Consider the following 72,089-nt stretch of genomic DNA (forward strand, 5'->3'; position numbering starts at 1 on the left):
CTCTGATTCTCTCCTTTCCATCTCGCTCACCCCCTCTTCATCTCCTCTCCATCGCTTGAGGGAGGGCGCCGCCTGCGCAGCTCCTGCCCCCGAGATCCGGAGCTCCGCCGCTCCCAGCCGCGGCGACCACCTCCTCCTTGCCTCCCTACGTGGCCGCGGCGCACGCGCCGGCCTCGAGCACGCCGGTAGCCGCCCTCCTCCCCCAAGGCCCCTATGCGGTGGCTGGCCTCAGTGGGCCTCGGGCTGGCACAACCTGTGAAAATGGTCGTGCTTCTCGGGCCAGCTCGGCATGGAAATCAGCCCATAGGGCCATGCCTTGGCCGAAGGCCAGGCCCGTGGCCCTGGGAGGCACGGCCCGGGAGGCACGACGTGCCGTGCCAGCCCGTTGGCTATCAGTCCATGCTGGCATGGGCCCATGCCGTGTCAGGCCGGCCCGACCCGTTGGCCATCTATATTTGATATCTCAACAAACATGGTATGAAGCAAGAAATGAAGTGCTCCGCTAACTCGTTAAGGTTCCCATAAGAGTTTCTGCCTTTACTGGTTAGCTCTAATGGGTGCTTGGTTCGATTAGCTTTAAATACCAATGACATACGCTAATGGGTGTTTGGTTTTGTGAACCATTTCAAAAAGAATGTAGAATAAATCTCATCCTCATGCTTATAATTGTTGGCACAAAAGATTGGTTAAACATAAGAACACTGGGACGTGAAACAGCACTTTAACTGAGGTGTTTATGAAAAATCGAATAAACCAAGATTCCTATATTGTTGTGTGAAACTCATCCCTCTTCTGGTTACAATATTTAGATTTGATCGACTTGTGTTTTGAAGCTAATCTTGGACGTAGATCAAAAATAGGCTTGGACCTTACAACTTTGTCTTAAGACTTACATGGACATTTAGTTTACTACAAAATATGTTCACGCATTGCAACTGAAACGACCTGATTTCCGCGAAGGAAAATCCACAGAGTCGAAATGTAACAAGACCGTTGTAGATCATATTACCCAAATTCCAGTCTATCATCACATCCATACAACGTAATTTCAGAGTACAAATAGTGCGGAATTACATAAATTATTATATCGCCGCATTGGCGGAATCAAAGGTAGCATTCATTCAGAACAGCTTGAAGATAAGATCGCCAAACTCGAGTGTAGGAACAAACCCCTCAACCGTCAAATTCCTCGGAGCTATACTCCTCAGCAGAACCTATGTGCCAAAATTTATCAGTACGATTTGTACTGGCCACTCCCACCCTATGAGCATTGCTTTGTGGAAATTGGATGCAAGTTGGCTATATTCAAAAGGAACCTATAAGGCTGGGGTTTACTATGTTTTAGCATATCAAGTATATAATAATAGTTGGTCAAGTTTTAACACCATTCCCACACACATTCCACCCCATTCCCGTCCAGAGCCAGATTTTGATCCTGGGATCGATATACCACCATCTCCACATCATCACCATACCATCGCTCAGTCGACAGGCCAACTCCCTCTCGGCACTGTCTTAAGGCCCGTAGCCCCTGGCTACGACCAACACTCTCTCACGGGGGAAGAAGAGAAGGACTCATCTCACTATCTAGTTTAAACGAAACACAGGAAAGGTCCATAGTCGATAAGTCGGCTCATGTATCGATCGATCAACCATATACTCTACAGAGGTTTCACATAACCACAAGATCTGCCTTCTTCGCTGACCGTCGTCAACTGGGCTGATTCCGTCCGCTTGCTAGCCTAGGATAATGCCACTCTACCATTCAGCCCTGGTACACCCCAAGTTTAGTCTAGCGTGGCCGAAACTGTGAGTCATGAGCCGGGTCCACAAGGTCTCTATGAAGTCTCGGAAGGGTGTGGGGGAATCCTTCGCGCCCCGTACCTCCTTACACTATCCGCTATCAACCTAGCAGTAGTGGCAATATCCTACCAAGTAGTCTGGCCGTCCCGCACCATATAGGGCGAGTGGTACGTAAGGCTTCTCGGTGAATCTGAGTACTAGTAAGTCCTTAGGGATGACCAAGCCAGAATATCTTCATCAGGGTTTCCATTTACCGTGCCACCACAGCACCTCCACCCCAGGCTCCTCCCATCATAGGTTCACACCCAGGGCCACCTCATATACCATTTACCCACCACAGGTATCCATTCCAGGGGTGCCCAGGTAGCATCCCATGGTAAGACTTGCCCTAGGCTCATCGTATACTCCAACTTGGTCGACACAACCCTCACCCTCCACACACCCAAGTCACACACGCAGCACTCTCCCCTTAGTCCAGATAACACAAGTTTCCACCACGCATTTAAGGTAGTATAAGTGTAGTAGAAGTATAAGCAATGAAATATAGCAGTAAGTGTGTGTCTAGCCTAATAGCAGGGTATGCAGGGGTAAGGTTGCGTCAAGGTAAAGGCCATCAAGTAAGCATACTACCATGCAAGTCATTATCATAGTATGATTATAACAGTAAAGTAAAGCAATAGCAGTTCTATATTAGCCATGCGTAATAGGTGCTACGAGATTGGGTGGGATGTGGCACCTTCAATGTAGTCGTCTCCATACTCCTCAAGGTACTCACGATCCTCGTCCATCTGGTTCTCCTCCGAGTCTGCATACGATCGAATTATAGTCACGTTAGCGACGTCTATAGAATAGCACAAAGAAGCAATGAAAATTTAAAAGAGCCAAATACACTCAAACATGGGTGCATTGCGTAAAGTTTGATTTTTGATGAATTTTGGTCCTGGTTTCGTATTTTTCTGAGGTCGTATGATTTATTTATGAATTTCTAAGGTTTAAATCATCTTCGAAAATGGAAAAGGCTGAATTAATCTAGGGCTGACATGTGTCACGCTGTGACTGGTCCATGTGGCATTCTAACGCCAGCATGACGTCATCATCTCGGCACCAAGCTGACAAGTGGGGTCCTGCTGACGTCATCTTGACATAAGCATGATGTCAGCAACGTCATCAGTTCCGACAGGTGGGGCCAGGGCTCTTGGGTCGCTGACATGTGGGTCCAGTCAAAGTCAACATCAAGTCAACGGGCGAGTCAATGGTCAACGGGTCTTAGTCACTAACATGTGGGGCTAGAGCTGCTGACGTCAGCAGCTGACGTCACCGTGACGTCTCCTCAGCTGTGTTGTTACTGACAGGTGGGACCCGCGTGACGTTGTCATGGCGTCAGCATGACATCACTTACTGACATGTGGGTCCAGAGTCTCTGTGTCACTAACATGTGGGTCCGGTCAATCGGTCAATGTTGACCGGTCAACGGTCAACACGGACCAGGTCCAAACTGGACCGGTTGGGCCTGGATATGGGCTAGGCTTTGGCCCACCATGTGGCATGCTATGGCGCTGCCACGTCATAGCCAAGGGCCTCCACTAGGCTTCGTCCATAGTTCAGCCCACACCGCGTGGCTCACGGTGAACTTGTGTTCACGGTCCATGGACCGTTGGCTGGGTCTTCGGTGGACCGAGTCTACCCTTCTTCCCTCTGGCCTGGTCCATGTGCACCAGGTGCAGGCGTGTGCGGCTAGTGAGGGGAATCCTCTGCTTCCATCCCCAGCGTGCTCCCGCCAGTGGTGAGCTCACCGGCGAGCTCCCACAATGGCGCTGGCATTCAATTGAGGTGGGGAAAAGCTTCGCCAGGCCTCGGCGAGTACGGTGGTTGGGTCAAGGTGGCGGCTAGGGCATCCTAGGGCTTTGGCCATGAGGGTCGGTGGCTCGGCGTGGTGGGGGTCACCGGCGGGGCATCTCGAGGCTGTTCTAGGGGTCCTAGTGCCCCATTTCCTTTCAGACGGCTAGCGGATGATAGGGTATAGCATCGACGACAACCATAGGGCGCGATGGAGTCCACGCGTGGTGGTGGTGCACGGCGGAGCTCCGGCCGAGGTCCGATGCTCGTGGCCAAGGTGCTGCGGTCGGCTATCAGTGTCTTGGTCTACGTGACTATCCTCCGGGCGTCGCGATGGTGCTACGGCTACTTCCTAGTCCAGCGAGGCGGCCCAGGTACGCAAGTGGTGGCCACGCCATGATGGCGGTGTCGTTAGCGTGGCGTGCGCGTGCTTTGCTACGACGTCCAAGGGCTAGGAGGAGGTCTTAGCAAAAGGACTCACCAAGTGGTGCTGGTGGCGTTCGGTGGTGGTGCGGTGGCGAGGCGCGTCGTCGGGGTAGGCGCTTAGGGCAGCGCGAGGGCTCCGGTGATCGTCATCTCCGAGCTCTCTGCTCGCCTCCCCTCTTTCGAATTTCCTTCTCGGCCCTCTTCTCTCGGTGTGATGCGGCAGTTGGGCCACCGAGCGGTGGCGTCGTGGGCTGAGGAATTCGCTAGGGTGCTCTGGCGTCACTTTATAGCCCCGAGGTCCGAGCTCCACCCAAGGCGGGCGGGGCGGACGGCTGACGATGCGCCGGTGGCATCGGACGGTATCGCGGGCGCGGGTGGTTGGCGCAAGGGTTGCGTGGGCACGGCGCCAAGGGGACAGGGCTAGGTGATTTGTGTGACCCCGGGCCCGCGCCTGTCGTTTTGGTCGGGACTCGGTCGGAGGAGGTGCCGGCGTGGGGAGGAAGAAGATACTGTGGCGGGGGGGGGGGGGGTGGCTGGCACGTGGGGTTAGGTTGGCAGCGACAGCAGGCGAAGCAGAAAGGTGTGCGGGCATGAGCAGCGCGCTGGCTAGCTTGCTGGGCCGGTCGCTCGGTCACGCGAGTTGGGCCGGTTGTGGGCCAAGCAGGCCGAGCCGGCTGCAGGCTTTTCTTCTCCCTTTTCTCCTTTTCTGTTTTTCTTTTCCTTTTTCCATTTTTGTTTTATGCTTCACACATGTGTATATAAATCAAAGTAGCATGTGGCACCCATGGTATAATGTTCCATGGTGAAAAGTGTTGGTCATGGTATATGTTTGGGATATTGGTTCCATGTTAATATAATTATTTATTGTAGAATTAAATATTTGGTGGCTTTTATAAATCAATACATAATCCAATAAAATCCAAATCACCATGTTGAATATAATGCAACTTGATGTATGCTATGTGGTAAAATAAATTCAAGCTGATGAGGTGAGATACTTGTGCAAGTCATGTAGGTTTAGTTAGTGCAAGACTAGGGGTTTTCCTACATGCCACATCATCACTCAAGGGTTTTAAAGAAAAAAATTTGTAGTTGGGATTTTTGGTGTGTGGATTTTTGGGTTGTTACAGTCCTACCCCCTTAACAGAATCTCGCCCCCGAGATTAAAGCATAACATACTCTTCAAAGAGGTAAGGGTATCGTAGCCATTGGTCAGACTCTTTCTCCCATGTTGCTTCTCTCTCAGTGTGATTGCTCCATTGGATCTTGCACATAGGAATAGTTTTGCTTCGGGTCTCTTTGGTATCTCTACCCAGAATTCTGATAGGATGCTCTTTATACTCGAGAGTGTTCTGGATGTCAACTGCATCAGTTGGGATCACTTCATCGGGCACTCTCAAACACTTGCGTAGCTGTGAGACATGGAATACGGGATGTACACCCGCCAATTCCTCAGGTAGCTCAAGTTTGTAGGCGAGCTTTCCAATCCTTTTGTGGATCTTGTATGGCCCAGCAAATCTGGGGGCTAGCTTTCCTTTCACATCGAACCTGACAGTTCCACGTAGCAGGGATACCTTGAGATAGACGAAGTCTCCCACATTGAACTCAAGTTCTCTTCTTCTTTTGTCGGCATAGCTCTTGTATCGACTTTGAGCAATCCTCAAATTCTCCTTCACTTGAGCAACTCCTTCTGCATCTTGGATCTTAGCGGAATCAAAGAATGATCTTTCACCCGGTTGAGACCACATCAAAGGTGTCTTACAAGGTCTGCCATATAGAGCTTCAAATGGCGACATCTTGATACTGGCTTGATAGCTTTTGTTGTAAGAGAACTCTGCATAGGGTAGGCATTTCTCTCAATCAGAGCCATAATTCAGTACACTAGCGCGAAGCATGTCTTCTAAGATCTGATTTACTCGTTCTGTCTATCCATCTGTCTGTGGGTGATAAGCGGTACTAAAATCAAGTTTGGTTCTAATGGACTTGTGCAGGGCTTCCTAGAATCGGGACACAAACTAAGGACCACGATCAGATACAATACTAGAGGGAGCTCTATGTAGTCTGAGAATATGCTCAACATATAGATCTGCTAATTTTTCGGCATCGGTCTTGGTCTTAACTGGTACAAAGTGAGCAATCTTGGTCAAACGATCAACAATCACCCAGATGGAATCATTGCCTTTCTGTGAATGGGGCAATCCAAATAAGAAATCCATAGATATGCTCTCCCATTTCCACTTAGGAACATCAAGAGGCTTCAGCAATCCTGTAGGCCTTTGATGTTCAGCTTTGACTCTATTATAGGTGTCACATCGTGCCACATGTCCCGCAATGTCTGTCTTCATGCCTTTCCACCAAAAGTGTTTCTTCAAGTCTTGATACATCTTTGAACCTCCAGGGTGGATACAGTACTTGGAATCATGAGCTTCTGATAGAATTTCCTCTCATAGTACTGGGTCAGATGGAACACAAATTCTGTTCTTGAACTAGATGGCTCCTTATTCATCTTCCTGGTGGTTGGTCTTGTAGCCTAGTTTCATCAGACTATGGAGATATTTGATCTCTTCACAACTTTTCTGAGCTTGACGGATATGATCTATGAGATCATACTATATGTGGAGCTCATTCAACAAGCCATGCGATAGTATCTTAAGTTGGAAATCTTTAATCTCTTCCTTGAGCTCAGGTGGTACGGATTTAGTGATCAAAGTGTGACAGTAACTCTTGCGACTGAGAGCATCTGTGACTACATTAGCTTTTCCCGGATGATAGTGAATTTCTAGGTCATAGTCCTTAATCAACTCTAGCCATCGGCGTTGCCTCATATTTAGATCTTCCTAAGTGAAAAAGTACTTCAAGCTCTTGTGATCCGTATAGATGTCACACTTGTTGCCTATCAAGTAGTGTCTCCAGATCTTCAAGGCATGCACAACTGCTGCTAACTCAAGATCATGGGTTGGGTAACGGTTCTCGTGTTCTTTCAACTATCGAGAAGCATATGCAATCACTCTTCCACCTTGCATCAATATACAACCAAGTCCTTGATGGGATGCATCACAATAGACCACGAAATCCTTGCTGATATCAGGCAATGCTAGCATAGGAGTTGTGGTAAGCTTCTGTTTCAATTTCTGGAAGCTTTGTTCGCACTTGGGTGTCCATTCAAACTCCTTAGTCTTCTTCAAAAGGTTGGTCATTAGACGGGCTATCTTGGAGAAGTTCTCAATGAATCGGCGATAATATCTAGCCAATCTCAAGAGACTTCTGACTTCTGTCACATTACGGGGTTGATCCCACTCTTTCACAGCTTCAATCTTGGCTGGGTCAACTGCGACACCTTCAGCTGATAGTACATGGCCTAAGAAGGCAACTTTCTATAGCCAAAATTTGCATTTACTAAACTTTGCGTAGAGCTGATGTTGGGCTAGTTTCTCAAGCACCGTTCTCAGATGATGTTTGTGTTCTTTAGCAGTGGGTGAATAGACAAGGATGCCATCAATGAATACTACCACGAATTTATCAAGTTCATTCATGAAAACCTTATTCATCATGTTCATGAAGTATGCGGGAGCATTCGTGAGTCCAAAGGACACCACAGTGAACTCAAACTACCCATACCTAGTCACGAAAGCTGTCTTCGGGATGTCACTCTCTCGAATCTTTATCTGATGATAGCTAGATCTGAGATCAATCTTGGAGAAATACTTGGCACCTCAAAGCTGATCAAGTAGATCATCGATTCTTGGCAGAGGGTACTTGTTCTTGATGGTGACTATGTTCAAGTTCTGGTAATCAATGCACATTCTCATTAAGCCATCCTTCTTCTTAACAAACAGAACAGGGGATCCCCAGGGTGAAACATTGGGTCTGATATATCCCTTCAAGATGAGCTCATCAAGCTGTTTCTTGAGCTTGGCTAGTTCATCAACTGACATGCAATAGGGTCTCTTGGCAATAGGTCCTATTCCTGGCAAAAGATCAATGATAAACTCTACATCATGGTCTGGTGGCATATCCGGTAATTCTTCAGGGAATACATCGGGGTAGTCTCTGACCACAGGTACATCATGAACTATCATCTCCTCTTTTTGTGATTCTGAACTCGCTTTAAGGGCACATAGGATAGAAGTGGACTTTCCGGACTGAGGTTCACATCTAATAACTTAGCCCGATGGGTGGGTCACTTGGACATATCTAGGTGAACATGATATGATGCCTCAGTGAATGGTTAGCCAATCCATGCCTAAGATGACATCTAGGTCTGTGGAAGGTAACAGGGTTAGGTCGGCTTTAAAGGTAAGACCCTCAATGGTAAGACTCACTCCCTTATATATAGATGTGGGTGCACTTTAGGTCTCCTAAAGGGGAACTGGTGATGATAGGCTTTCCACATGGGGTTATAGGCAGGTCATGTTCTCGTGCAAACTTGGATGATATGTAAGGACAAGTTGCTCTAGAGTCAAATAAAACTGATGCAATATTGCCGTTAACTAAAAACATACCGTACACAACGTCAGGGGTAGCCTGTGCTTCCTCGATGTCTAGATGGTTGAGATGCCCATGGGTAGTAGATCCCTTGAACTGAGACTTCTAAGCAGCTCAGTTCTGTGGGCACTCAGCGGCTTTGTGACCCGGTTGGCCACAAGCGAAGCAAGTGAAAGGCGTACCGCCTGTAGGGGTTGGCGTGGGTGCCTTCCAGTTTCTAGTGCTTGGTGTAGAGCGGTTCTATGCTGGGCATTCATTCATAGAGCGGGAATGGTTGAAATGGTCCTGAGTGTTGCGGTCTTGAGCATAACGATCCCGGGTGTAACGATCCTGAGCAGGGTGGGAGTATTTGGTGGGGTAGCCTCGACTACCCCTACTCGATCCAGGGTTGTCATCCCTGTTGTGGCGAGAGCATTCTCTGGGTGGTGCATCTCTGTGGAATCTCTTGCGATCACGGCCATGGAAGGACTCCTCAGGCTTACGCTTCCTCTCCCTATACTCCTCTCCAGCTTCAGCACGGTCCTTCTCAATCTAGATGCAGCGATCCACCAGAGCACGCAACGTGTTACTCTCAATACCGCCAAACTTCAGTTTGATGTGCGGGTTAAGTCCCTTGCGGTAATAGTATAGCTTCTCCTTCTTAGAGTTCACAACATAGGAAGGTGCATAGCGTAGAAGGTTGGTGAAACGAGTAGTGTACTCAGTCACCCTGTCCTTTCCCATCTTGATGTTGCGGAACTCCTCAGCTTTGACCTCCATGATACCCTTGGGAATGTGATACTCAGTGAATGCTTCGGCAAACTCATCCCACGAGATGTTGGTAGGGTCCTCATGGGAATCACTGAAACTGTCCCACCAGGCGCGTGCTGCACCTGTGAGCTAGTGTGCGGCAGCTCCAACACACTCATCGTCGATGAAAGTAGTGAGGTCAAGCTTCTTCTCCATCTCCTTGAGCCAATCATCGGCTATAAGTGGGTCAGGGTCGGTGCCATCATAGGTAGGTGGCCTTAGCTTCAGAAATCCTTCTAGCTTCCTTTGGAAGTCATTCTGCTAACCTCCCTGGCGACGGTTTGCTCCATTAACAAGAGCTGCAAGAAGTTGAGTCTATTGTGCCATCACCTCTGCTAGGTTTGGTGGTGGTGGTAGCGGAATGTTCTCCTCAGGCGGTAGGGTATTCTCCAGGTTGAAGGGTATCTCTCCATGTCCACGGCCATGGCCACGGTTGTTGCCACCACGCCCCCCATTTGGTTCGACTGGTTCAGGGGTGATCGCACGTCCACGGTTCATTAGGCGATTAGATCGGCGGTTCGGCATCTGCAACATGAATCATAGGAATTTTAGTGTTTGTGCCATAAGTGCTTATAATTTAGTATGGTTACATGATTTTGACGATTTAAAGAAAAACATTTATTCTATCCAACACTCAATGCAAAGAAGCAATAAGGTCCATAAAATGCAATAAGATCCAAAACATTCATTACATGGGTTTTATTACATAGCATCATCTCCAGTAGCTACACTTGAAGACTTGTGAGAATTGTACTATGCATAGTGTCTCATATTACATCTCATAAGGGGTACATCATGGGGTACAACTTATGGAAGCCACTGACATGACTCATGACCACGTAGGGTCATCTACTCTAACTCGTACACCGCAGCTGAGATACGACTGTTCTCGATCTCGATCTCCTCGTCAGACTTGTGAAGTTGGGACATGTACTTAGGCCTCGGCGAGCTCCTTAGTAGGCCTAGCTCTAGGTAGGGTAGGCAGGCATCTAGGTTGAGGCGAGTCAGGGCTAACTCAAACTCCTCTATCCTAGGCTTCGTCTTGCTGCGAATCTCTTTGGGTAGCTGATCCCTCATACCCTTCATCTCCCTGAGGCGCTTCTTGTCAGACTTCTGCCAAGCCTGCCATGTCCTCTCACACTTGTCTTATAGGTACTCATTCTACCTAAGTGCCTCGATCAGGTGACCCTAGTTGCGAACGGCCTTCTTCCTGAACTCCTCTAGATCCTGAGTCATGGTCTTGTTCCGAGATTGGATTTTCAGCATATCAATCCCCTTGGACCTCTCTCTATCTCCTCTACGGTTGAACTCGGCCTTCTTGTCATCCAATTCTCTCTACAACTCCAAGACCTTGTTGTTGAGGTAGCAGTTCCTGTTGCCTAGGTCGACGGCTTTGTCCTATAAGTCTGTGACCTTGGTTCTGTGGACTTCTTCACAACGGTTGAGCTCGTCCTGTAGCTTGGCAACTGTCTCAAGTAGACCAGCTCGCTCCTATGCTCCCTGCGAGTCTTGCTCCTAGTACTCCCATAGAAGGGCCTGGTCCTAACATCTCCTTTGCTCAAGCTGGGTCATGTACCTGTCCTACTCTAGTAGGTGGACAGCCAAGACGCGAAGGCATTTGTCCACCTCAGCAAAGATAATTCTGCCAGCTACGAAACTCTGCTCACTAGGGGTAAGGCTGAGGTTGAGGGCCTAGGGAAGTAGACGGAACTCTATCTTCTTTAGGTGCTCGTAGTGGTCCCTCATCACTCTATGAAGTGCCTTGTGTGAGATAGCTTGTAGTCCCTCCTCGACTGTGTCCTCTATAGTCAACTCGGTGAAAGCTGGGATAGAAGGTAAGGTAGTGCTAGCTGGGAACTCGACTGAGGTGACAATCGGTCCTTCGATTCCTCCTTCCTGAGCTGGCTTCCCGGTGCAGGTGACCTTGACAAGCTCATCAGGGACTCCTAACATGATGAGAACTCAGCAGAGGGTCTGTGTAAAATCCCTGAGCTCACGTAGGTCAAAGGTAAGCTTGGCGTGGTCCAGAGGTAGCGGTCCTAGAGGCGGCCATTCGACGTTCATTGCCATTTGCATGTTTTAAGGAATAGGTGTTAGCAGGTCAGTAATAGATAAGTCTTGCATAAAAGTAAATGCAGGGTCGGTATATAACCAAAAGAAGGGTAGTTCACGTCCTATTCTATCGTCCATTTCGAAGGGTTTCATCCTATGGTCAAGTATGGCTCTGATACCAACTAAAATGACCTGATTTTCGTCAAGGAAAATCCATAGAGTCGAAATGTAATAAGACTGTTGTAGATCATATTACCCAAATTCTAGTCGATCATCACATCCATACAACGTAATTTCAAAGTACAAATAGTGCGGAATTACATAAATTATTACATCGCCGCATTGGCGGAATCAAAGGTAGCATTCATTCAGAACAGCTTGAAGATAAGATCGCCAAACTTAAGCGTAGGAACGAACCCCTCAACCGTCAAACTCATCGGAGCTATACTCCTCAGCAAAACCTGTGTGCCAAAATTTATCAGTATGATTTGTATTGGCCACTCCCACCCTATGAGCATTGCAGTATGGAAATTGGATGCAAGTTGGATATATTCAAAAGGAACCTATAAGGCTAGGGTTTCCTATGTTTTAGCATATCAAGTATATAATAATAGTTGGTCAAGTTTTAACACCATTCCCACACACATTCCACCCCATTCCCGTCTAGAGCTAGATTTCGATCCTGGGATCGATATACCACCATCTCCACACCATCACCATACCATCGCTCAGTCGATAGGCCAACTCCCTCTCGGCACTATCTTAAGGCCCGTAGCCCCTAGCTACGACCGACACTCTCTCATGGGGGAAGAAGCAAAGGACTCATCTCACTATCTAGTTTAAGCGAAACCCAGGAAAGGTCCATAGCCGACAAGTCGGCTCATATATCGATCGATCAACCATACACTCTATAGAGGTTTCACATAACTACAAGATCTACCTTCTTCGCTGACCATCATCAACTGGGCTGATTCCGGCCGCTTACTAGCCTAGGATAATGCCACTCTACCATTCAGCCTTGGTACACCCCAAGTTTAGTCTAGCGTGGCTGAAAATGTGAGTCATGAGCCGGGTCCACAAGGTCTCTATGAAGTCTCGGAAGGGTATGGGGGAATCCTCTGCGCCCCATACCTCCTTACACTGTCCGCTATCAACCTAGCAGTAGTGGCAATATCCTACCAAGTAGTCCGGCCGTCCCACACCATATAGGGTGAGTGGTACGTAAGGCTTCCCGGTGAATCTGAGTACTAGTAAGTCCTTAGGGATGACCAAGCCAGAATGTCTTTATCAGGGTTTCCATTTATCGTGCCACCATAGCACCTCCACCCCGGGCTCCTCCCATCACAGGTTCACACCCAGGGCCACCTCATATACCATTTACCCACCATAGGTATCCATTCCAGGGGTGCCCAGGTAGCATCCCGCGGCAAGACTTGCCCCAGGCTCGTCGTATACTCCAACTTGGTCGACACAACCCTCACCCTCCACACACCCAAGTCACACACGCAGCACTCTCCCCTTAGTCCAGATAACACCAGTTTCCACCACGCATTTAAGGTAGTATAAGCATAGTAGAAGTATAATCAATGAAATATAGCAGTAAGCGTGTGTCTACCCTAATAGCAGGGTATGCAGGGGTAAGGTTGCGTCAAGGTAAAGGCCATCAAGTAAGCATATTACCATGTAAGTCCTTATCATAGTATGATTATAACAGTAAAGTAAAGCAATAGCAGTTCTATATTAGCCATGCGTAATAGGTGCTACGAGATTGGGTGGGATGTGGCACCTTCAGTGTAGTCGTCTCCATACTCCTCACAGTACTCACGATCCTCGTCCGTCTGGTTCTCCTCCGAGTCTGCATACGATCGAATTATAGTCACGTTAGCAACGTCTATAGAATAGCACAAAAAAGCAATGAAAATTCAAAAGAGCCAAATGCACTCAAACATGGGTTCATTGCGTAAAGTTCGATTTTCGATGAATTTTAGTCCTGGTTTCGTATTTTTCTGAGGTCGTATGATTTAGTTATGAATTTCTGAGGTTTAAATCATCTCCGAAAATAGAAAAAGGCTGAATTAATCCAGGGCTGACACGTGTCACGCTGTGACTGGTCCACGTGGCATGCTGACGCCAGCATGATGTTAGCATGACGTCATCATCTCGGCTCTGAGCTGCCAAGTGGGGTCCTGCTGACGTCAACATGACGTCAGCAACGTCATCAGTTCCAACAGGTGGGGCTAGGGCTCTTGGGTCGCTGACATGTAGGTCCGATCAAAGTCAACGTCAAGTCAACGGGCGAGTCAACGGTCAACGGGTCTTAGTCACTGACATGTGGGGCTAGAGCTGCTGATGTCAGCAGCTGACGTCACCGTGACATCTCCTCGGCTGTATGGTGGTTCGGTCAAGGTGGCGGCCAGGGCATCCTAGGGCTTTGGCCATGGTGGTCGATGGCTCGGCGTGGCGGGGGTCACCGGCGGGGCATCTTGGGGCTGTTCCAGGGGTCCTGGTGCCCCATTTCCTTTTAGACGGCTAGCGGATGACAGGGTATAGCATCAACGACGACCATAGGGTGTGGTGGAGTCCGCGCGCGGTGGTGGTGCACGGCGAAGCTCCGGCCGAGGTCCGGTGCTCGTGGCCAAGGTGCTACGGCTGGCTATCAGTGTCTGGGTCTTCGCGACTATCCTCTAGGCATCACGGTGGTGCTACGGCTACTTCCTAGTCCACGCGAGGCAGCTGGGTGCGCAAGTGGTGGCCACGCCATGACGGCAGCGTCGTGAGCACGGCGTGCGCGTGCTTTGCTACGGCGTCCAAGGGCTAGGAGGAGGTCTCAGCAAAAGGACTCACCGAGTGGTGCTGGCGGCGTTCGGTGGTGGTGCGGTGGCAAGGCGTGTCGTCGGGGTAGGCGCTCAGGGCGGCGCCAGGGCTCCGGTGATCATCGTCTTCGAGCTCTCTGCTCGCCTCCCCTCTTCCGAATTTCCTTCTCGACCCTCTTCTCTCGGTGCGATGCGGGCAGTTGGGCCACCGAGCGGCGGCGTCGTGGGCTGAGGAATTCGCTAGGGCGCTCTAGCGTCGCTTTATAGCCCCGAGGTCCGAGCTCCACCCATGGCGGGTGGGGCGGACGGCTGACGATGCGCCGGTGGCATCGGACAGTATTGCGGGCGCAGGTGGTTGGCGCAAGGGTTGCGTGGGCGCGGCGCCAAGGGGACAGGGCCAGGTGATTCACGTGACCCCGGGCTCGTGCCTGTCGTTTTGGTCAGGACTCGGTCGGTGGAGGTGCCGGCGTGGGGAGGAAGAAGATACTGTGGCGGGGGTGGCTGACACGTGGGGTTAGGTTGGCAGCGACAACAGGCGAAGCATAAAAGCCCCCCGGGCGTGAGCAGCGCGCTGGCTGGCTTGCTGCGCCGGTCGCTCGGTCGCGCGAGTTGGGCCGATTGCGGGCCGAGCAGGCCGAGCCGGCTGCAGGCTTTTCTTCTCCCTTTTCTCCTTTTCTGTTTTTCTTTTCCTTTTTTCATTTTTGTTTTATGCTTCACACATGTGTATATAAATCAAATCAAAGTAGCATGTGGCACCCATGGTATAATGTTCCATGGTGAAAAGTGTTGGTCATGGTATATGTTTGGGATATTGGTTCCATGTTAATATAATTATTTATTGTAGAATTAAATATTTGGTGGCTTTTATAAATCAATACATAATCCAATAAAATCCAAATCACCATGTTGAATATAATGCAACTTGATGCATGCTATGTGGTAAAATAAATTCAAGGTGATGAGGTGAGATACTTGTGCAAGTCATGTAGGTTTAGTTAGTGCAAGGCTAGGGGTTTTCCTACATGCCACATCATCACTCAAGGGTTTTAAAGAAAAAATTTTGTAGTTGGGATTTTTAGTGTGTGGATTTTTGGGTTGTTACAGCAATATAACGTACAACTTATTGCATGATCACCTAAATGGCATGTAACTAGCTTGAAGACTTGTTCAATAATGAGCGAATGGATGGCTCAGTGAGGAAGGAGGTAGAAGGGATGGATCTGTGATCGAGGAACATGTGGTGTGAGCTGCTATGCTATCACTCTATCAGCTATGTTGGTTGCTCAATGTGTGGGCGATTTGGGTTGCATGGTTGCTGACTACTATTGCTTGGTGCGTTGGCTGGCTGCACTCGTGCTACAACTCGACTATGAGTATGGCAGTGGTATATGGAGGATAATTCTGTTGGACACTTCTCACATGTACTTATAGAAAAGAGAAAGTTCCATTGAGAAGTGAAAATGATAACCAATTTGAAGCAAGTATAGAAGACTAGAAGGTCAAGTATTATGGGTCGAAATTGGGGAGCTGAACACTGCGTTTAATCACTTTTTTCATTCCCTAAGAAATTGAGTTATTGCTTGATTTGCTTGTTTGATTGAGTGGATTTCGGTATCAATTCCAAAGGGAATCCCGAAACTAATTCAGTCAAGAAAAGTTCCTGCTTTTGGGCTGCTTTGTGAGTTGGTTCCACTGGCGTAACTACCCCCTCTAGGTGATGCGGGGCAAGGCTAGGGGCAGCCGACTCAATCCTTCCAAATCACTAGAAGGCAAAGCCGTTCATTCCTCTTGTGTGCGCATGCATTATCTAATGCTAAGGACTCTACAAGAATCGGTTAAGCTTTTCGTTCTTCGACCCATAATACTTGACCTTCTAGTCTTCTATACTTGCTTCAAATTGGTTATCATTTTCACTTCTCAATGGAACTTTTTATTTTCTAGCATCTCTATTTCTATCTCTACTCTCTCCATTTTTACATGCCGTATTAGGTTTATCCTAAGTGAAACATTCTTAACTTTGACTACCAATTTCAAAAAATGTATATATTTACAACATCAAGTTTATGTTCTTAGATTCACTACGAGAAATACTTTCATAATATATAGTTCACATATTGTGAAATCACATGGATTTTTTTTAAAACTTGACAAAGTTAGGAATGTTTGACTTAGTACAAACCTAATACGACATGAAAAAACAGAGGATGTATTTATATCTTTATCTCTCTGCTTGTTTCTTGTGCACTATATCTTTTTCATTTCTCTTTGATTCTCATGCCCAAATCTAAAAACTCCTGTATTATGGGACAGAGGAGTAGGGTTTAAGTGAATAAATCCTTCCAAAGTTCCAAGGTTGGATACTAGTACAATGTTGTACACAATGTGCTCAGTTCGAGGGCGTAAAAGAGAGGAACGAACTAAATTTGTGTTCAACTGAGACAAAGGGCAAATTGGTTCTTTTGATGCCCATTAGCATAGACTATCGAAATATGATCAATAATAGCATGAAAAAATTAAAATTCAGGATTTGAGTTTTTTTTTTAATTGGCAGATCGGGGATACAAGTTTTAGCCATTTACGTCTGTACTTGTGTAATTCGTAAAAAAAAAAATCCCTTCATTCAAACCAATCATTCTTGACCTATAGCCCATTCGTAAAGAATGGTTCCAACGTCATTTCAAAATGACCGCTGGCGCCCGTGTGCATGGAACTTTAGACGGGACAGTCATGGATTTAGGACGAGTCAGCTAAACCCCGAGACGTGAGTTAACAAGTAGCCCAAAAACATCCAGATACATATTTATCTTCCAACAAGAGACTGTGACTGGCCGGGGACATAATTGGGGAATAATGACAGTCGTTTTGTCGGAGTAACTTCGATTATTTTGCTTCAAGGTTTTCTTGGGATAACTTAGCTTTATTCGTTGGCAACGAAGTTGTTGACCGGCAACTGTCCTTGAAACTCATTTCCGAACCATTGTTGGCTTGTTGCGTTTACGTTGCTTGAAACGTTCGTTTACTTTACTTTGCCGCCGGAAATTGTTAACGCGATCGTCGACACTCCATTTCGACCTAGAATACTTGATTAAGACCAGCCGAGTACGCCCTCTTCTCCGTCTAAATGGTGGATCACTTGTTTAAGATCAAGTACGACATTTCATTTGTTTAGTCGTACGCCTTCCTGTCATTTCCTTGTGGGTTGTGGCAAGCACAAGCACAGGGTGGTGCGATGGCGACGCGCTGAGATGTGCTAGATGCAGTTTAACAAGCAAGCGCCAAGTTGGAGTTGTTGGTGGCTACAGGGTAACTTTCGACGTCAAACTGAGGATAATACCATTCGGATTTCGGAACGAATTCATGCCGCCAGCCAGCTGAACGTACGGCCAGCATATGTTGACTGCAAACATAGCGTGCACAAAGAGAGCTGAGAACGACCACAACGCTAGCTGTGTTGCCGGCCATCTCAGCAAATAGAGGTCATGGAAAGAGAAGAGATCGAGAAGATGTGTGTCTGCGTTGACTTGGATCTCACAACATGGACACATGGTCTTCATATGTTTCAGACTAATAAGCAGTGTCTTCCACATGGCGCACGACACATACTTTCCGAGGTCGATCTGTTTTCTACTTTTCTTTATCCGAGGAGTCTTGCTTCCGAGATTTATAGTAGTGTGTGTATGTGTGTGTGTGTGTGTGTGTATATATATATATATATATAAGTATATTAAGTAACCATCTATAAAATAAGTTATTCTATAACCACCTCCATTTACGATAATTTTATATACTAATTTACGATAATGTCAATACACATTTACGACAGTTGGGTTACTATTACACATGGCCATATTTACCGTAACATTATAGTAAACCACTTAGTAAGGAGTTACTATAATCTCGTAAATTAACATAGTAATTATCGTAACTCAAAGTGGCTACAGAATAAGTTATTCTATAGCTAGCTGCAGAGTAGTAGTTCTCTCTCTCTCTCTCTCTCTCTCTCTCTCTATATATATATATATATATATATATATATATATATATATATATATATATATATAAAAGCAACGAGCTTAACTTCTTAATTGGTTAATTGGAAGGATTCCCCGATCTAATTAGACGTTAAAAATAGATTAGTGCCTAATGCAGGGAAAGGTTAGGTTTTCCTATGAGTGGACCCTTTACTTTTTTTTTAGAAATCCTAATTATTCTTGATTATGGATTGAAAAGGGATGTTATGACTTGAATGTGTAAAAGAAACAGTATATTGATAAAGAGACTGTATTCCAAAGTCAAAAGAGCGATTGGCCTGCAAAAATAAAAGATTTGTTCTTGTTTGTTTTGTAATTAGAACAAACATAAACTAATTAGATAGAAAAGGAGCGGAAAAAGTTCTATGGATTAGACTCCCTTTCTTTCCTGGGTTTGTATTATGCAACACCTTGTTCTGACCATATATATATATATATATAAATAAGGCAGACGGCAATTCAAGTCAACTCGTTTCCCGTTTGGCGCAGCAACCGGGTGTAATTCTACCCGCGTCGCGCGGCGGGTCCAGTAACGGCGCCGACGGCAACGGAGAAGGCACCCCGCGGCGTGCGCGCCAGCCCACCTCACGAGCGCGACTAGAGAGAGCCGTGTGGTCTGGCGGGGCCCGGAGGCCGGGGGTGGGTCCGTGGACAGCAACCAGACAAGCCGGGCAGGAGCCAGAGCCAGGGAGCACAGCGTGGATGTCGCTGAGACGCTGGCGTGCGCGGGGAACGGGGTCGGGGGCCGGGTCAAGCCAAGGCAGGCGTGCGCCCGCGCGGCCTCGTCACGTGCGCGGACGGGTGCTCCTTGCGTTGTTTTGTCGCCGGCGATGCGTGCCGCGGCCAGTCGGCGTCGCCTTCTGCTGCCGCCTGGGCATGCCTCCCTGGCCGTGGGCCGTGGCCGGCCCGAGCTGGCGAGCTCCTCGCCATCATCGCCACCTACCACTACGGCACTACTACCAGGGTGGTTTCTGGCTTGTGACGAGTCGAGAAAACGAATGTGCACGTACGCCGCCCGGTGACCTTTGTGGGCTGCCGAAAGCGCCGCTACCTCGCCAGCAATCAGCTACCAAATCCCAATTAGCGTTCGTTCGTTTAGGATCATTCCTGCCGGGAACAATTCCTGGTGAAGGCTGTCCTATACAAATTATATTCCTGAGAACCAACCAGAGAGGTTCGCGTATATATTGTTTAATTGTCATACTGCTATACGAGTACTACACAAGATGCTACGCATCTGCATATATATCTCCTGTAGTCCTGCTGAAGCAGCTCAACTGCAGGTGTAGCTAGCAAAGGGGAACGCCACGACCGGTGCGGAAGGTATACACTTCCTCTTCTGCCTCGTGTGAACGTGACGTAAGTTGAGCACCGCATGACCCACATCGCAGCCGGCGGACACGCCAGTCGCTGCCTCGTGCAGTCGTGCCTCAATCGATCCCGGCCCGGGGGCCTAAAATACTCGTAATCCAACTGCCTCATGTGACGTGTGAGCGAAAAATGAAAAGAACTGGAAAAGGAAAACGAGAAAAGAATTCATTCGTCGCCCTCGACATATGTAGCCCTGTTGGTTTCGTTAGTTGGCACCTCGCTCTCCAGATCCGTCGTCCTGACTTTCTTTCAAGCCTTTTCATCACAATACCCTGAGGCCTGACGAGAGGATGGCGCAACAGACACCGGAAAAAAAGGCGTCTTTTTTCCCAGACACGGAGCATCTGCCAGATTGATCCTGTAGATTCGGACAGGCGGATTTGCTCGCGCTTGTAGTTTTGCGCGTACACGCAGCGTGCGCTGGATCAGTGCCGCAGTGCGTCGGCACTCGATCGGCCCAGCCACCGTCCGTCCTTCGCCTTCCTCCTCCTGCCCCACCCGGCGCGCGGATGATGCGAATCCTTGTAGCTGCATCCTTGTACTACTGCTGTACTTTAGTGCGCTCCTGATGGGGAAGCTAGGCCAGAAAGGGGATAAAATGAAGTGGATGTGTGTCTATACACACACACACACACACACACACACACACACACACACACACACACACACACACACACACCACTAGTCAACGAAGAGCCTCCCACCAAACGAGTAAGCCCTATCATCGAAAGAGCACACTGTTGTGAGGCTGAGCACCAGTACAAGCAAGAAATGTCTACCTCATTTTTCTACTCCAAGTTACTACGCTGCAAGTTAATTACCCTGAAGTGAACCTAGTAGTAGGAGTAAACGGGAGGACCGCCGGAGGGGGCGGTCTTCGTCGCATGAACCGCGGAGCGCAAAGACCGCCGCATCGGGATCATCAGCGGCGCGCGCCTCAGGAGCAGCGCAAACAAATGCCAGCCAGAAAGAACCCGCTACGCTGCGCCCCCGGCGAGTTCCCAAGTCCAACGACACCTGGTTTGACTTGCAGGCACCAAGAAGCTGCATGCAGCGCAGCTGGGTGTGACCGTGTGAGGGGAGAAGGAGGGGCGGCCATGAGACCATGCATGAGTGATGACCCAGCTACTACTAAACATGAACATGGATGACGAAACCAAGCCCGGTTTCCGCGAGAGCGGAGGAAGCATATGCGTGCGTGGACGACGCGCGCCGCGTTAAACAACTCCTCCCTGTGGGAGTACGATCGCCGGAGCGGGTTGCGGTGGATCATGTCGGCCTCGGAACAAAGATTCCGGGGGCCAGAGCATGGAAACGTGTATTCCGCCTGTCCCACGTGACCCGGCACGAGGAGCTCCCCGCGCCGGCTCGCCGGCTGCGCCCACATGCCCGTGCCACTGCCAGCCAGCCGCGGGATCCGAGCACGCACCCGGACACACGGACCCGGCCCGGCCGGCGGCGATCCATATGGGAAGGGAACCATGCGTGCGATCGGCGCGGCGCCGGTGGCTGACCTTGCGGTTTTGTTAATGCAACCATGGCAGCATAGCATGCATGCATGGGCCAGGGAGCGAGGTCGTCAAGATGCGAGCTTGCTTTGTGGGGGGTGCTACTGCTAATGCACGCGGTGCAGGGATTGATGCACATGTCGATGCTGGGGTCCGACTGGTTCGGTGGGCATAAGTCAAACCTGCAAGTTAAGCAAAAACGAATACTAGGCCATGAGCCCATGCATGATGGCCATGACATCAAACGCCATGCACATGTGCTCTTTCATTGGGATCTTGAGCGCGTAGCTGTGTCGTCTGTGCTAAGCTGTCCCTGTGCGTGCGTGTGCGAGGCGTGCAACTAGCTGTCTATTATGTTATGTATGTATAGGCCTGTCTCTGCACGTACTCCATCCATCTAGTGACAGAGCCAGGATTTAAAACTTGAATATTCCCACTTTCACATAATTTTTTTTCCAATCCATAGGTTTAAAATACAATTCAGAGGAGTACGATTACCGATAATTGAAGTCACAAAAATAATCAAATAACAAATTGTTCAGTTAATCAGCTCTAAGATATGCATGAAACAAACTAAAAGTAATAAAGAGAACTTACAAAATACTATAATGTTACTTTAATCTTGCGGTTCTTCATGGTTTGGAGGCGATTGATGATGCCTTTGGCCTGAACTTGTAGAAAGAAGTCCCGCTCAATGAATGTAACTAAGCAATCATTCAAGTATTGATCCCCAATCTTATTTCTCAATTTGTTCTTGACATAATTCATGACAGAAAAGACTCTTTCAACACTTGCAGTTGCTACCAGAAGCACTAGAACTATTAAGTTTATGCTTGAACAAATAGCAAACAAAATAGAATGCTGCATCTTTTTCCACACTATATTCAAGCCATCTAAATTCATCAAACCAATCAGGCAAGAAGCGTCGAGGCTTACCTCCAATGTTCGTTATAGGAAAATCATGATTTCATAGTTGACAAGGCCCTAATGCAATGTACGCCCTGACCACAGAATTCTGTTCATTGACACTATATCTCTTGATGGGAATCCTCTTTCCAGGATCATAAGAAAGAAGGTCAATGTCATAAACTGCTTCATTGCTTTGATACTCTGAGTCATCACCATGTCTGATAGGGGACCAAGTAGAAGGATTTGTGCTTGGTATGTTGGGCTCATTGTTGGCTATCTTAGGTTCTGTGGCAGAACCGCCTAATCTAATGTCTCCCAGGAGTACTTGTCTTCCATTAGACACTAAGTACCCAAGAGAGGACACTAAATTACGCAATTCCGTCGAGCACACCCTAAGGGAGAACTCGAAAATCCACATTTTTCTATCAGGATCATAAATGAGAGAATAAAGCTTACAACATTCTTAAGTCATTTCTTACATCACTTTATTACAGTACCAGAATATTACCTCAATTTATTATAACAACGGAATATAACAATGTTATCAGAGTTATAGAGAAAAGCAGGATTAATTTAATGACATGGTGAATCATTAACATAGTGGACATTTTTATACAAGATATGCTAGCAGATTTTACATCTTTTCTTGTAAAAACCTTTCATGAGGGTTATAAATAAACACTACGGTCATAGCGTGAAAAGAATCCTCTCTGAGCCCACCAGGAGGTTTCCACACACAAAAGCCGTCTACCATTCCTTGATCACCTGCAACAGGAGGAATAAAACCCTGAGTACTCGATTGTACTCTGAAAGACTTACCCTACAGGAGAAAAATAAAGGACTCCAAGGATATGCAAAGCTATCTGGCTTGTGGGTTATTGCATCTACGGAAGCATTACTAACGTGCGTCCTTATATTCAATTTTATTAGCAGTCATCATTAGTTCATTAACTAACCATTCTATGTAAGCACATATGCTACTTTCAAGCATGTGGTAAGTAAACAGAACCATTTTATCACCTTTCATAGTTCTAGTTCTTACTACAGTGCTAGACCGTAGCCAAGTCATACCGTCTCACAGAAATGACGATTCGTGAATCAATGTATCCCAGCTGGGTACCCCGAAACACATAACCCGCTTGCGCCCGAGGCACAAGCAAGACTAACCCATTCTACTCCTATCACGGGGTCCAGGTCCCCGTCCAAACTTGGACTTCAAGCCCCCACACTTAAGACCCGGTATCAGTATGGTGCTTAGACCTTCACCTTTCCTCACCTCCAATCAGTCGGTCCAAAAAAGAGTCGGAACCCACGACAAGAGCGTAATGAGCCTTCCCGCTCCTATAAGCAAGTATGTGCTCAGGATAATAAGTTTGTACTTGACTACCATCCACAGCAACGGACGGTCCTCAATCGACACAGGCGGAACAAGTGCAATTCGAGCACCGCTCGAATGCCTAACCAAGCCCATATCCAAAGTACCATTCTACTCGGTCTCCAATTATCATTCATATATATTCCATGTGATAGTAATATAATAACAACAATAATATATTTCCTATCTCTCGCGAGTGACAGATAATCACTTGACTTCTACCAGATCCTATAGCATAGCAATCTACACGATCCTAACATACTAGTAGGACTCATAGGATAATGATATATATATATATATATATATATATATATATATATATATATATATATATATATATATATATATATGCAAGTGGTTTTCATTCAACTCCTTAAAACTTAATGCACAAACATAAGATAAAGTACAGAATAATAGGGGTTATACACCGGGGCTTGTCTGGGCCAGATATAACCAAATATTAGCATTCCACGGGTGACACGACCATCAAGGCACCATTTTTTCCGCTACCTCGGTCGACTCCATGATCTATCGTTGTTTCTATTATGGTATACGTGGATGCAACGCAGAGGCGTAAATAATCAACGGCAACTGCAACTCTTAAAATACGATTACGCTCCACAAGCTAACAAGCTAGTTTTGACTAACGTACTAGTCTACGTATCCACATCGTCAAGTAAGGCTTTGCCTCTGAAAAAATATTCTAGTTTTAAAATCCCAAGGTGCTTCAGCATTTTATTGATTAAGTATATATTTTTGAACTAGGACTCATTTAGCGACCTTAGCAAACTAATTATTATGGAGCTACAAAAATTACAGTGAGCACCTAATAATGTTAGAAATTTACCGTGAAAGTTTTAGAGCCAACACTATCACCAATTTATCATAAAAATTCATACAAGTTTATATCTTACAATATTATCTAAAATTAATTAGATCATTTCTAAAAATATTATAAAACTATATGAACAAAATATACTAGCAGATAGACCATGATTTTAGGAACCTAACAAAATTGGTTTCATAATTTTGACCAACTATACAAATTTATATTGAATTTACAAGTTTACCTTATAAACTAAATTAGAAAATACTTCGAAAAGTAAAAGGGCCGGCAGCCATCCCATCTGGCACGACAACCTAGCGTGGCGTGGCCGCGCGCATGGCGCGGTGGCCCGGTACAGCCCAAGGATGGAGGCGCCCGATGGGCGTGCTCATTTTGCAAAATAGGACTCGTATTTTTGGACAATTAAGCAGCGCAGCGCAACACTATTACAACAGATTCAAGTTTTGCACTTAGAACCCTAGAATGTGTTGCCTTCGCAACGGGGCGGTCCCTGGCATCCCCTCGCGTGACGACGCGGCTCTGGCCGGCATAGCACGGCCACGTCAGCCTACCGAGGGCCAAATCGACGCGTCCATCGGACCTACTAGGACCCACTGGCCAACGCGCAATGGTGAGAGGCAGCGGAAAGTTCAACGGTGTGCTACTCAACCCTAGCCTCGACGATGGTGGGTCCGTACGGCGGCGCGAGCGTTTCGGCGAGCCTACGCCCTCACAGAAAGATAGAGATGGTGGAGAAGCATCAATAGCTCACCGTGATGCATGCTATAGTGATGGTTTAAGCAAGGAAAAGCTGAGGTGGTATAGCCACGTGCGCCCGGACACGGTGGCGACACCCCGAGCCAAACACCGACGCGTCACCACGTTGCCGACGAGTTCCCAGGCCAAAACAGTGTGAGCACCGGATAGAGAGAGTCAAGGCGAGTGCAGGGTTACGAGCAATCGAACTGCTACCACTCCTACATGCCTTACCTCCCAACCTATCGATTCGGCGACGCCCACGGCTAGCGGCGAGCAAAACACTAAATTGCCGGTCGGTAGTGATCGGCCGAGCTTGAGGAGAACAGGGCTCGTGGCTGACTACCTATGCCACCCGCTGATGCCGGGAATTGTGCTGTGAAGCCCGAGCTGGTGATTTTGAAAGGAAGGAACGGTGTGTTGCCGCTGCTACGTTGTGGACAGCGGCCTCGACTTAACATGGACCGGCCAAGACACAATGAGGGCACAACCGCGTGGGAACATGACCGTGGTGGCGATAACAGAGGCGCATCGGTGAGTGAGGGGATAACGACGGAAACGGAACAAGCAAGAGCGCCAGGCGTAGCATAGTGAGGCGACAATAACACGTGAGCGGTAGGGCAGTGGAGGCAAGATCTTAGCGCTATAAGACAGCCGAGGTAGACAGTGACTCGGCGGGTAGATGAATTGAACGGCGAGACGAGCGCCATGACAGCTAGACGGCGACTGCCGTGGCGTCGGCTTGGCCCCACGCATGACTAGGCCGGCATCGTGCATGCGGCAGAGGCGGTGCCATTGGACAGGGCCAAGCAGCGGTGCAGGTTTGTAGAGGGCGCGGACGCGATGACGACACAACAGCGTCGGCAGCAGGGACACGCCCACGCGCCTGATAGCGAGAAGGACAGGAGCACCACAGCACGAGGGGGGAAAGGCGGCAGCGGGGCAGTAGCGCGGCGAGCAGCCGGTGCAGGGCAATGACAGCGGCCCTCTAGGGCCAGTCACGGCCACCCACGGCCAGATAGGCCGACTGGGCTTGGCATCGCGACGCGCGGAATGCGGCCAGCCGCACGACGCTGAGCGGCTGCGCGAGGTGACCACGCACACGGGCCAGGCATATGATGTGGATGAATTTTAAAGCGAAGCAAAGGATGCCGATCATCTCAATTGAAGTTCAGCCAATCCTACTAACCTAAAGTCGACACTACCAGCTAGCTAGCGGAGCAATCGCCATGACCCAAGAACAACCAGAGAGGGAGATAAAAGGATGCCAACTTGGGTTCGTCGCTGGAGTGCCGGTTCACGAACAGAGCACCAACAACATAGTTAACAACGCGTTCCAATGAAGTTTGGGCAATTTTTACGAGAGCAATGTGACACCCAACACAACAACCATCTATGCCATGCTCAAGTACTCACTTTGATGCAATCAACAACACCAAAACATGCCGCTAATGTTTAAATATTTTTGTTAGAAATTAAATGTCAAAATAGCATTGTCTTACTACTTTTCCATACTTAGAAAAGTTAAGGATTCAATTCAAACTAACAGTCATTAACACTTTTGTTATAATTTTTAAAAGGCCTAAACCCTATTAACCGCTACCAACAAGTATTTCATGCAATAGTCCATACCTTATACTAATCCATAGGAGCAAAATTTTTAAGCACCATTTAACTATTTTGCTCAATATAATTCGTCAAAAATGGTATTTTACACAATAGTTAAAGTGTTTGCCGACTTAATGAAAAGAGCTTATATTAACGTTAAATTTGATTTTTGAGCTCCCAAAACACTAGTTAACAACATCTATTTTTCAAAAGTTAAAGTTGCATTTCCATCTACTAAACTTGTACTTCAACTTTTATTTAAGTACTAAATACAAGTTATGTTTGAGCCTTGTTCATAGAAATTGTTTTTCGCCTCACGTGCGTTATAAATTTTTAAAACCCAAAAACTTGTTAGGCTAATCCTTCTCGGACCTAAATTTCGGTGCTAAGCAAGTTCGTAACACCAGGGGTATTACAGGTTCTGTGCTTGTGCTTGGTATGTTTGGATTACGTACAGTCTCAGGTTCTGTTGACTCATTATGAACTTGACTCTCATTAGTTATAGGCACATCAGTTTGAACAACTGTATTTTGAGGCTAGGCATCACTCTCTACAGTAACTTGTTGCGGCACTAATGAAGAACCTAACTCCACCTTCCTTATGTTTGCTGCTCTATCCCACAAAGTCCTCAAATCAACTAATTTGTTTTTGTTATTTGTTTTGCAAACCAATACCAATAGCACTGTAATTCAGTAATTGTGTGTACAAATCAGTAAATTATCAACCGGCACCAATTCTGAGTACAACAAATCTGTGCAGATAGTAGACAGCTTACCTCAGCTGCTCAATTGGGAGTAGAGCAGCCCGCCGGCCGCCGGCCCGCTGGTCGCCTGGCCCCCCGAGGCCTTGCACCCCGTTGCCCGCCGCCTCCCCCACGCCCGCGGTCCCGCCTGGCACCCGTCCAGCCGCTGCCGTGTGGCCGTGCGTGCGCGTTGCCCCGCGGTGCGCCGGTGCCGCGCCTATTTGCCACTGCCCGCCACCGATTCGCCGCCGCCCGCTCGATTCGCCTCTGCCGGCAGGGTCTAGGGTTGCTGGATTGGGGATTCAATGTTAGTAGATATGTATGTATATTCCTATATATATATATATATATATATATATAGGAATATACATACATATCTACTAAAACTTGTACAAAAAAAAGTTGGGTATTCCCGGAAATACCTAGGAATACCATTAAATCTGCCCATGCATCCATCGTGCTACGTGTAGCGTCATGGGCTCAATTTTTCTCTCCCTTTTCAACTTTCTTATATTACAGAAGATGAAATAGTATTTGGATTGTTTTTTATTTTGATAACCATACGTTCCAAGTATGTGGCTTGGTACCATTTCTATACTAGCATTACTATGTCTGTGGGATGTGTGAATAAAGAAAGCGTAGGAGAAACCCACATTTTCTTTGGAGACGGATGGAGACAGGTACACTACCCTCGCTAGTTAGAGTAGTTTTCCTCTTCAGACATGTTAGGGCTGGCTCACAACAGGGAAAGGCCCTTGTGACTCGGCCCAAGTAATTCTATGCCGTGTGCTGCAGCCCTGTCTGGCAGGGAAGGCACTTTGAACCACGCGGGCTGGGCCTGGACTTCCCAAAGCTAAAACTAGCACAATCTGCCTCTACTCGGTCGGCCTGCTCGCGATCCGCCTCGGCGCGCCCTCGCGCTGTACATTCTGCTTGGCCCAACCACGACGCCCCGTGTCAGCTGTCCGGTACTGTACTCAGACTGACAGATTAGTAATTGTTTTTTTCTTAAATATACAAAAGGCTTACGTATCATTATATTAAGATCGAGCAGTAAAGTTTTTACATCGACGCGCCACTAGTCAGGCGCACCGAGCAGGGCTTAGGTTTTACAATGAGCTCATCCCCACCTAGCGAACTAAGTACATTGCGAATACTCACGCAATAGATGACCTAACTTAGCTGTGCCAGCGTCGATCCATTGGTCTGCGACGTGTTTGATGTGTGCGAGGAGTTGCGGTACAGTCGCAAAAAAGAGGTGTTGTGGAAGCATCTTCATCCGTTCCTCTCTTTCCATAACTCCTGCGCTACAAGTGCGATTAATTTTATTGGTTTAAAATTATAGTCGCCTCTCGCTTGTCTTCCTTTTTCCATTCTGCAATTTCTACCGAAACCAAATCAAGGTACTCTTTTTTATTTTTTACAAGAGTCATGTAGGAATTTCATAGAAATCAATTTAATTTTACATGAAGAACATAGGATTCAGAAATTTTCCTTGCATTTCAAAGGAGGCCCGAGACTGTAAGGTGTAGAGCATGGCGGGAAAAGGACTAAAGGAGTCACATTAGCACCGAAGTATTTTGAAGATTTTGTTATGGACATGTAGAAACATTGGTGTCCGGTTTGGCTAACTCCTGTATATGCGTCATGTGTGTAATCCTTTCGTAGATGTTCTCGATGGTTTCCTTATTTCTTATTACCGTATACAAGTCACTTTGTAACAACAATTGAATTCTGTATTATTATTGAGTAATACACTAAAATTTTATTCAGGTTCTTTTTCCCAACATATGGAGATCAAATACTTGTTTTTTATTTAAAATTTCAGTTTAGACATTTACTAATTATGATTATATAGACCATTTATTTTGGTTTTTTTCCTTCCTAATTTGTTTCAAGATCAAACTATTGTTTTTATAGTTTTATTCAAATTGCCATTACTAATTGTATTTTATATGGACCCTTTATTTAGGCGTTTTTCCTTGTATATATGGAAATCAAATTGCTACTTTTTCTTAATTTATTATTGCTGATTTTCTATCTATTTGTTGCATTAGGTATGTACTCTATGGTTTATCCTAAACCATTAGATCATCGTAATAAAATCTAATGGTATAGATTATTTTTTGATTAATGTGAAAAACTATAAACCGGCTGATGTCTTATTTTTAACATTATTGTAATAAGATATAGATAGATACCCTAGGATAGATAGATAGATAGATAGGATAGATAGATAGGATAGATAGGATGGATGGATGGATGCACAGAAGATATATACTTTGCTGTTGCTAGTACCGTAAACGTTTATCAAAATTCCTCGCAGAAGAGGAAGAAGCTAGTTTAGCTTGTTTGGTACAATCCCAATCCGCTGAGTCGTGCGGAGTAAACAGAGTAACATTTTAAGAAGCTGCTGCATCGAATTGTACACCGTGCTAAACACCCCCACTGCTATTAAAAAAAAGGTGCTCTACGTACAATATTTTTATATATTATAAGAAACAAAAGGAATGGCCTCTTCCCTGACCTTTTCTGAGATTCAGAATAGTGCGCGTAGTAACACTAGAGCTGGGCTAATTAAGCTATATAAGCAACGGGAACATCTTAGCAGTCGTGAGCTACCCCGTTGGCCTTTTTGGTGTCGCTGTTGTCCTTGGTCGCCACCAGCGGCTCCGTCTCCTTGTCAGGCATCTGCAGTAACCACGAACATGATCAGACCGGCCCATGAATGGCTCAACTCAGCTCTACCAAACCTGACCAGTCCACCTCCAGCGGTGCGTACCTGTGACACCGGGAGGGCGTCGCCTGCGGTCTTCTTCTTGCCCTCGCGCACCGAGAAGACGGAGTAGAGCGCCATCCCGAAGATGGCAACCAGGATGCCCAGGATGTTGCGCGCGGTGAAGGGGTCGTGCAGCAGCGTGTAGCCGAACGACAGGACCAGGCACGTCTTGAGGTGGCCCAGCACCTGGTACGTTACCGGCGACGTCGTCCCGATCACCAGGAACGTGCTGAAGTTCACCGACACCGCGATCAGGCATGACAGGATGATGAAGCCCTGCAACACAGCTCATGCAATGCACCCTTGTGACGATTCGGCATGTTGTCACTTGTCACCCACCCAAAGCTGAGCTATACTTGGTATGGTAGTGATCTTTCTTCTGAAACTGGCAAAAATGTGTCTGTACTGCAGCCGTTGCACAGAATGTGTGACGGAGCTTACCACAACTAGGAAAGTGTATTTGTGGGCGAAGACGCTGCGGCCGGTGAGGAGGTGATCCACGAAGGGGCCAGTGGCGAACAGAATGGCTGCCTGGTAAGGCGCCGATTGGTACAGAAGCTGCGTTGATGAGACTTTCAGCTTCCTCTGTATCGTATTTGTGAGCTTCACTCAACAGGTTAAGGATACACCATAACAAGCAGTCATAGGTTATGTTGAGAATTAGTGCACATGGCGATGACAGACATGCAGAATGTAATGATGAACAGATTTTTTTTTTTTTGAAACTATGAACAGAAAATTTTCAAATGTAGGATACAATTTGGCCAACACAAGTCGTGGCGATGGCGAGGCCAGAAAGAACAGATCCGAGGGAATTTAACTTGAGGTCTGTAACTGAAGCGATGCCGACTCCAAGTAGCAAGACTAGCAGAGAAAACTTGATTGTCTCACTGCATATTGCAAGTCATATTTATTATCATAACGATAAATGGAAGGAAGGCCTAGTTTCCTGAAACAAAATGATATTGTCTGGGACCAGTAAAAAATAAACGAAGTTAAGCATTCTTTTAGTTTATCCACTATTCTAGCTTGGCTAGACATTTCTATCTCATTTGATCTGTGGGTTTTTATTTTGGTAGAATAGTTTTAGAAAAAAAATTCTAATCACCGTGATGCAAAAAAAAGGTGGCATGAAACCTTTGCTGTACAGTGTAGAATGTTTTATTGCCCAGTGCCAAATTTTATCATTGTTTTCGTCTGAACAGAGTACAATCAGAACATCTAGTAGATAGGCAGCAGAACTTATGATTTTTCTAACTAACCTGAATCTTTTCTTGAGGAATATAGTCTCCAATAGCACTGTGAAGGGTATTATGGCCAACTTTGTCATCTGCAGAACATACTGAATTTGAGCATGTGCTGCCTTCATTTTTAATCAAGAAAAAAAACCGAATGAGAAGAGGACTGACCTGGTAGAATCCAATGGAATTGAATCCTAAGCTAAGGTTCAGAAGGCCAATCGAGGTTCCATTCAGCAACCCAAACAAAACTACCGTCTGTCCATCAATCGCCTTGGGCTCGAAAAAGCGCAAACGCTGCGCGACGTGAAGGGTGCAGAAGGTCACCATCAGGTGCCAGCTTGTCAAAGTTGTAGCTGCATTGATCATAAACACATATGATTTTCCGGCAAGTACTCAACTGAACGAATGTAACTCTGCAGTGTGCGCTGTGGTTCACTGAATAGGCTGAAAGCCCTTGATTTGTTCACTTACCAAATGGAAAGCCTAGAGTGCTGATGAGGGCTTTGTTGCAGATGACAATGGCAACCGATGAAGCGACGGAGAGCGTAAGAGACCCAATCACACCGAGCTGGAAACCGGCAGTCATCTTGGCCAGCTGCTGTGTACGCTGCCCTTCGGCTACGCACTTCTGAATCTGCTACCTGATATACGCACCGAAATGTATCAGTATTCAGTATTCAGTGCAAGGAACCGACTAATAAAGAATATAAATTATGCGGAACGTGTACTATGGTCAACTTGTAAATGCTACGCACAGTCGTAACTTGTGGATTCAATCTAGGTGATTTCCGGTGCACGGCGGAGTACACTGAAAACCTGAAACTGGGGCAGAGGACAAAAACGAGCTCCTACTCCCACTGGGATGCTTGAATCAGCCGGCCTTATCCTTATGGATCAGGTCAATAACAGTGTTCCAGTTCCAGGGCCAGGGATTCCAGGAATAAAAAAGGGTGGCGTTGAACAGGTAAGACAAAGATGTCGTCGGCCGTGACATCCCAAACAAGCTACTGCCAAATGGCTAGGCCAGCCGCTAGCGCGCGTGATGAGACCATGGCCCAATGTCCGAATGATTCCACTCCAACGCTGCCGTGGGATGCTTCCACGACTCGACTCCCCCAGATGGCCAGATCGTCCTGTCCTCCAATCACGCTGACGAAGCTCATGAGTGAGCAGATAATATGCCTGCAGCTGCAGGCAAGTTCATGAGTCATGACAGCAACTCACTCCCCGGATCGGTTTTGTCGTGCAACCGATCTCCTGATACTTCCTGACCTGAGTTTCACTACACGCTTGCAGAGCTGCAGCCGACGAGACCGTGCTCGCATGGAGTTGGAGACGAAGCAGCGCAGAGACATGGCGTGCGACGAGCGTGCCGAGTCCAACTCCAAATGGACATCCGGGGGTGCCTGCTGTTCCGCGTCCGGCACGGCCGGCGCGCGCGATCGATAACGCGTATGCAACGAAGGCCCTGCGTGCGATAAATGGTGGTGTCCATCTAAAAGTACAGCAGGACAAGGGCCTCCTAAATGACTCCGACGTTTTGACAGATCGACTTGGTCCAGCGAGCTTTGTACGAGCGTGGGCAAGTGTTTCTACGAGAATACGACTTGGAAACCATGGCATTGGCATCCAAGCGCACAAACTGCACATCTCTACTTTGAATAAGTATCATCGTACGGCGCTGTTACACGATGGATGGATATGAGCAGCATGAAACAAAGTAGCACGCGAGGGCCGAGGACGTACAGATGGGTGGTTCGCTCTGCTGGCCCGAGGTGGTACAATGATCGAATGGGATCCTAGTTGTTACGAAATGATTGATCACGTTTGCACGGATATATACTAGTATTTAAATAAAATAATGGCTGAATACTGAATGGAGTTTTTGGTTTAAATTCACATAGCGTAAACAGATTGTTTGAGCATGATAGCGTAAACAGATGAACAGAGAGAGGGGAGGAAAAAAAGTTAGAGCAGCGTTCCTCCGGAATTCATCAAACAAGTTGTTAGAGCAGTGTAGAGGAATCCAATCTCTGGCGCCCCCCTTAAGTTTAGTATCTAACTAGTAGGGAGTACTCTATTCAATCGATTGGCCTACTTATCTCGCTCGGAGATTGTTGTAGTAAGCACAGGAAACCATGAGATGAGAATGTTCAGAACTCAAGAACAAGCTGATCGAGACACAGGAATTCTTAAAGGAAACAAGTAAGAGTAGTGCTCACTTCAAATTGAGATCTTTTAAATCAACGAGTCCCGGCCTCTCCTTTGCAGCGGTCCTCCTGCTAGCAGCTCCTCATACACGCGTATGTGGTGCGCGCGAGAAGGGAGGGGCGTTGGTGTGGTGTGGCCTCTAATGGCTCTGGTTCGGTGCCGCAGCGCCTCGGGGGAGAGGAAGAAGAGACGCAGAGGCATTTTTATGTCCGGCACCTGTGGGCAGGGGCCCGGGCGGGGGGTGTGGGGGGGGGGGGGGGGGGGGGGGTGGGGGGTGGGGGTGTTAGGGGAGGGGATGTGTTGGTGGGCAGTCTGCTCCGTGCTTTGACGCCGGTGCCTGACCCTGACGCTCGCTCGCTTCCTGCTGTTGCTGGGCTGCTACTAGCTAGACAGAAATCAGCGAGCGTTAGAGGAAGGCAACAGCTCCCTCCCGGTCCCGGCGCCGGCCCCGGACATGGTCGCCTGATCGCGAGTCCACATCACCGACATGGAAAGAGATGGTAACCGAACCAGGTATAAGTAAAAATTCTCAAGACTGGTGTTGCCGGTGTATGCTATTGCTGCCTGAGTCAACATCACCGATCGATCGAGGCTTGTTCCTGACCTGTAGCATGTAATTTATTAATTTCAATGCTTATAAACGCATCTAATCTAAAAACTAATAACGATGCTTCGATGCCGAACTCTGTGGATCTGTAGTCTACACTGAAGATCTAGTTGCACATAGTTTACAGCACACATACCGATAGTGCCAAAACATGGATACCGGCCCAATGCTCGGCTGGAGCATGCATTTTGCCAACGTCCAAAGGGATCTTTCACGCAATCCCCTCGCAATTCCCGAGCCAGAGAAAGATCTTCGCTGAGGTCCATTATTGTCCAGTGTAGCACTTTGCAACTAATTTGTGTACTACTAGTAGTACTTAATCAATTGCCTTGCTATTACGACTAAGTAAGCGTTCGGTGTCGCCACCAGTCACCCTACAATATTCCAGCTTTAATAAAAGTCCATGTGAAGAAGACGTTTGATCTTCATTGACGCGGCAACAGAACTTTGTAGTACACACACTAATCAATGTCTTTCAAGTGTTTAATCATATTTCATATAGCGTGAACAATGAATGGATAAAAAACTTGTCCTTAAAAAGATGACCAATTAACTCTATGATGATGATGATGATTAATTGACTATATATAGATAGTAACAAAAAAACCTGAGTTTTGTTTTCTCAATTCGGATATTCTCTTAGGCTACCTTCCGGCAGTAGGTAAGATGAAAAATACAGGCCATTTGTCTTCTTCTTTTTTTTTCCTTTGAAAACAGGTGAAATGCAGCAAGCTGTTGCAGTGTACGTATCAGAAGAGAATCGCCTACAGATGCACCTCTGTATTTGTTAAGAACATACATTATGTTTGCTACCTCAGATATCTTGGACTGACAAAACTGATGACCAATGCAAATTCGGCTGTAGTGGATTCAGGCACTGCTGAAAGCATGAAACCATGCATAGACTCCCTGCTAGCATTCACCAATCCAATAATCGGAAGGAAGCAGAAAAACAACAGACCTTCCTCTTGTCACTTGGGGCGCAAGGTTGGATGGAGTCAGGTGGTTGCAGCAGTAAAGCAAGCGTCGGCCGGCCTTCCCGTGAATGCAAGCAAAGGCAACAACCCATGCGCAGCCGTGGAGCGGAGCGGAGCAGCTCCATTATTCTGGTGGCCGTTGGGTGAGACCTCACACCAGTCAGTTCGGTTCAGACAGTCGTGCCTCTGAATCTCTGGCCTGGCCCCGGATGGCCGGATGGAGGGGAAAAGAGGGCCGCTTTATCATAGCCGGCCGGCCGGGTGCTGAATCAAATCAGGACTTCAAATCACGAGTTCAGTATGGCGAATTATCGCTCCCATGATATTCTATTTGACGAAACATGCGTGGAATAATTGCATCCCAAATCTCAGTGAGGAAAAGATGCAAATGCTACTAGTGGTGAGTAGTTAGGATGATGGTGTTTGTTAATACTGTCTTCCAGGGTTAGGTGAAGAATGGCAAGGATTGGTAGATTAGTGTTCCAACCTGCACCACCACCTTGTCGGTGGCACACATGTTGTGTACAAACTGTTTCACAGAAAACTTGTGCAGATGCAAATATTTCGCAGCCAAACACTCGATGTGGACTCCTTGGTTTCAGAAAGAAAGAGTTTCGGACCTTCAGGCTTCAGCTCGGCGCCGGAGGTGTCCGGAATCCGGATCGAAGCGGAAGCGGTAGTGGGCTAGTGGCCGCGGCCTTTTTAGATTGGGCCCACGAAGTAGACAAGGATCAAGTTTTCCACGACCTTGGTCAACTGAGCCTGCTGGGAAGCCCACACTCCCCGGTGGGGATCCAGGCCCATGGGTCCTAGGGCTTTACAGATTCTTGAAGGCTTTGGATTCCATCGCTTCCCAGCGGCAAACGGGCAAGCGGTGTCGTTACGGGCGACGGCCGGGGGACGGCGGCGTCGTGAGGTCTTTCGACTTCGAAGGTGAGGACGAAAGCGACTTGGTGCTTTGGATGGCGAGGCCCAAACTGGCATCCTATCTGAAAGCGCAATTCTTCAGAGAAGTGGGCAGCCAAGCCAATTCAGTTGTTTTAGACTCTTAACCGTAGAAAGCGAGCAATCTCCGGCATCAAATCGAGCTCTTTCACCTCAGCATTCCAGTGGTAAGTGTATTCATGTACTACCAATTTAGCTCCATTCATTTTGCAGTACAGGTAAACATAGCTAATCTTACACGAATGAGCAACCAGTAGGTTTCAGGAGGGTACATGCACCAGCACAGTGAGGTGAGTAACTAAATGTTCTGGAGTTCTAGTATTGCCAAATATGCGAGCCTATTTTACATGAATAGGGCTAGTGGCTTGGTCCTACATCCACAGCCTGCTTCCCAGTTCTGCTTCCATGACCATCTTCCCCTCCTCTGGCCTGGGGATCTTGTAGTTCTGAGTGTAGCTCACCTGTTCCACCTCCCATTTCATCTTCGCCACGATTTCCTGGTGCTGTGGTGAGTACTCCTAAAAACAAGGAAAAAAATTTGTCCCAAGTTTTACGTCCTGTTCGCTTAGCTTATAAGCCGTACTTTTTTCGGTCAACGAACAGTATTTTTCTCTCACGACAAATCAGCCAACAATACTTTCAGTCATAACTTATCAGTCAAACGAATAAGGCATTAGTCCCTCCTGACATTGTAGTTTACGACTGTTTCACCTACTAGGCCTCCAAGTCATTAGCATTGTACCAAGTGCATTGCTTCAACGCAGCAATGCTTTAGCACTGCAACTACACCTCAATTTGTACGACCAGTTCTTGCAGTATCGATGAAGACATTGACACTCGACCAAGAGCATAAATGGGATCACGATATGATACTGATTGTTGGTTTCATTAAAGATGCATTCTGCATCAGCCTGTTCGTTTCGTCGTAAATGATCGTAGATTATTTACTGCTGACTAATTTAGCTGGTTTAGTGTGAGAGAAAAAATACTATTTCAGCTTATAATCCACGATTATATACAATCGTATAAGCCCAGCCGAACAGGCTCATGATTGCTAAGTTTTATGCTGTTAGTACAGTGCTTCATGCTTTAAGGCTAAACTGGACACTGGTTGATGGAGAAGGCAAAGCAGACAACTTAAGCTTCGCTTAGAAGCAAAGATTATGCGTAGTACATAACGTATCGTGTTTGGATGTATGCTCCTGAATGTTGTGACCACATTTTATGTTTTGCGGGACACGGATCTTGCCATCGTACTACCTGTGTCCTAAATTAAATCAACTTTTAGAATTGTTCTATGTCAAACTATTTTAGCTTTAACCAAATTTATAGAAGAGGGTACTATTATTTATGACACCAAATTAGTATCCCTAGATCCATTATAAAATATATTTTCATATAATGTACTTATTTGGTGTCTAGATGTTATTACTCTTTCCTCTAAAGTTAATCAAATTTAAGATAGTTTAAGAGGTTGTTTGATAGAGTTTCTTGAAGCGCATTCTCCCTAAGAATCACTCTTCCTCAGCCAAACAACAAAACTGTTAGAATAATCTACCGCTTCCTTGTGTAAACACACAGTAAGGAGAAGACGGCGCTGAAAAGGCTCACTGTTGTGATACTGTAGCCGCTGCAGGTGCAGGCGTCGAACGGTTCAACTGCAGCACTATAGCCACATGCAGAGGCCGGCGCAGAGTCAGCCCTGCTGTGTTATCTAGTTACTGTTGCAGTATTTGTGCTGTACTAGAACTAGATAGATAGAGTTGTATAAATAGACTACCACGACAACTCAGTAAAGAGAGTTCAGATTTGTCATCTTCCTATACAAGGCTTCGGTCAACACTGGTGTCTTGTACTATATGTATGCTCTGTTCTCCCTCTTCTTCAACCTCTGGCCATAGTGTGTGGGGACGAACAAGGCTTGTTCGTGGTCGGCTTAGCTAGTGGGTACTCGGCAACACTAGCGGGTGAGTGGTTCACTCACCTGAGCCGGTGATCCTGTGGGCTAACAAGTGGTATCAGAGCCGTACAAACGTCGTCGCCAGACTAAACGCTGACGATGAAGGGCGATTCGGAGATGGACAACAGCATGCGGCTGCCCAGCCACGACCGGAGGTCGTTGTTCGCATGGTACGGGAGGTTAGCGGCACCAGTTGGCCGACGTTGACTCGCACCAACTATAGAGAGTGGTCGGTGACCATGAAGGTCAAGCTCAGAACCCGATGGCTCTGGAATGCTGTTGACAAGGGCACCGACAATGAGGAAGATGACATATCAGCGTTGGAGGCTATCCTCGCTGCTGTACCGACGGAATATAGGGAGCCGTTAGGGATGAAGAGCTTAGCTAAGGAGGCGTGGGAGGCTATTGCGGCGATGCGCGTCGGTTTCCGATCCGCGCAAAGAAGGTGACAACCCAGCTGCTGAAGCAGGAGTACGTCCAATCCTCAAGTTCAAGGATGGTGAAACAGTGGAGGACTTCTTCCTCCGCCTGCAGACGCTCATCAGCAAGCTAAACAGCCATGGCGTCACCATCGACGAAGAGGAGGCGATCTCCAAGTACCTCCACTCTGTGCCAGCAAAGTACATCCAGATCGTTCTCTCCATAGAGACGATGCTGGACTTGTCCACCCTCACCTATTGAGGATATGACAGGTCCGACTGTGGGCAGTGGACGAGCGCCTAGAGCAGGCGACAACAACGAAGGACAGTGGCAAACTGCTGCTGATAGAGGAGTGTGCTGCTCGGAGGAACTTCGGGAAGGCTAGCCTCCTCCTAGGCGCGGTGGACGATGGCAAGCGCCGCGGCGAGGCTTCTTCGAAGAAGAAGAAGCAGGTCGACCCCAATGCCTGTCGGCGCTGTGGGAAGATGGGCCATTGGGCATGGGAGTACCCAAATCGCAAGCAGGAGAAGAAGGCTGAGTCTCATCTGGCGCAAGCTGATGATGAGGATGAGGACACTATCCTAATGGCGATGTTTTGTGCACTGCACGACATCGAGGTCGAGGAGATGGAAGAGGTGACGACGGTAGAAGGACCTGGGAAGGCCCTGAAGACTGTCAACCTCGACGAACCACGTGTCGAAGTCCACCTTGGACGTGTGGGCGCCGACCAAGAGCAGCGGTGGTATCTGGACTCTGGTGCCAGCAACTACATGACGGGCTCCAAGGCATCCTTCTTCGAGCTCAACGACAATGTTACCGGTACGGTGAAGTGTGGTGACGGCTCACAGGTGGCAATCCAAGGGCGCGGCACCATCATCTTTAGGTGCGAGAATAGGGAGCACCGCGCGCTAACGGATGTATATTACATCCCACAGCTGTGTTCCAGCATCATTAGCATTGGTCAGCTGGAAGAGCGCGGTAGCGAGGTACTAATCAAGGACAAAGTCCTTAGGATCAGGGACCGGGAGCAGCGACTTCTTGCCAAGGTGAAAAGGTCCCTGAACCGGTTGTACCTACTCGATCTGAAGGTAGAGCAGCCGGTGTGACTGACGGCAAGACACATCGAGGAACCGTGGATGTGGCATGCTCGGTTCAAACATCTCAGCATCGACGCGCTTGGTCGGCTGGAGAAGATGGTCCGAGGGCTACCCCACATCAAGCACGGAGGCGAGCTGTGTGATAGCTGCCTGGCCGAGAAGCAGAGGAGGCTACTATTTCCAAAGGCGGCCAAGTATCGCACGAAGGACGCTCTCGAGCTCATCCACGGCGACCTCTGCGGGCCGATCACGCCAGCTACAAATGGTGGTCGACAGTACTTCCTCCTGCTTGTGCATGATTGCAGTCGCTACATGTGGCTGAAACTCCTAACAACCAAGGACGAAGCGGCAGTAGTGATCAAGAAGTTCAAGATGCGCGCGGAGGCCGAGAGCGGCAAGAAGCTCCACGTGCTAAGGACTGATCGCGGCAGCGAATTGACTTCGGTGGAGTTCGTTGCGTCCTGTGCGGATCAGGGTGTGGTACGACATCACACCGCGCCGTACTTGCCACAACAGAATGGCGTGGTGGAGAGGCAGAACCAGACGATGGTCAGCATGACACGTTCCATGAAGAAGGCCAAAGGCATGCCAGCAAGGTTCTGGGGTAAGGCGGTAACCACGGCGGTGTTCATCCTCAACCGCGCTCCGACCAAGGCCCTGACGGGCAAGACGCCGTTCGAAGCTTGGTATGGGCGCAAGCCGAGCGTGTCCTTCCTCTAGACATTCGGCTGCATCAGCCATGTCAGGAAGACAAAGCCGAACCTCACCAAGCTGGTCACCCTAGGCGCTTTTTCACCGAAAACCGAACACCGAACACCGAACCGAAACCGAACCAAATAGTCGGTAGTTCGGTTTTTTGGTTCGGTTTTGGTTTCCAGTTCCGTGAAGTTCGGTGTTTGCCTTCGGCTTCGGTTTCTATGCCATACCGAACCGAAGTACCGAGAAACCGAGAAAAACGAACCAAACAGTCTTGAGTCTTTAAATAATATACTGTGCTGTGCAAGTTTGTACTATGCTGTGCTGTCAGTTCTAAATCCTGTCTGATGTTTTCTTGCATCAGGTTTATTCGGTTTTAACCTGAAAAACTGAACTAAAAAACCAATCCGAAATTGGTCGGTTTTTAGAATTTTAGCAAACCGATCGGGGGTCATTTTCTGGAAACCTGAAATTTTGGAAAACAGAAGAAACCGAACCGAACCATCGGTTAAAACCGAACTGCCCAGGCTGACAAGCTGGAGGACAAGAGCACACCGATGGTGTTCCTAGGCTACGAGGAGGGTACCAAGGCGTACCGGCTCTACGACCCATGCGGAGACAAGGTGCTTGTCTCGCGCGACGTTGTGTTCGACGAGAAGGCAGCTTGGGACTAGAGCAGTCCGAGCACGGGGGAAGCTGGCGGCTTCACGAGCACCTTCATTGTCGAGCACTTGGTCATCCACGGTGGTGGAGATGTTGGGGAAGAGGTGCCGAGCACTCCAGGAGGGGTGCCGAGCGCTCTAGCGGTAGAGCCAAGCACTCCTAGGGGCAAGTACCGAGCACTCCTGGAGGGATGCTGAGCACGTCAAGAGTGGCACCGGAAGTTCTGCAGTGGTGGCGACCACTCCAGGACGAGTGCCGAGCACTCCCGTGGCGGAGCCAAGACGTCTTGTAGTGGTGCTGACCACTCCAAGACTGAGGTTGAGCACTCTTACAGTGGGGCCGAGCACTGCAGAAGTAATGACAAGCTATCCAGAAGTAGTGCCGAGCACTGCAACTAGGGTGTCGAGCACTCAAGGTGCTGTGTCGAGTACTCCGGCGAAACAGGGAACTTTATCGACGCCGATCGAGTTCGCCTCATCTCCCGGTGACATCACTGAGTTCGTGGATGCCTTCCACGAAGGTGAGGAAGGTGTGGTTCCACAGGCTGGACGATATCGTCGGCGGCACAGGACCCTCAGGACCGGCTGGTCGGCTGCTCAATGACGCAGAGCTGCTGCTCGTCAGTGCAGAGGAACCACCTATGTTTGCGCTGGCCGAGCGGGACGGAAACTAGCGACGGGCGATGCTGGAGGAGATAAAGGCGATCGAGGAAAACGAGACATGGCAGCTCATCGATTCACCTCCAGGATCCCGTCCGATCAGCCTGAAGTGGGTGTACAAGGTCAAGCGGGACGAGCTCGGCGCCATTGTCAAGCACAAGGCGCGCCTCGTCGTCCGAGGCTTTGTTCAGCGTGAGGGCATAGACTTCGAGGAGGTTTTTACGCCAGTAGCGCGTATGGAGTCGGTCTGTTTGCTACTAGCTTTGGCAGCAGCAAAGGACTTGCGCGTAAATCACTTGGACGTTAAATCGGCCTTCCTCAACGGTGAGCTGGCGGAGACGGTCTTCGTCAGACAACCTCCAGGTTTCACCATCAAGGGAGAGGAGCACAGAGTGCTCCAACTGCGTAAGACGCTCTACGGGCTGCGGCAGGCCCCACGAGCATGGAACGCCAAGCTTGACGCCACGTTGGGCGAGCTTGGGTTTCAACGGTGCGCAACCGAGCACGCGCTCTACACGCGGTGACGGGGGAAGGAGGAGCTCGTCGGCGGCGTGTATGTGGATGATTTGATCGTCACTGGCGCGCGCACGGAGGACATCAACAGCTTCAAGCACGAGATGACGGCTCATTTTCGAATGAGCGATCTCGACGCACTCTCCTACTACCTCGGCATCGAGGTGACACAGGGGAAGGAGGAACTCATGCTCGGTAATGCTCGGTCAGAGCGCGTATGTCTCTAAGCTATTGGAGCGGAGCGGCATGGCTGAGTGCAAGTCATGCGTGACTCCAATGGAGGAGCGGCTGAAGCTGACGAAGGCCAGCACTGCGGCGAAGGTGGATGCAACACTCTACCGGAGCATCGTCGACGGTCTGCGCTACCTAGTCCACATGAGGCCAGACATTGCGTTCGTTGTGGGCTACGTCAGTCGCTTTATGGAGGATCCTAGAGAGGATCATTGGGCTGCAGTGAAGCGGCTACTGCACTACATCAAGGGGACGGTAGATCAGGGGATCATTTTTTCCAAGACCGGCGGGAGTAGGCTGCAACTCATTGTGTTCAGCGATGCAGGCATGGCGGGGGACCCCGACGGATGACAGAGCACCTCTGGCATGCTCGTCTTCCTCGGGTCAGCTCTAATTTCATCGCTGTCGCTGAAACAGAAGGTGGTGACGTTATCTACGTGCGAGGCAGAGTACGTAGCGGCGGCCACAGCGGCGTGCCAAGTTGTGTGGCTGCGCTGGCTACTGGGCGAGCTGACCGGTACGGAAGCTCACCCACCAGCACTGATGGTGGACAACCAGCCCGCCATCGCCCTCGCAAAGAATTCGGTTCTACACGACCGGAGCAAACACATCGACGTGAAGTTCCACTTCCTTAGGGACTGTGTCGATGGAGGGCAGATCGTCATCAAGGTTCATCGAAACTGGTCGGCAACTCACGGACGTCCTCACCAAGCCGCTCGGACGTCTTCGACTCACGGAGCTGAAGGAGATGATCGGCATGGAGGGGGTACAAGAGATAGCAGTAGGATTAAGGAAAGAATTGTTAGAATAATCTACTGCTTCCTTGTGTGAACACACAACAAGGGGAATGCGGGGCCAAAAAGGCTTCCTGCTGTGATACTGTAGCCGCTGCAGGTGCAGGCGCCGAACGACTCACCTGCAGCACTGTAGCTACATGCAGAGGCCGGCACAGAGGCCCTGCTGTGTTATCTAGTTACTGTTGCAGCATGTGCGCTTGTATTAGGACTAGATGGATAGAGTTGTATAAATAGACTAGCACAGCAACTCAGTAAAGAGAGTTCAGATTTGCCATCTCCCATGGTGTCTTGTACTGTGTGTATGCTCTGTTCTCCCTCTTCAATCTCTGGCCATAGTGTGTGGGGACGGACAAGGTTTGTTCGTGGTCGGCTTAGCTAGTGGGTACTCGGCAAGACTAGTGAGTGATTCACTCACCTGAGCCAGTGATCCTGTGGACTAACAAAAGCTGTGCACAGATTTGGTGGGGAGTAGACAAGAATCACTTCTCCATTTACACTGTGATATACAGTGAGCTGGGTCTCACTGCTCCCTATTCAATCTCCACCAAAATCACTCTAGAATCAATTCTCACTGTCTCCCCACCCTGCCCCCCACCAGAATCAAATAGAATCACTCCACCAAAGAATTAAAGAGCTAGAGATAAGAATTATGGAGTGGAGCTCTACCAAATAAGCCCTAACTTAGGGTGATTCTAGGAATTAATTTATTTGGAAAAGAGGGAGTAAGTCTGCTGAAGGAAAAAAAAAGGCAGGGGACTCACCTCTAACTTCTGGATCAGTTCCTTGGGAGTTGGAGCCAAGACGATGATATTGCGAGCAGTTGGTTTGATAAACCCTTCTTCCACTGCTTTGTCAATGAAAGACAGCAGTGGGTCGTAGTAGCCATCCACATTAAGCAGTCCAACCTGCAGAATAGCAGATACGTTGTAGGTCGTCCCAGCAAAGAGTTTATAAATTGCTGCAAAAAGGATGAACAGTGTGGCACCGGTTTGTCATGAATGCCAAGTTGAGCCCATGCAATCGCTTCCAGCAGCTCTTCAAGTGTCCCATACCCCCCTACAAGGCAAAGCTCAGCAATCGAAGACCTCCTTCAGTACAGTGGTAAATACTAAAACAAGTAGGACGAGAGCAAATTTTGTATAGTTAACTTGATTCTAAATGTTGGATTTACTTTATGTTTTCAATATCACAGATTCCTAATTCTGAATCGCATGGCTTGGTCTTGGAACTATCATGGTCTAATTTCGATTCTCACTTAGTCATTGTGCTTGTGCAGGGAAACAAAGTCCCAACTTTTGGAGCAGATAGCCTCGTCAGAGACAAAGCATGCATTCTGAACATTCACTCACTTCCACTACCAGTCGATCATTGCAAAAGCTGAAGAAAGTGACAACCAAATTTACCAGTCACAACTACCGATTCATTAATTTCCTTTTCTCAGGTGACACGCACACTCACCAGGTAATGCTATAAAAGCATCGGACTGCCTGGCCATCTCAGCCTTCCTCTGGTGCATATCAGCCACTGCTTTCACCTCCCCCACCGTCTCACCTGATATCTGCAACCATCGCACGCGCAAGAACAAGCATCATATTTTACTAGCTGGCACAGGCTTTTTTGCTTGACCTAAAGGGGACCAACTTTCTGGAGATGGAGAAAGAAATGGAGGATGACTTGACTGTTTTACATTACCAGTTTTTTATCAGAGGACACATGTTCAGGGGAGGCAATTATGGTGCTGGTGTTGGGGATAGGAGGAAACGTGATGGGCTTTTTCATTGTTTAACTGAGCCAGCATTTGTTGGAGAGATTGCAGTCAAGATCAGCAAGATTTGATCGATCATGTGGGGAACACAATTTCAGTGAGCATTTCTCCTGATCTTTCATCATATGCCTGCCTTTTTCCTTTCCCACCATCAAGAAAGACAGGCGAGAAGGATCTAAAGGCAGTATCATGTATTTTTCCTTCTTTACTCTTCTTAAATGCACACCCTAATAGGATATTTCTGAAGATAAACATGAACCCATTGTGATTGACTTATGTGCTTAAAGATGAGCGTCAGGTTTGATAGTCGTATTTATATCTTTTTTTTGAACAGATAGTCGTATTTATATCAAGTAAATAGCAATAAGGAATTGCATCTTCATCCTCCTTTATGAAAAACTCCATGTGCGTACATACCATGACAATTTGAAACTTTGATTGCTAAATTTTGAAGCAATATTGCTGTGTTCGAGGTAATCATGGCATGCGACTTTGTTCAAAAAAAAAAATCATGGCACGCGACAAGAAACAATTAGAGACTAATGCTAAGTAGGAAGATTATGGGTACCTCTCTAGGCATCAGAGTCTTGGGAATCACCCTGCATTAGAGGGACAAGAAGATGACAAAATGTAAATTTTATGATCTGAGGCAGACATGATCAATCCAACACTTTCCGACACGAGCCTGTTTCATCAATTTCTAAGCCATTCTTCTTTTCACGCACTATCAATTTGATAGTGCAAATGTGCTAAAGAACTATTGTTATGTTACATACCCAATGACATGTCTTCCTCCATTGTACACTGCTTGAGAGACCGAACCCATCAATCCTACACTCCCTCCTCCATACACTAGATCAATGTTTCTTGCCACCTAAATAGACCAGGAAAAAAAATATCAAATACACAAACTTATGGTTGCTAGAAAACCTTTAAGGTCTGGAGGTTGTTGCCATGTTATACATCTTAAGAGATGGGAAGCCAAAAGTGATGACACATATAGGCCACAATTTGTCAAATGTATGCAGTGTTTCGTTGTTTCACTATGGAACAGAGGAAGTTGAATATTTTGTAGGTACAGTAACATGCATCCATGCAAAGATATACTACTGTGAAGCCTCTTTAACTCCTTCACTGAAAAGAATTCTCATGGAAAAGCATCACTGCATCACCATGGCGTAGTTGATGTTGGTGGTCAAAACAACAGGGTAAACTTCAAGTAAGATTAAAGGCATGTCATCATCAAAATGACACTAATGTATAGCTATCTAGTTGACCAAACAAATAAAAGGTAAAAGCACAAAAAAATCAAGGAATTAAAGAAAGAAGCAGCAGCACAGAATTTACCAGCTCCTTGCCAAGCTCAATGGCAGCATCCTGGTAGCTCCTCTTCTTACCATGGCTGCTCCCACAGAAGACACATATCCTCCTGAACCGTGATGGCGCCGGTGCCACTGCCTCTGCCGTCTCTTCGTCGACCTTGATCTCCATTGCTCCCCTCTTCACCTCCCTAGTTTGCTGTGAATGTCTGCAGGCGTTTAAGGGTGGTGACACAGCATGGAGATGGGATATCCCACTACAGCAAGCCTTGGCTGGCTGCACTTGAGTGCACACCACTACCTGTGGAGTCGCTATATAGCCCTTGTTTAGTTGGACCCCAAAATCCAAAAAGTTGCTACAGTACCTGTCACTAGTAACTGTTTGATTTGGTTTTCTCAACTCTGTCTAGTCATGGATTATTTTAAGGATCATCTGTCATGCTTGAACTAATTAAACTATGAGATCCATTTGAACAGTTAATAATGTCCTGATTGGGTGATTCCTGAATGTAATTCCGAAAGTTACACCTTTATATTATGGCTAAATTCATGTGGATGTCCCATTTCATATTCACATTTATTTTCACTAGGTTTATGTGTTTGCTCTTTGCAGCAAATAATGAAAATGCATCACAACTCACAAGGAGACCGAATTCAGAAGGGCATTGGCTGCACGACAGCAGTAAATTGCAGTGGCCTACCCACAGTCACAGGTCACAGCTGATCTCACGCGAAAGAAACTTGTCGAGCCTCTCTGCACTCAGCCGACAACACAGGACATGTGAACGTCATGTCAGTGCTCAACATCTATGAATTACTGGCTCCCCTTCTAACAAAGAACTGTTGACCCAATGGATCACCGGCTCAGGTGAGTAAACCACTCACCAGTCTTGTCGAGCACCCGCTAGTGTTGTCGAGTACCCACTAGTCGTGCCGACCATGCACAAGCGTTGTCCGTCCCCACTGCACTATGGCTAAAGCTTGAAGAAGAAGGGAGAACAGAGCATGCACACACATTACGAGACACCAGCGTTGACCGAAGCCCTGTCTGAGAGATGGCAAATCTAAACTCTCTTTACAGAGTTGCCGTGATAGTTTATTTATACAACTCTATCCATCTAGTCATAGCACAGCGCATATGCTGTAACAGAAACTAGATAACATATAGGGCTGACTCTGCGCCAGCCTCTGCATGTGCCTACAGTGCTGCAGGTGAGTCATGCGGCGCCTGCACCTGCAGCGGCTACAGTATCACAGCAGGGGGCCTTTCGGCGCCACCTTCCCTTACTGTGTTCACACAAGGTAGCAGTAGATTATCTAACAATCTTCCCATAATCCTACTGTTAACCCTTCTACCCTCTCCATGCCGATCATCTCCTTCAGCTCCGTGAGTCGAAGACGTCCGAGCGGCTTAGTGAGGACATCCGCAAGTTGCCGACCAGTTTTGACGAACTCGATAACGGTCTGCCCTCCATCGATACAGTCCCTGAGGAAGTGAAACTTCACGTCGATGTGTTTACTCCGGTCGTGCAGAACTGGATTCTTCGCGAGGGCGATGGCGGGCTGGTTGTCCACCATCAGTGCTGGTGGGTGAGCTTCCACGCCGGTCAGTTCGCCCAGCAGCCGGCGCAGCCACACAACTTGGCACAGCGCTGTGGCCGCCGCTACGTACTCTGCCTCGCATATAGATAGCGCCACCACATTCTATTTCAGCGACAACCATGAAATTGGGGCCGACCCGAGGAAGACGAGCACACCAGAGGTGCTCCATCGTCCGTCGATGTCCCCCGCCATGTCTGCATCGCTGAACACAGTGAGCTGCAGCCTACTCCTACCGGTCTTTGGGAAGATGATCCCATGATCTACCATCCCTTTGACGTAGCGCAGTAGCCACTTCACCGTAGCCCAGTGATCCTCTCTGGGATCCTTCATAAGCGACTGACGTAGCCCACGGCGAACGCAATGTCCAGTCTCGTGTGGACTAGGTAGCGAAAACCGACGATGATGCTCCGGTAGAGTGTTGCATCCACCTTCGCTGCGGTGCTGGCCTTTGTCAGCTTCAGCCGCTCGTCCATCGAAGTCACGCATGGCTTGCACTCAGCCATGCCGCTCCTCTCCAATAACTTAGAGGCATACGCACTGTGACCGAGCGTGAGTTCCTCCTTCTCCTATCTCACCTCGATGCCAAGGTAGTAGGAGAGTGCGCTGAGATCGCTCATTCGAAAAATGAGCCGCCATCTCGCGCTTGAAGCTGTTGATGTCCTCCGTGCGCACGCCTGGTGACAATAAAGTCATCCACATACATGCCGACGACGAGCTCCTCCTTCTCCCATCGCCGCGTGTAGAGCGCGTGCTCGGTTGCGCACCGCTAAAACCCAAGCTCGCCCAGCGTGGCATCAAGCTTGGCGTTCCATGCTTGTGGGGCCTGCCGCAGCCCATAGAGCACCTTGCGTAGTCAGAGCACCCTGTGCTCCTCTCCCTTGACGGCGAAACCTGGAGGTTGCCTGACGAAGACCGTCTCCGCCAGCTCGTCATTGAGGAAGGCTAATTTAACGTCTAAGTGATGGACGCGCCAGTCCTTTATTGCTGCTAAAGCAAGTAGCAAACAGACCTACTCCGTGCGCGCTACTGGCACAAAGATCTCCTCGAAGTCTATGCCCTCGCGCTGAACAAAGCCTCGGGTGACGAGGCATGTCTTGTGCTTGACAATGGCGCCGAGCTCGTCCCGCTTGACCTTGTACACCCACTTTAGGCTGATCGAACAACATCCTAGAGGTGGATCGATGAGCTGCCAAGTCTCGTTTTCCTCGGTCGCCTTCATCTCCTCCAGCATCGTCCGTTGCCAGTTTCTGTCCTGCTCAGCCAGCGCGAACGTGGGTGGTTCCTCTGCACTGACAAGCAGCAGCTCTACGTCATTGAGCAGCCGACCAGCCAGTCCTAAGGGTTCTGTGCCGCTGATGATGTCGTACAGCCTATGGAACCACACCTCCTCACCTTCGTGGAAAGCATCCATGAACTCAGTGATATCACTTGGAGGTAAGGCGAACTCGATCAGTGTTGATGGAGTTCCCTGTTTTGTCGAAGTGCTCGGCATAGCACCTTGAGTGCTCGGCACCCTAGTTACAGTGCTCAGCACTACTTCTGGACAGCTCGTCATAACTCCTACAGTGTTTGGTCACACTATAGGAGTGCCCAGACTCAGTCTTGGAGTGGTCGGCACCACTGCAAGACGTCTTGGCTCCACCACGAGAGTGCTTGGCACCCGTCCTGTAGTGGTCACCACCACTGCAGAACCTCTCGGCACCACTCCTGGCGTGCTCGGCATCTCTCCAAGAGTGCTCGGCACTCCTCCCTGAGTGCTCGGTATCCCTTCCGAAGTGCTCGGCACTGCCCCAGGAGTGCTTGGCTCTGCCGCTGGAGTGCTCGGCGCTCCTCTTGGAGTGATCGGCACCTCTTCCCCAGCGTCTCCATCACTGTGGATGACCAGGTGTTTGACAACGAAGGTGCTGGTGAAGTCGCCAGCTTCCCCCATGCTCGGACTACTCCAGTCCCAAGCCGCCTCCTCGTCGAACACGACGTCGCGTGAGACAAGCACCTTGTCTCTGCGTGGGTCGTAGAGCTGGTATGCCTTGGTACCCTCCGCATAGCCTAGGAACACCATGGGTGTGCTCCTATCCTCCAGCTTGGTGAGGTTCAGCTTTGTCTTCCTGACATGGCCGATGAAGCCTACTCTATGTGACTGCATCAAGGTCGGATATCATGTTTAGTGTATGCATGTGTGCAAGATTTCAAGCCTCACCAAGAGAAAGTCATTTGAAGGCTACAAAGAGAATATTGAGGTACTTGAAGCATACACAAAATGTTGGTTTGTGGTATCCCAAAGGAGCAAAGTTTGAGCTAGTTGGTTACTCTAACTCGGATTATGCGGGATGCAAGGTTGAAAGGAAGAGCACCTCGGGCACATGTCAATTGTTGGGAAGATCACTTGTTTCATGGTCATCAAAGAAGCAAAATAGTGTTGCATTATCAATCGCAGAAGCCGAATACATATCCACCGGTAGTTGTTATGCACAAATACTTTGGATGAAGGCCACTTTGAGTGACTTTGGAATTAAGTTCAAGAAAGTGCCATTACTATGTGACAATGAGAGTGCAATCAAGTTGACCAACAATCCGGTTCAACATGCAAGAACAAAGCACATTGATGTCTGCCACCATTTCATAAGAGATCACCAACAAAAAGGGGACATTTGCATTGAGAGTGTGGGCACCGAAGATCAACTTGCCGATATATTCACCAAGCCATTGGATGAGAAAAGGTTTTGTAAGCTAAGGAATCAGTTGAACATATTGGATTTCTCAAATATGTGTTGATGCACCCTCTCACTTATATGATATGCCTCTCCTTCGAGCAATCCAAGGTAAAAGTTGATTGGCATGGCATACATCCTTGCTAAGGATATGTTTAGTGCATCTAGACATCCCTCACATTAAATAGGGTCATTCATAAAAATTAAATGATTTTGATGATTGTATGGTACCACTATTGCTTCTATGCTTATTTTGATCTAGTGGAAGCATATGACATGTTTGTGGGCTTATAAATCTAGTGTTTGATCTAGAAAATAAGCTCTAAGTGTTTAACTCAACATGGTACAAGATAACCCTTATTTGGAGGTGTGAAGAAGCTTGTCCTTGGATCAAACTGAGTTAAATATCTTTGGCAAATATTCTAGTTTGAACCAAATTTAGGAAAATGATCTTCACCCCATTGATTGACATTGATAATCACAACCTATCTAGTTTTTGAACCTTTGTGGTCATTGATGACAAAGGGAAAGAAAAACAAAGATATTAGTGATATTAGTACATGGGGAGAAAAACAAAGAATATATTAAGTGTACTAAGATGGTGAAAAGACAACAAAGGAGGGAGAACTTGACTATAGGGGAGAGAGATATGACAAAGGAAATTGATTAATTAAAATTTTGAGCACACAAGTAGGGGGAGCAAGCTCATGAACTTGTATGGTGCATTTGAATGTGCATTTCATATGTTTGCTTGCATGGCACAAGTTTTAAATTTTAATATTCATGCTTGTGTGGTGTATGCTAGTTATATGTTTGAATAATGAAATGAAAATCTAGCATGCATATGTTATCTAGTGATTTTATTTTCAAGTGTTTCCAAGTGGTATCAAGCTAACCATGGTGCTAAGAATGGTATAATGGTGCACTCCGATTGATATCACGCTTCAAAGGTCCATCTTATATACCTTAGCATCATTTGGTAGACATTGTCTCCTATATTTCCTATCTAAACATATGCGCAAGCTTCAATCCAAACTCTTAGCACATATGTAGGGGGAGCAATTGCTACCATTTGGGGTTCATAAAACTTGTCCATATCCTTTTACACATGGTAAATATGCTTGGACAAGCAACATGGATTCAATTGAATTTCAATTCATATCTTTGTGAAAGGGTTATCATCAATTACCAAAAAGGGAGAGATTGAAAGCTCTAGTTTGGTTTTGATGAATTGATGAAGCCCTAAGTGCTAACCTAGTTTATCAAAGTAATTATGAGATAGGTGGCACTACTCTAAGTGATGAAGAAATTGTGAAGATCATGATGATGGTGATGCCATGGTGATGATCAAGCGCTTGGACTTGAAAAAAAGAAAGAAAAACAAAAGGCTCAAGGCAATAGTATAAATAGTAGGAGCCATTTTGTTTTGGTGATCGGGACACTTAGTGAGTGTGATCACATTTAGGAATCGATAGCCGTACTATTAAGAGGGGTAAACTCGTATCAAAATGTGGTTATTAAAGTGCCACTAGATGCTCTAACTCATTGCATATGCATTTAGGATCTGGTGGAGTGCTAACACCCTTGAAAATATTTGTGAAAATATGCTAACACACATGTGCACAAGGTGATACACCTGGTGGTCAGGCACATTTGAGCAAGGGTTAGAAACTTCACTAGTGGAGTGTCCACCCGTAGAGTGTGGACAGTCCGACGGTGCCACCGGCGCCCTATACAGAAAAGACTGGAGGTCAATGAAAGTGATCAGACATTGACCTCGGTTGGACCGGCGCGTCAGTCAGTAGAAGCATGAAGACGCTGGTGTCGGTCTCTGATCGGATGCTGGGTCACTTAGTGACCTGGACGCTGGAAGGTTGCAGTCCGGTCCTGCTGACGTGGCAGCACACAGGGAAGTCACCATGTGACCGGATGCTAGGGTGTGTCCGATCGTGCATGACCAGACTGCGTCTGGTCGTGAAAAGTCATCTCTGGATGATTACTGGAAACGACCGGACACTGGGGTTCAGCGTCCGATCACATTGCAACAAGCGCTGTTCGGTCATCACTTGACCGTTGAGATCGGGCGATCAACATTTAAAGAGAGGAGACATGTGGCACACATCACGTGATCGGACTACTGAGGTCCAGCAGTCCGGTCAATATGACCGAGCGTTCCGATCACCCCGTGTTGTGCCTAGTGAAGGGGTACAATGGCTCTATTTCGTGGAGGCTTCTATTTAAGCCCCATGGCTAGCTTCAAGCTCACCCTCTTGGCCATTTGCATTGACATAAGCAACCTTGTGAGATTAGCCAAAGCCCTCCCACTCATCTCCATCTTTGATTCATCATCTTTAGTGAGATTGGGAGAGAATCCAAGTGCATTGCTTGAGTGTTTGCATCTAGAGGTACTTAGGTGTTCATGTTTCGCTACGAGATTCGCTTGTTACTCTTGGTGGTTGCCGCCACCTAGATGGCTTGGAGCGGCAAGGATCGTCGAGCGGAGGTTGGTGATTGTCTTCGGCTCCGATCATGGTGATTGTGAGGGGTTCTTGACCTTTCTCCAACGGAGAGCCAAAAGGTACTCTAGTGGATTGCTCGTGGCTTATGTGATCCTCATCTTGTGTTGGTTGTGCAGCACCCTATTAAGGGTTTGGCGTGTGATGCCAATTAGCACATGAACCTCCAACTGAGTGAATTGCCACAATGAGAACTAGCTTGCCGGCAAGCAAGTGAACCTCGGTAAAAAATCATTGTGTTATCATTTGATTCCGAGGTGATTGGCCTTCATTGTTATTCATTCTTGTGATTGATTGGCTCCTTCCTCGACTCGGCGGTATAACCTTCTTGCTCACTCTCATTACATTACCGCAAACTAGTTGTCAAGCTCTTTAGTGTAGCTAGTTGTGAGAGCTTGTTAGTTTGGTTAGTGTGGCTCTTTAGTTAGCTTTTGAGAGCACACTAACTTTGTGTAGTGTCATAGCTATTGTGTAGATAGAAACTATATAAACTAGAATTGTGGTAGATGGCTTGCTATTTTAGTAGGCTAGCATAACACTTGCTTTGCCTCATAATTAGTCTAACCGGTTTATTAAGTGTTGTTGTAGAAATTTTTATTAGGCCTATTCATCCCCCTTCTAGCCATTAGGACCTTTCAGTAGCGAACTCCAACCTGAAGTGAATTCGCCGGCACGATCAGTCCTTAGCACGCAGAGCTTCTTGCCGCTCTTGGTCTCCGCGTGTATCTTGAACTTTTTGATCGCCGTGGTCACTTCGTCCTTGCTCGTTAGGAGTTGCAGCCACATGTAGCGACTGTAATCATCCACGAGCAGGAGGAAGTACCGTCGACCACCATTTGTAGCTGGCGTGATTGGCCCATAGAGGTCGCCGTGGATGAGCTCGAAGAGCGTCCTTCATGCGATACTTGGTCGTCTTTGGGAAAGGTAGCCTCCTCTGCTTCCCGGCCTGGTAGCTGTCACACAGCTCGCCTCCATGCTTGATGTGGGGTAGGCCTGGGACCATCTTCTCCAGCCGACCAAGCGCGTCAATGCTGAGATGTCCAAACCGTGCATGCCACATCCACGGTTCCTCGAAGTGCCTTGCCGCCAGGCACACCGGCTGCTCTACCTTCAGGTCGAGCAGGTACAACCAGTTTAGGGATCTCTTCACCTTGGCGAGAAGTCGCTGCTCCTGGTCCCTAATCCTAAGGACTCCGTCCTTGATCAGTACCTCGCTACCGTGCTCATCCAGCTAACCAATGTTGATGATGATGCAACGTAGCTACGGGATGTAATATACATCCGTTAGTGCGCGGTGCTCCTCGTTCTGGCATTTAAAGATAATGGTGTCGCGCCCTTGGATAGCCACCCTTGAGTCATTACCAAACTTCACTGTACCGGTAACATCGTTATCAAGCTCGGAGAAGGATGACTTGGAGCCCATTATGTGGTTGCTGGCACCAGAGTCCAGATACCACCGCTGCTCCTGATCGGCGCCCACACGTCCGAGGTGAACTTGGACACGTGGTTCGTCGAGGTTGACAATCTTTAGGGCTTTTCTAGGTCCTTCCACCGTCGTCGCCTCTTCCATCTCCTCAGCCTCGACGTCATGCAGTGCATAGAATGTCGCCATAAGGATAGTGGCCTCATCCTCATCATCGGCTTACGCTAGGTGAGCCTGAGCCTTCTTTTGCTGCTTGCGGTTTGGGCACTCCTGTGCCCAATGGCTCATCTTTCCGCAACGCCGGCAGGCGTTGGGGTCGACCTACTTCTTCTTCTCTGAAGAAGCCCTGTCGGGGCGCTTGCCATCGCCACCGTAGCTGGAGAAGGCTGCCTTCCCGGAGTTCCTCCGAGCAGCCCACTCCTCTTCCATCAGTAGGAGTTTCCCACTGTCCTTCGTTGCTGTCGCCTGCTCCAGGCGCTCGTCCACCGCCCACAAACGGCTTGTCACATCCTCAATGGTGAGGGTGGACAAGTCCAGCATCGTCTCTATGGAGAGAGCGATCTGGATGTACTTTGCCGGAATGGAGTGAAGGTACTTCGAGACCGCCTTCTCTTCATCGATGGTGACGCCGTGGCTCTTCAGCTTGCTGATGAGTGTCTGTAGGTGGAGAGAGAAGTCCTCCACTATTTCACCATTCTTGAACTTGAGGTTGGCGTACTTCTGCTTCAGAAGCTAGGTCGTTGCCTTCTTTGCGCGGTCGGAATCGACGCACATCGCCGCAATAGCCTCCCACGCCTCCTTAGCCGAGCTCTTCGCCCCCAACGTCTCCCTGTACTCCGCTGGTACAGCAGCGAGGATAGCATCCAACGCTGACATGTCATCTTCCTCATTGTCGGTGCCCTTGTCAACATCATTCCAGAGCCGTCGGGCTCTGAGCTTGACCTTCATGGTCACCGACCACTCTCCATAGTTGGTGCGAGTCAGCGTCGGCTAGCTGGTGGGCAGCCACAACGATCTCCGGTCGTGGCTGGGCAGCCACAGCAGTGCCGCTGCTGTCGCCCTTCTCCGAACCGCCCGTCATCGCTAGCGGTTAGTCTGACGACGACGCTTGTATGGCTCCGATACCACTTATTGGTCCATAGGATCACCAGCTCAGGTGAGTGAACCACTCACCAGTCTTGCCGAGCACCCGCTAGTGTTGCCGAGCACCCATTAGCCGTGCCGACCACGAACAAGCATTGTCCGTCTCCACGCACTATGGCTAGAGCTTGAAGAAGAAGGGAGAACAGAGCATGCACACAGTATAAGACACCAGCGTTGGTCGAAGCCCTGTCTGAGAGATGGCAAATCTGAACTCTCTTTACTAAGTTGCCGTGGTAGTCTATTTATACAACTCTATCCATCTAGTACTAGTACAGCGCACATGCTGTAACAGTAACCAGATAACATATAGGGCTGACTCTGTGTCGGTCTCTGTATGTGCCTACAGTGTTGCAGGTGAGCCATGCGGCACCTACACCTGCAGCGACTATAGTGTCACAGCAGGGGGCCTTTCGATGCCGTCTTCCCTTACTGTGTTCACACAAGGTAGCAGTAGACTATCTAACCAGAACTAGTACTAGGCATTTTTTTTGAACTACTCCTTACTTGAGTGCTAGACAATTTAAGAGATAACTTGAGTGCTTGATTGAGTGTGTGCTGCAAAACTATTTGTTACATAGAGACATAGAGTAGTTAGCTCATTCGTACATTCATTTGGGAATGCAACTATTTTCCTGTCCATAGAGAGTTACAGGCCCACCTTTGAGACACAAAAAAAAAACATCAACGCCATGTTGGCTTAGATTATAAACTATACTTTTTTCAGTCAATGAACAATATTTTTCTCTCACAATAAATCAGTCAACGGTACTTTCAGCTCTGGCTTATCAGCCAAGCGAACGGGGCAACTCTCCCCTGTCCAGTACATCACCAAATATGTAGTCACAGGAAGGATGCAATAAGTCTGTTCACTTGCCCGTATACGATCGTGAATTATAAGCTAAAATAATATTTTTCTCTCATACCAAACCAGCCAGCAGTAAATAATCCACGATCGTTTACGATGAAACGAACAGGCCGATGCCATGCCAGGTTTACTTGTGCAGGGACGTAGCGTTAGTCATGGTGCAGCTGCTTATTCTGCTTCTGCGTATGCATCGATCCGTTTCCACAGGCTGACAGGCATATGCTTGGTTGGAAATACTGTTCCCTCAAGGAATGGGATCATCAGCACAAACATCCTGTCGCAATCCGGTCCGGGTCAGCAGTCATGGCTCCGAGCAAGAACACAGCACACGCGCGCGATTGAACACGAATATACACGATGGAGTACAAAGGAGACGGAGTCCTCGTTCCCGGGATCCCGCTCACCCCTGCCCTGATTCTACCACCCCACCCACCCCACCATGGCCACGAGATGTGAGCGTCGATGAGGCTGATACACACGAGACGCATTCCAAACGACGCCAACCGTGCTTAACTCCAACAGAAGAAAAAAAAATGACTCAACTAAGTGCAACTCCAGCAGGTCCTCTAGGCAAAAAAAAAGTGCACCAGCATAGCCTCTATTAAGGCTATCTTCAACAACAACACCTAAAATACAAGACCCATTCGTCCTTTGGGTAGCGCTACAGGCAAAAGGTTTAATACCTATTCAGCATCTTCTCCAACAATAAGACCCAAAAAAGAATCATTTCTGCAAATAGGTTTTCAGAAAGGATATTCATATTTGGGTTGTGCCTCTCAGGCAACCCAAATTAGGTCTCCCGTATAGGTACTATGTCAGAGGCTGATTTTGGGTCTCTTACTACCTATTTTGGGTCTAGGTCTCCTTATTGGAGATAGTCTAAGGGGCCGAATTTTGGCTGGGCACCCAAATCTTCCCCATTCCTGTGGGGTCACCCCCAGCCCCCATCCGATTCCTTCCCGCACCGTACTAAACCGTGAGCGCGGTCGTCTGTCGGCGAGCGCGGCCGCCCACCAGCCTCCCCTTCGGCGAGCACACACCGCCCGCCGGCTGGCACCACGAGCGCATCTGCACGAGAGCGGCCCCGGCTACGCGAGCGCACGGGAGGCGGCCCCTCCGATTGTCGAGATTTGGCTCCCTTCGGCGGACCGGCGACACAGGACGGCCATGGTGTACTGCTCGCGGAGGTGGAGATAGAGGCGGCTATGGCGTAGACCTCCCGACGCGATTCCCTCACGGCTATGGCCACGCTTCCCTCCGTCGCGCCGGAGTGGCCTAGCTGCGCCTCTTTTCGTCCCGCTCGCAGTGTTCGTCCTGCTCGCCGCCGCCTTGCTCGCAACGTCCATCCGCTCGCCCCCCCTGCCTTGTCTGTGTGTGGAGAGAGCAAAGAAGCCTGCCTGCGAGGAGGACGCAGCAGTGCAGCAGGCCAACGGGGAGGAGCAAGGAGACCGCCGGCGAGGAGGACGTGGCGGTGCAGCAGGCCCACACGTCCACCAGCTCCTTCCCCTCCCCCGCCCCACCGCCGGCTCCTTCTCTCTCACCCGCCGCACCGCCGGCTTCTCTCCCCTCGTCTGTACACGTTCCGATAGATCAGATGGTGAAAGATCGGAGATGACAAGTGGGTCCCAATGGCTAGTGTCTATTAAGAGGATTTGTGGGCTTTGGTTCGGGCTTTTATCGGAGGAAATATAAAATAGAGAGCCAACAAAAATGGGGGAAAGCACCCAAATCGGAAACGGGGACTCGAATTTGGGTGCTTCCTGCTGGAGTTGCTCTAAAATACCTAAACATATATTATATTTATATATATAGCAAAAGTTATGTATCTAGAAAAGCTAGAACAATGTATAATTTCAAACGGAGGAAATACATATATATGTCTGCTCTTCAGATATTATGGTATTTGATGTTGTTTCAGTAAACTACAGCATATCTGTGTTAAGTTGCTCTCTGCTTGTTTTTTTAACTATTTTTTCATGACCTTCTATACATATAGTTGGTCTGTTCGCTGGTTGGTTTCTGGGCTGATAAGCCCGATTAGGTGCTGGTTTGTTATGAGAGAAAAACACTGTTAGCTGACTGATAAGCCCTGGCTGAAACCAACAAGTGAACAGACTTATTGGGGAATGTTTTGATTGTAAGAAAAGTTACGTGGAAAGGGGCATGAGTAGTTGGATCCTCTCGAGACCGCAACTAAACTACCAGTCCTGTTTCTTCTAAAATTCTGATAACAATTATTGTGTCCCGAAAGTGCGACCATGATAACAAACAACGGCTTGTTCGGCCCTGTTCGGCTTACCCCATATTCGGCTTGTTTGGCTTTTTTTTTAGTCGTTACAAGTGTTTTTCTCTTCAACAATTCAGCCAGAATAGTGTTTTTCAGTCAATTTCAGCCAAATTTCAGACAACGAACGGGGCGAACCTGTAACCATGTACGTGCTTTTAAGTAGTTCATCGACGAATTTACAAACCCAAAATCGATGCATGTTAGGTGGTTGTTTTACACAGCCAGTAAGAAACAATTAGTAATCCCTGTTACTATTTTAGCTTAGACATCATCATTTGTTTTGAACGTAAACTTAGGTATGTTCATGGACATATATGAAATGAAAAAGGTTGTTCAGCTAGTTATCTCAAGATGATAGCACAAGGAGTATTAACGGTCTGTTTGGATAATTAGTCCATCTTTGGATAATAGGCTAAACATGAACTAATTAATTTTTTCGTTTTTTCTAATATGTTACTTATCGATTAGCCTCTATTAGTTTTTGTTAGACCATAATTAATTTATGTTTAGGCCTTCTATTGGCATCAAAAACATTAACTAAAGTTTAGCTTAGTCCATCAAACACCCATAAACTGTTACTAGCATATAACGTGGTAAAGTACAGCACAACGATGATCTTACATATAGAATCGAAATGCACAATATTGGATCGATCGGTCGTGCTGCCGTCAGGGCAGAAGACAATGCATGTCCCGTTCAAACTTTTACCCCACTCGCTGCTCGTACAAAATCAGACATGGCATGCTCAATGCTCATCATTGTCCCGTGTCCCCAGGGCAGGCTTGCAGCTTGCTCAAACCTGGGCATGAACTGACACAGACTGCTGACCAAGGTTTTGAAACGACATGAAATTTTATAGCGCTCGGGAACCGTGACCCCAATCCGTCCTTGTGGGCTCATGGCTACGTACATAATTGCGAACCGATTTACTCCTGCAGTAAAACCAAATGCTCAAAATGTTTTCACGTAGAAAAAAAAATTCAATTTACCTTTCTCAACTATCGTGGTCATCCGATATTTCTCCCTAAGCTATAAAATCCATTTTTTTTTACCTCCCTTGACTTTGAAATCGTTTGTTTTTTTGCACCTTCCACGGTTTTGTTAGTGGTTTTGCTGACACCACGTTACAGGCAGGTAATCGGACCAATGTTGAAAGTTCATGGTGGTAATTAGACTATATTTTTTAAAATAATATACAAAAAATCATAAAAATAAAATTTCAAAAAACTATCCAAATTTTTTACATGGAAAAATAATGTAATTAAAATCCTAAAATCTGGTTTAATCTTAGAAAATTTGTTTCTACTTAAAAAATTCATAAACTAGTTTTAGTTTCTTTTTTCCAAAATCATGCTCTATCTTATGGTGTCTAGATTGAAATTAGTTTGGTGATGGCCTCATTTTGGTGCTTATTTGCTATTAGAAGGTCGCTTCACATTTATAATTAATCGATGTTGACCATCTGAACTTTGTAGAAACGCCAATGGAGCGTCGCTAGGACCATATGGGCGGCAGGGTGCATTCAGCCACGCAGACTAACACCACTACTTTGAAAAATTATCCAAGGCAGGAAACTAGTGCCCACCCTACCACACATACATAGTCCTAGCAGCGCTCCGCTGGCACTTCTATGTAGTCGGATGATCAGCATCGATCAATTACAAAATAGATAACAAGAGCCTTTACTATAACATGTTAAGCGCGGATTTTTTTAATTTTTAATCCTTTTTAAACAATATTTTAATACTAATCCAAAAAAAGTATTTGCAAATCTGACCTCTTTGGTCGCGCCTGGCGCGACTGTACCACGTTGTTGCGCCACATGCTATGTCGCGACAAGCCGAGCCACCGTGGCAATCATGTTTTACCCATGCTGGCGTGGCGTACCGTGGGCCCTGCTCTGTCGCACCAGCGACTCAAGCGCGACAGAGCTGCCGCGTTAGGCGGGCTGGCGCGACAGGCCCATATAAAGGCCGCGGCCCAACTCGTTTTCCTCCCTCTCTTCTATCTCCCTTCCTGTTGGACGACCTCGAGGTGACATGATGCAGTAGTGTTCTCTCTCTTCTCTTCCTCCCATCCTCTATTTGTCTTCGATGAAGTTTGCATTTGCATTTCAGGTTTGATCGGTCCCGTGCGTGAGGTTTGACTCCCTCACCTCTGTTGTTATTTTTTGTTTAGTTGATGTTTTTATACTGCTCTAGTTTACACTTGTCGGAGACCTAATACCGGGGTACCCCAGAAGATGGAACCAATAACCACCGAACGTTAAAAACTTCTGGACGCACAAGAGCGTTGCTTCACCCCTTACTGGGGTGACAGGAGCTTGGTTCCACCTCTTTCGACGCCATTGGGGTGGGCTCGGTCTCGCCCGAGGGCCGAGGATTAGTCTCCGTCTCGCCCGACGCCTCTGAGGTGGCTTTGCCTCGCCCGAGGGACTCAGGGCTAGTCTCCGTCTCGCCCGACGCCTTTAGGGCGGGTTTGGTCTCGCCCGAGGGCTGAGGGATAGTTTCCGCCTCGCCCGACCCCAGAGGGGCAGGGTCGGTCTCGCCCAAGAGATAGGGATTGGTCTCCGCTTCGCCCGACGACGAGGATGATAGAGACAGGGCAAGATAAGACGTTCGGGTCAACCATGGCTCCAAGAACCATACCCTGTGCCCTGGCAGGAAAAGTACTGCTAGGGGAGGATGGGACGGGTGCTTTAGACCCTTTCGGGCGCAGCAGGGCCTGAAAGGTTGTGTAGGTGCGTGCTCCTCACCCTGTAGAATTGTAGGCGCCGCCTTCAGCCCTAGGACACGGAACCCGACGAAGATATATGACAACCGCTACACTCCAGAAGAAGATTTGCTATCTCCACGAACGACGGGAATTCCGTCACCACGCTGTAGACCCGAGGGAGCAGCGCCCGCTTCCCGACCCCTCAGATCCAAAGCCAGAAGGCCTTGACCTCGGCGTTACTCCGGACCCCGACCCCTCGACACTCCGACGAAGACTCACAAGAACCAGAAGACGTGCGGAGCAAGGCTGAGAAAGGCTAATAAGTCAAAACCATTGTACCACAGCCCATACCCTGAGCAGGACAACATTCTGTAATCAACCTGACACACTACAGGGACATCAACAGTGTTGTAGGCACTTATCTTCCTTAGCACTCATCAGAATGAAGGACCAGGTTGGGTAGACGTGAACCACAAGATTAGATAAAGCCCTCATCCTTGTAAAGCCACCCCTTGATCTATAAAAGGGGATGCGCCTATCCCATAAAGGGGGGACGGAAAATAAGACCGAACAAGAGAACGCACTCATACACACAGTCAAGCGGCTACGAAGCTCTTGACCACCTTTCAACCCTTCCATCAGAGACTTGGGACCAGTCCCTCTCTCGATCGTTTGTACCCCTTACTACAGACCGTTCACGGTGCTAATAACACGAGCAGCAGCAAACTGGACATAGGGACATTCCACCCGAACCAGTATAAATCTTGTGTCCTTTAGCGCACCATCCGAGCCTAACGCGCATTACTATAAATTTACTTGCCAGTGCTTATACGAAACACCGACAGTTGGCGCGCCAGGTAGGGGGCTTGCGCGTTCCAAATCAGGCCTCGGATGGCCACCCACGCAATCACCTGGGCCCCGGGCGCACACGTGCGTTTCAGCGACCTAGATTTCATCATCACACTAGGAGGAGAGCTGGCACTGACTCACTTAGCCGCCCCATCTCCCCCTTCCATCAACCTCAGCCGTCTTAGGCTTGAGGGCCGGCCGGGCAACTCCCGGGGAGGCCTGTCATCAAAGGAGGCCTCTCACAACGCCACCCTATGTCCAGAAGGGTCCGTATGGGGCGCCCCGATGGTGTTTCCGTTCGGTCTTCGCAACGCTGCGGCGACCGCTGGCCGCCTTCTGGCGCTACATATGGTTCAATCACCCACGAACATCGAGTTCATGGGGGCGATTGAGCGGGATACGGAGACCCTCTACGAGCTCCTCAATGAGGAGCCGGGATCGTTCTCTAGCTCGGATTCCAGTAGGGGGAGCCACCACCCTTCTCGGGAGTGCTTCATGACGTAGACCCCCAAAGGTCACGTCGCAAGCGCCTCCAGGGAAGAGGTCACCCCTACAAACAACCCTGATAGCAGATCCGGGGAAGAGATGACAGCCCCATCCTGCCTAAGGATGGAGCAGCTAAGGGCCCGTCAGCAAGAGATCGATGAGGCCGGGCAAGGGCTTGTCCGGGAATACGCGGACATCAATCGCGAGATTGAACGCCGCAAAGACGGGGGGCGCGCACGCGCCAGAGCCTGCATCGTACATCAAAGGATCCTCACCGACGATGGAGCCCTTCCTCACTTTGCCCGAGCTAGCCAGAACATCGCCGCAGCAACCGCCTTGCTGCATGGCCTTCCGGAGGCCACGACGTCCGAGGATCGCCGTGCTCGCCGGGAGATTCGCACATTGCTCGAGTGTGCAGCAGTGCAGTAGGCGGAAAGTTCATTGTCTCAACGACGCGAACCCGACACCAGCCAGCACACGCCCTCAGTGCGTCCCACCAAGGACGCATCCATACACCAAACACCGCCAGCCGGTGGGCAGCCCTCTGTCGTCCCAGTACATCAATGCCTCGGCCATGGTCGCGACGTACGCAGCATCATCGATGCTCGGAGATGTGCCCACGGTGATGATGGAGAAGCAGCACGCCGCGGCTATCCTCCCCGATGTGGTGGGCGCTACGACAGCAACGAGGACCGAAGCTCGAGCCCCGGCCTGCCAGGCCCTCAGGCCTTCGGCCGGCACATCCTCAACGCTGCGTTCCCCCTAAGGTATCGACCGCCTACCAACATTCCTAAATATTCTGGCGAGACAAATCCCGGGCTTTGGCTCAAAGACTATCGGCTTGCATGCCAGGCCGGTGGTGCGAGTGATGACAACTTCATCATTCGCAATCTCCCGCTGTTCTTGGCCGATTCGGCTCGAGCATGGCTGGAGCACCTGCCGTCCAATGCTATTCAAAGTTGGGCGGATCTGATGGAGATCTTTGTGGGTAACTTCTAGGGCATGTATAAATGCCCTAGAAACCCATGGGACCTCAAGAACTGCCGCCAGAAGGCCGATGAAACCCTCTGCAGGTACATCCGGCGTTTCTCTCGACAGTGCAACGAGCTCCCGAACGTCGCCGATGCCGACGTGATAGGAGCCTTTCTGTTTGGGACGACCTGTGAATCCCTAGTCCACAAGCTAGGACGTAGGGGCCCGTGGACTACCAAGGAACTCCTGGACATCGCCACCAGTCATGCCTCTAGAGAGGAGGCGGTCGGAGCCATCTTTGATCGCTCCGACAGAAAGACAAGGCGGAACGAGGACGCCGGCGAAGGCGCCTCCAACCGTCCCGCCAAAGGGAAAAATAAGAAGCAATGGCGCGACAACTCACTCGTGGCCGCTGCCGACCGCAAAGGTGGCCAGAAGCCCATGGAGGGCACTTCGAACCACTTCGAGAAAATGCTCGAGGGGCCATGCCCGAACCACGCCTTCCCGGCCAAGCACCTATACAAGGAATGTGGCCTTATGCGCAAATACTTGGCTAGGGGCCTTAATAAGGGGGAGCAGGGGAAGGAGCCTGTTCCCACCACTAATGACGCAGAGGAGAAGGATGACACCTTCCCAACACCGACCGGTGCCCTCATGATCTTTAGAGGATCAACGGCCTACGACTCCAGGCGCCGCTAGAAGGTCGCACGTCGTGAGGTTTATACCGCCAGACTGGCCACGCCAGCCTTTCTTCGGTGGTCGGAATCCGCCTTAACCTTCGGCCGGACCGACCATCCGGATGCCATCCCACACCCGAGAAGGTATCCGCTTGTCGTCGACCCGATCGTCGGTCCAAAGCGGCTCACCAAGGTACTGATGGATGGGGGCAGCGGCCTCAACATCATGTACGCCAAGACGCTCGACGAGATGGGCGTCGATCGAACGCACCTCCGTCCCGTCCGAGCACCTTTCCATGGTGTCGTGCCTGGAAGGCAAGCCGTGCCACTGGGGCAGATCGACCTGCCCGTCACTTTTGGGGATCGGTCCAATTATCGGACTGAGACCCTCACCTTCGATGTAGTGGGGTTCCCGGGGACTTTCCACGCCATCCTAGGGCGACCATGCTACGCAAAGTTCATGGCCGTACATAATTACATGTACCTGAAGCTGAAGATGTCGGGTCCCCATGGGGTCATCACCATCGGCACCTCCTTCCAGCGCGCTTATGAGTGTGAGGTCGAATGCTGCGGACACACATCCGTAGTCATCATATCCGAAGAGCTCACCACCCTCAGGGAGGAGGTCATTGAAGGGACACCCGACGTAAAGAAGTCATCCAGATCGTTCGAATCAGCAGAAGGCTCTAGGGACATCCTCTTGGGTCCCAGTAGCTCTGAGGGCAAAAAAAGTCCATATCGGGACCGCGCTCTCCTCCGAATAGGAAAGCGCGCTCGTCGACTTCCTCCGCGCCAACAAGGACATCTTTGTGTGGAAACCCTCGGATATGCCAGGCATCCCAAGGGAGGTCGCCGAGCATACTCTCCAAATCCTCTCGGGCTCCAAGCCGGTGAAACAACGCCTACGCCGCTTCGACGAGGAGAAACGCAGGGCCATCGGCGAGGAGATAGCCAAACTACTGGCCGCATGATTCATTAAGGAAGTATACCACCCAGAGTGGTTAGCAAATCTTGTTCTTGTCTGAAAAAAGAGTGGGAAATGGAGAATGTGTATCGATTATACCGGCCTCAACAAAACGTGTCCCAAGGATCCATTTCCTTTACCACGAATAGACTAAATAGTCGATTCCACCTCGGGGTGCAAAACCCTCTGCTTCCTTGACGCATACTCCAGCTACCATCAAATCACGATGAAAGAATCCGACCAGCTCGCGACATCTTTTATCACGCCCTTCGGATCGTTTTGCTACATTTCAATGCCGTTCGGTCTGAAGAATGCTGGGGCAACGTACCAGCGCTGTATGCTTAATTGCTTTGGAGACCTCATTGGGCGAACCATTGAGGCCTATGTCGACGACATTGTAGTCAAATCCAAGCGAGCTAACCACCTTGTCGCTGACCTTGAACGAACCTTTGTGAAACTCCGGGCAAATGGCATCAAACTCAATCCCGAAAAATGTGTTTTCGGGGTCCCAAGGGGCATGCTGCTCAGCTTCATCGTCTCTGAGTGTGGCATCAAAGCCAACCTAGAGAAAATATCAGCCATCACAAGGATGGGCCCAATCCAAAACATAAAAGGGGTTCAGCGGATCACAGGGTGCCTTGCCGCTCTCAGCCGATTCATTTCACGCCTCGATGAATGAGGACTCCCCCTTTATCGACTCCTGAAGAAAACTGACCGCTTCGAGTGGACAGCCGAGGCTCAGGAGGCGCTTGACATGGTTAAACGATTTTTAACTAAGCCACCGGTCCTAGTTCCTCCATGCGACGGAGAATCTCTCCTACTGTATATATTAGCCACCACCCAAGTGGTTAGCTCCGCCTTAATAGTAGAGCGAGAGGAAGAGGGGCACGCCTTCAGGGTGCAGCGCCCTGTATATTTCATCAACGAGGTATTATTCGACTCCAAAACCCACTACTCCCAAATCTAGAAACTTCTCTACACCGTCCTCATCACCAAAAGGAAGCTACGCCACTACTTCGAGTCACACCCCGTGATAGTGGTGACGTTGTTCCCCCTTGGTGAGGTCGTCCATAGCCATGATGCTACAGGAAGAACCGCAAAGTGGGCACTCGAGCTGATGGATCAGGGCATTTCTTATGCCCCCCGAACGGCGATCAAATCTCAGGCACTAGCCGACTTCATCACAGAGTGGACCGAGGTCCAGATGCCACCAGCAGCCGTCGATCGAGAGTACTGGACAATGTATTTTGATGAATCGCTGATGAAGAAGGGCGCTAGGGCAGGACTAGTCTTTGTATCCCCCCTTGGTGTCCACATGAGGTACATGGTTCGGCTTTATTTCCCCTCATCCAATAATACTGTAGAATACGAAGCGCTCATCAACGGCCTATGAATCACCATCGAGCTGGGCATCTGACGCCTCGACGTTAGGGGCGACTCTCAGCTGGTCGTCAACCAGGTCATGAAAGAGTCATGCTGCCACGACACCAAGATGGAGGCATACTGTCAAGAGGTCCGACGTCTGGAGGACAAATTCGATGGCCTCGAACTCAATCACATCCCCAGGCGCCTCAACGAAGCGGTCGACACACTCGCAAAAGCAGCATCTAGCCGAGAGCCAGTCCCAATAGGTGTCTTTGCCAGTGATCAACACAAACCCTCGGTATGCTACGCAGGATCGGAACAAGCTGATGATGGCCCTTCTAGTCCGACCCCCGGGGCTGATCCACCAACTGCTCCGCCCGACCCCGAGGTCATGGAGCTTGAAGAGGACCCAGCAGTGGAGTCTGATCCTCCTGATCACTAGAGAACGCTTTACCTCGACTATCTCCTCCATGACATACTACCGACCGACAAGACAGAAGCCCGACGGCTCGCACAACGCGCCAAGTCCTTCGTTCTTGTAGAGGGCGAACTCTACAAACGAAGTCACATCGGAATTCTGCAACTCTATATCCCTGGCGAACAGGGAAAACTTCTGCTGAGCGACATCCACGGTGGAGCATGCGGTCATCATGCCACACCAAGAACCTTGGTTGGGAATGCATTTCAACAAGGTTTCTACTGGCCCACCGCAGTAGCCGATGCCGAGCAAATTGTACGCACCTGCGAAGGGTGCCAATACTACGCTCGGCAAACACACCTCCTGGCCCAGGCTCTCTAGATGATCCCCATCACATGGCCCTTTGCGGTCTAGGGGCTCGACCTGGTTGGGACACTCAAAAAGGCGCCCGAGGGCTTTACCCACCTGCTTGTCACCATAGACAAGTTTACAAAATGGATTGAAGCTCGACCAATATCCACAATCAAATCCGAGCAAGCTGTGCTGTTCTTTCTCAACATCATCCATCGCTTTGGAGTACTGAACTCCATCATCACAGACAATGGCACGCAGTTCACCGGTAGGAAATTCATTCACTTCTATGATGAACAACACATCCAAATCGATTGGGCAGCCATCGCGCACCCCCGGACAAACGGGCAGGTCGAGCGCGCAAACGGCATGCTTCTTCAAGGCCTCAAACCCAGAATTTTCAATCGGTTGAACAAGTTCGGCGCGCATTGGCTCGCTGAGCTCCTAGCTGTGCTCTGGAGCCTAAGGACAACTCCTAGCCGGGCCACCGGCTACACACCTTTCTTCATGGTCTACGATTCTGAAGCCATTCTCCCGATGGACCTCGACTACAGAGCACCAAGAATCAGAGTATATGACGAACAGGGAGCCAAGGCATCTCACCAAGATGCCATGGACCAGCTGGATGAAGCCCGCGACATCGCCCTCCTCCGTTTAGCTAAGTACCAGCAAGCGTTGCGGCGGTACCACAGCCGACGGGTGTGGGGTCGAGCCTTCAACGTCGGAGACCTCGTCCTCTGTCTTGTGTAGAGCAACAAGGATCGCCACAAACTCTCCCCACCCTAGGAAGGGCCCTACGTCGTCGCGGAAATACTTCACCCAGGCGCCTACCAGTTGAAAACCATCAAAGGCGAGGTCTTCACCAATGCCTAAAACATTGAGCAGCTACGTCGCTTTTATCCTTAAAATAAGCATACGCTCTTCCTTATTAGTTTTTGTCATAATAATACCCCGATCCTTAGTGACTTCCGACCCCTGCAAATAGCGAGGGGTCAGACCTCACTCGGGGGCTGGCATGAGATCGTAACATATGACATGTGTAATACAAATATAATGCTTGCAAAAAATTCCTGTGTTATAATTATAAACATTCTCTAAGTTTTCCATTCGCCTCATAAACGAGTCTCCAGGGCTAAGATCTTGGGAACCAATTCTGAATACAACTGGTAGGACTGCGAGACACCCATGCCCCAACGGCTGCAACCTCTTTGCTCACCAGTTCAATCAGAATTAGTTCGCCCACGTTCCTAGCTTCCTATGACTTAGACCATGAGAAGAGTCGAAAAGCACTAAAATCATTCCTACAGAAAGGAGAGAAGATAAAAATTGCTTGCCATAAGCAAAGGATATAATTTCGTTCATTTTTTGCACAAATTCGTCACTTACAAAGCGATTTCATTACAAAGAGGAACAATATACTTATAAATTCAGAGGACTGTTTGCTCAGGGGGCTTCCCCACAAAGTTATTTCATTACAGTCTCTGCTTAGCTCTACTACAAGTATTACTGCGGTCGCCGCGCCGCGCTCTCCATCGGCGACGCCTAGGGCATGTACACGGGCCAGCTCGTCTACTACGGTTGCCGCACCACGCTCTCCATCGGTGACATCCTGATATCCCGCCGCTTCGCTGGACCCTCGAAGCCGCCACCATCTGTGACGTCTCCGCCGGAGCATCCAGGGACTACGCCATCGTCGTCAGCCACAACCTCGATAACGACACCACCGCCAGGGCGTCTGGGGACTACGCCATCATCCCTAGCCATAACCCTGACAACAGCATATGAGCAGGAAATGCCTCCCGCCAAAGGAGGAGCACAGTGGACGACGGCGCAGTCGATGACGTACGACGCCCACCGGCGCCTCTTCTCCTTCGACAGCAGCGACTCCTCAGCAAGGGCAGTACACACCATCTCATCCACGTTGGATAACCCCTGGCTCGACATCATGTGCTAGACTCGCGAGCAAATTTGTGAGTTCTCTCTCTCTCTCTCTAGCATTACTCTTCCTCACTCAGGAATTGCCGCGATGCACGGACGCGTTCGGCGGAAAGGAAGAAGAAGGAGAGATAGCGGCTCGGAGGCAGAAGAGGAGGTGGGATGAGAATCCCTCTCCCTCTCCCTATTTAAAGAGGAGGCGCGGTAGCTAAGGAAAGGCGAAAGGTTGGACGAAAAACCCTCTCCCTTCCCCTCTTTAAATATGGAATCAATGCTGATTGATATCTGAGGGGACGCGCCGAAACTAACGGGACACACCCCGGTCGACGAGGCGTCCCTCTTTGGTCAAACTAAGCACTGCCTGGGTATGGCCCGCTACTGACCCACTCCGGACGTGGCAATTAAGGCGCCCACGTAGGCAGACAGCCCTTCACCTCCCCGTGCAGGACCACGGACGATCCGATGACGGGACCTTTCGGATCTCCTGGGCCAGCCGTTCTGCCCAGAAGACACGACGAACGAACGTCCAAAGAAAGGTAAGCCTCTCAGCGTTCTTACTTTATACGTTAAAATTCATTCACGAGTTTTCGACCCCGTCAAACGATGGGGACACGAACATCACTCGGGGGCTGCCGAGGATGACTACCAGTCTAGACATCCTCTACACCAGACCCCTCCGTACGCTTGAAACTGGGAGTACGGAATACGGGCATAGAACTTTGAGTAAAACTGGATGAACTAGCAGACCCTATGCCTCGGTGGCTACGGTGTTTTTCGTTCACTAGAAAAACCATGCTCAAACACCCCTCGCGTCTCCGACTTCAACGTCTGCCTTCTCAAGAAGGGTTCAGAGGGGTCCGCCTACAGAGTCTCTCTCAAAGGAGAAGCTGTCAGGCTCCCTAAGTTAATTAAACGGCTCGGATCGCCACCGAGACACGAAAAACAAAGAATAGCAATTCTTATGCAGGTTACTCCAACCTCATCGCGAACATCAGGGTCCGAACCCCGCGTGGACACGTTTCGTAAGAGCCTTTTGTCACTCATACCGCCAAGGTAACGTTGCCGACCCCTCCTTCATTTCGATTATATTATACATAGGCAAAACATCCCAACGCTTCGTGTCGCACCACGAAATGGCTGTTGCCTCATTCGATATAGGCGACCATAGGCTGAGGTTCGAAGGTCGGCCCGTAAAGGGCTCGAGGCTGCCCCACGCCGAACAGAGCCAGGGAGAGATAACCGAGACAAGCCCCAGCGGCCCTGCCTAACCCTACTCAGAAGCGAACAGGGACGTCTTGACCTTCTCTCGTTTGATTCTAACCCCGAGCCAAACCCACAGAATCTCCATCGAGGAGAGGCCATCGGGCCCCCTGAGCTTATCGAACGACTCAGGCATCTGCTGGGAGGCGGGTTAAGAAGTTGTGGAGTGCCACCAGAGGGCTCTGCCGACCCCATCAGCAAATGATGGACCCGGATTCCACACGAACGTACCCGTTAGTGAGCTCGTTGAGCGCGACACTCGAGCCATCGAGGCAAGTGTCGTTCACTCAGCCCCTCCGATTGCGAAAACCGAGGATGGGGTAACACGCAAATAACGGCCGACCCCTATTAGACCCTAACAAGGCTCGGGGGCTTAAGCCAAACAATACAGGGACACATGTTCGAAGGCCCCACCTTGTCGAGCCCATAGAGTCCCCAGTTGGGGATTTTTGTTGGAAGACAGGGCGGGGAATATTGAGATAACATCCATGGACTTCGTCGACCCTGTCACCAAAACCAAAGTTCTGATCTCCAGTAACCCCCGACCCCTGCAAATGTAGGGGGTTGGACCTTACTCGGGGGGCTGGTTAAGGTACGGCTACCTCCTTTCTTTCTTTCGGAACACTCTCCTTGCATTATAACCAGCGGTATAATTCAGGGGAACAGATTGGTAAGATCATAAAACATCAAACAAAACAAAATTACGACGCAAAATCACAAAAAACGTCTAGACTCGAAAAATACTGACACTTGTCCACATATTACACATATGTTGTTCTCAAAATTGTTCGACTAATTATTCCCGCGGAGGGAGAACCATCTCTTTCAGATTGTCTGCCAGGTTCTTCGCAAGGGGAGCAACCATCTTCTCCATTTTCTCTAGCTCTTCATCCTCATGGGTGGACAGGAAGCCTTCGCTCATCACCTTCAGGTTTATTTCCTTCTCGTAATGGGTGTGGGCGACGGTGAAGGCCTGGGTAATCCTGGCGTGAAAGGCACTCTCCTCAAGCTGGCCCACCCGAGCCATGATACCTGCGACACGAGCCACGAGCGGGCTGGTCTCCACCGGCTCCATCACATTCAGGGCATTAAGGACCACCCCGACCGCAGCTTGTAGAAGATCGTGCTCATCACTCTCAAACTGAAGGGCCCTTCGCGCATAGGCAGCCTCTTTTTCTAGCTTGGTGGAGACGTTCTCACCTCTCGACCTACGGTTCACCGCGTCACTGAGCTCTGCCCGGAGAGAGCAGACCACCGCGACATCCTCGTCCACCTTCTGCTGGAGGGTCGTGGCCCTGCTCTTGGCCTCCTGCTGGAGTTCCTGCTCCATCTCCAGCTCCTTC

At 48.8% G+C, this 72,089-nt stretch overlaps 2 protein-coding genes across 2 annotated transcripts; both read right to left on the reverse strand.

The window, feature by feature from the left end:
• Nucleotides 1-29,678: 29,678 nt before the first annotated feature.
• On the reverse strand, nt 29,679-33,742 carry LOC136463852 (UDP-xylose transporter 1-like). The gene is made up of 8 exons (XM_066462827.1): nt 33,573-33,742; nt 31,822-31,991; nt 31,519-31,703; nt 31,372-31,439; nt 30,867-30,999; nt 30,551-30,712; nt 30,113-30,385; nt 29,679-30,021 (listed from the first exon to the last, which is right to left on the reverse strand). Exons 2-8 carry the CDS (start codon nt 31,934-31,936, stop codon nt 29,935-29,937), a joined length of 1,023 nt encoding a protein of 340 aa, XP_066318924.1. The 5' UTR covers nt 31,937-31,991; nt 33,573-33,742; the 3' UTR covers nt 29,679-29,934.
• Nucleotides 33,743-36,240: 2,498 nt separating this feature from the next.
• Nucleotides 36,241-46,478, reverse strand: LOC136463853 (probable cytokinin riboside 5'-monophosphate phosphoribohydrolase LOGL2). The gene is made up of 7 exons (XM_066462828.1): nt 46,239-46,478; nt 45,668-45,765; nt 45,460-45,490; nt 44,585-44,684; nt 44,112-44,182; nt 43,888-44,031; nt 36,241-36,608 (listed from the first exon to the last, which is right to left on the reverse strand). The coding sequence occupies exons 1-7, from the start codon at nt 46,380-46,382 to the stop codon at nt 36,462-36,464; spliced, it is 735 nt and encodes a 244-aa protein (XP_066318925.1). The 5' UTR covers nt 46,383-46,478; the 3' UTR covers nt 36,241-36,461.
• Between the last annotated feature and the right edge of the window lie 25,611 nt (nt 46,479-72,089).

The sequence above is a fragment of the Miscanthus floridulus genome, chromosome 7 (genome assembly GCF_019320115.1).
Source record: "Miscanthus floridulus cultivar M001 chromosome 7, ASM1932011v1, whole genome shotgun sequence".
In the NCBI taxonomy this organism is placed as follows: Eukaryota; Viridiplantae; Streptophyta; class Magnoliopsida; order Poales; family Poaceae; genus Miscanthus; species Miscanthus floridulus.

Excerpts from the sequence above, each read along its gene's own strand:
- LOC136463852 (XM_066462827.1), bottom strand. The coding sequence starts at position 31,936 with ATGACTGCCGGTTTCCAGCTCGGTGTGATTGGGTCTCTTACGCTCTCC. Across the intron at positions 31,704-31,821 it reads CACTCTAGGCTTTCCATTTG|CTACAACTTTGACAAGCTGG; the intron begins GTAAGTGAACAA and ends TGATCAATGCAG. Across the intron at positions 30,713-30,866 it reads CGACTTGTGTTGGCCAAATT|CTCACAAATACGATACAGAG; the intron begins GTATCCTACATT and ends TGTTGAGTGAAG.
- LOC136463853 (XM_066462828.1), bottom strand. The coding sequence starts at position 46,382 with ATGGAGATCAAGGTCGACGAAGAGACGGCAGAGGCAGTGGCACCGGCG. Across the intron at positions 45,766-46,238 it reads TTGAGCTTGGCAAGGAGCTG|GTGGCAAGAAACATTGATCT; the intron begins GTAAATTCTGTG and ends TGGTCTATTTAG. Across the intron at positions 44,183-44,584 it reads TGCTTTTATAGCATTACCTG|GGGGGTATGGGACACTTGAA; the intron begins GTGAGTGTGCGT and ends TTTGCCTTGTAG.